The following is a 71,325-nucleotide window of genomic DNA, read 5'->3' as shown; positions in this document are numbered from 1 at the left end:
CAGTTCCTGGCAACAGGAACGAGTGGAATGGCACACTGCTCCCAGGACTGAGGTCATAGGATGAAACACATGCATGAATCTCCTTCAGTCAACAGTCTCCTTGCGACAAAACTGCTTAGTCTTGATCCTCTTTCTTGAGATATGGATTGTCTCCTGACATTATGACCATTGTTAATCCCTTGTTCCCTTGATAACGGGAGCTGTATGTTTGGTTTTCTGATCTTTATCATTGTCGAAAGAAATTCTTTGTACAACAGCCTATATATACTCACAGAAAGATCATTAAAGCACCCTTGCTCCACCAGAGGCTTGGGTCCCCGTGTCTTTCTCTCTCTCTCTCCCTTCCTCTGGCTAATTCTCTGGAGTGTGGAAACCCGCCGAGCTCACTCTCCTGCCCTGGCTTTCAAGACCTCCTTGAGAGGACGTCCTGTGCCTTTATGAGCAGTGCAAGCCCTGTTCTAGGGTTTTATTGGTTCTCTGCGTAAACCAGGGAATATTAGCTTCTTTCTCTCTTTCACTGTCTTATCGTCGACTCTGGATCACCAGGTTCTGGTCCATTAAAGGACCACAACAGTAGGCTTTTCAGTAATATTTTCCCCAACCTGTTTTTCCAGTCTGTCAATCATATTCCCATTGCCTCGTTAGGCTTCCTTCATGACTTGAGTATAATCCTCCTCCTTCCAAGAGGTGAAAAGTTAATTTCCTTAATGACTAAGTGTTTCACCATCCTAACCCAGGGTTTCTCAACTTTGGTGCTCTTGCATTTTTGTCTGCTTACTTCTGTGCCTTGGAGGATGTTTAGCAGTGTTCCTGGTCCCTCTGCCCACTTAATGCTAACAGCAAGATTGCACCCTCTTCTCCAGTTTCTTAACTCTCACCTTATTATGACAACCAAAAAAAAAAAATGTCTCCAGACAATCCTAAATGTTTTTAGGATTGAGGGGCACAATCACCCTGGGGCTAGTCCATCTCTGCCCCTCTATTTCAGTTGGACCAAGCAAATGTTCAATTGGACCAAGCAACATGGCCTCCCCACATAGCTGTCAGTAAAAACTCTGCCTGCAGTGCAGGAGACCTGGGTTTGATTCCTGGGTCAGGAAGATCCCTGGAGAAGGAAATGGCAACCCACTCCAGTATTCTTGCCTGCAGAATCCTGTGGACAGAGGAGCCTGGCAGTCCATGGTCCATGGGATCGCAAGAGTCGGACATGACTTAGTGACAAAACCACCACCAAGCAATCTAAAATATTCACCTTTAGACTGAAAATCCCATGCTTCTATAACACTTACTCACTAGTCTTGGTTTTCCAATGAAGAATGGGGGTTGGATGTTTCATTTGATTGTGTTGAACAGAAGGCAAGTTTTAATTATGGCACTCTATCAAGATCTCCAGTAAGACAGAACCAATAGGATGTGTGTGTATGGAAGAAATTGATTTGTGGAGGTGTAAGTCCAAAATCCACAGGCCAGGCTGAAAGGCTGGAGATTGGGCAGATTTGCAGTCTAAGTCCAAAAGCAATCAACTGCTGAATTCCTTCTTGCTCAGAGAAGGTGAGTCTTTTGTTTCATAAGACCCACTCACATTATGAAAGGTAATGCTTTACTCAAAGTCCAATGATTTAGGGCTTCCCTGATGGCCCAGTGGTTAAGGATCTGCCTTGAAATGCAGGGGACATGGGTTCAATCCCTGGTCTGGGAAGATCCTGAATGCTGCAGGGCAACTAAATTTGTACACTGCAACTACTGAGCTCGTGCCCTGGAGGCTGCGAACCACAACTTCTGAAGCCCGCCCACCTAGAGCCAGGGCTCTGCAATTAGAGAAGCAACCGCAATGAGAAGCCTGCACACCGCAACGAGAGCGTAGCCCTCACTGCTGCAACTAGAGAAAGCCTTTACATAGCAACAAAGACCCAGCACAAGCAAAATCAAATAAACAAACAAACGAATTCTTTAAAAAAATAAGAAAGTGCAATGATTTAGATGTTAGTTTCACCCAAAAAAACACCCTCACAGAAACATCCAGAATAATGTTTGACCAAATATCTGGGCCATGCAGGCCAGTGAAATTGACACTTAAAATTTAATCATAACAGACAGCAGTGGATGAGCTAATTAATGGCAAAGAGAGGCAGGATACACTTTAGTGCACCTGGAATTTAGAACCAGACGTCCCTGATTACTGCTTGAAAGGTAGATGTGAGAGATGCTGTGCTAGGGCCATCAGTGTGTCTCAGCCCTGGCCGTCACAATCACCTGCCAGGCCTTGAGAGGATGCTTATGTGAGAAATACCCCCTGAAAAGTCCAGTTCAGTTGTTCTAAGGTGGAACTCAGCCATCAGTGAGTTATCAGAAATCCTCAGCTATTCCTAGTGTGAAGCCAAGGTTGGGATCCATGAACATCTGATCCATCCCCCCACCCCCACCCCCAGGGTGGTTCAGCAGAGATGAGCACAGACTTTGCAGCAAGGTGCTCTGGGTTGGGGCTTCCCAGGTGTCTCAGTGGTAAAGAAACTGCCTGCCAAGGTAGGAGATTGAGAGTCTGATCCCTTGGTAGGGAAGACCCCCTGGAGAAAGAAATGGCAACTCACTCTGGTTTCTTGCCTGGGAAATCCCATGGACAGAGGAGCCTGGCGGGCTACAGTCCATGGGGTCGTGGAAGAGTCTGACGTGACTTTCCGACTAAATAAGAAACACTGGGTTTGAGTCCCACTTCCCTTCAAGGCAGTTGGGAGATGCTGGATGGATGCTTTACCTGAGGCTGTTGGTTAAGTAAGAAGTAGAAGGCACATCACACCTCCCTCGAGACATAACAAGTGTCATGTATCAGTATACATCTGTCCACCACCCAGTTTGATACTAACAACCCAGGTGTCCCTTCCCTGTCACTTTCACTTAAGTTCCTGTTAAAATATAATAAAAATAATCATGATTTGTCTAACATGTGTCAAGCTTTGAGAAAGACGCTGTGCTCTGAGGAGGCATCATCTAGCCTCACAATAGTTCTATGGACAGGACTCTGGTGGTACCAGGTTACATATGAGGAAAAGTGAGGCACGCAGAGGTTAGGCAGCTTCCCCGGGGCAGAAACAAGCTGTCTGAGATTTATCTGACTCAGAAGTTTAACGCTTTTACAGAATTTGCTTCAGGAGATGTAAATCAGGGTTGTGACCTGATTTCCAGAGAAGGAGGAAACAAAAAATGCCGTAGTTTCCACATGTCACCCTCTGTACCCACAAAGTCTAAGAAAATAGAGATAAAAATTCTTAGAATTGAAATGGAAGTTTGGCAAAGACTTGGAGCATATCCTAAACCCTGATATGTTCCTGGTGAATATCATCATTGAGCGGAAATTGTATATAAAAATTGAGAGCCCGTTCACAACAGGAAAATGTGAAACACCTAGGAATCAATTTGGCAAGAAAGAGGAGGTACACAAATGAATGATACAGCACTTTATTAAGGTGTATTTTTATTTATTTTTTTATTGGCTGTGAGGCTTGTGGGATCTTGGCTCCCTGATCTGGTATCAAAACCCCATGCTGCCTGTAGCGGAAGCTCAAGGTCTTAACCACTGGACTGCCAGGGAAGTCCCCCATTAAGGGGTTTTGAAGATTCATTCGACCTTTGGCAAGGTGCTCTGTGCAGATGGTAGATGTTGTAAAGATGCCAATTCTTTGCAAATAGGTTAAGATTATGCAGGGGTTTTTTTTCCAAATGAAAATTAGGCTTTGAAGTGATTTCTAAACAATTCAAAAATTTCAGAGTGCAGTACATAAAGTGCTGAATTCATGACAAATTCTAATACCTCAGAAATAAAGAGTCAGTCCTCCAGAAATAAAGAGTCCAGTCAAATCACTCGCTTGAGTGAGTTCCAGATTTCATTTCAGACACAGCCACCTAAGCAGTGAGAAGCCTTTTTCCTGACTGTACCTGGGCACACTCAGATCCAAACTAATTTATTTAAAAAGTTGCTTCAGAGTTAAAAATATTTTTTAATGTAAAATACAGGCTTAATTGTGAAATGACTATCTTTTATAAATTTATATAAATATATACACATATACATGGGTTTCCCCAATGGGTCAGCAAATAAAGAATCTGCTTACAATGCAGGAGACACAGGAGTTGCAGATTGGATCCCTGGCTTGGGAAAATCTCCTGGAGGAAGGAATGGCAACCCATGCAGTATTCTTGCCTGAAAAATCCCATGGATGGAGGAACCTGGCAGGCTACAGTCCAAAAGGGTTGCAAAGAGTCAGGCATGACTGAGCTACTAACATATCCTGCACACACACACATCTATGTGAGAGTGAAAGTGTTAGTCACTCAGTCATGTCAACTCTTTGCGACCCCACGGGCTCCTCTGTCCATGGAATTCTCCAGGCAAGAATACTAGAGTGGGTTGCCATTCCCTTCTACAGGGGATCCTCTCGACCCAAGGACGGAACCTGGGTCTCCTGCATTGCAGGCAGATTCTTTACCATCTGAGCCACCAGGGAAACCCCAATTGTATTTACCTACCTATACAATTTTAAAAATAACTAAATGAACACCTGTGTGATAACCTGGGCAGACAGACTCTTAAGGAAGCCCCTAGATAGCTTTCCTGTGCTTATGTAACTCATTCACTGGGTATGAGTAGAATCTGTGACCTGCTTCTAAACACATGCGATATGCAAAATATAAAACAGTTTCTTAATATATGTATCAAGAGCTCACACTGACACTTCCAAGACTAAGAAATTCATATCTGAAAAAAAAAGTAATAAATAGATTAAAAATGACCAGCCTCACTGATGCCAGTTGAGTTACTAAATTGTGGCTATACTGACTGAGTTGGTTTTGGAGTTAGGATGACTTATGATACTCAAAGTTGGCAAGAACAGAATGAGACAGGTTCTTGCTCACCATGGAGAGGAATACAAATTAATAGAATGCTTTTGGAGAGCAATTTGTGAAAATAATTCTTGTGTTTTAAAAGTGTGCATAGTCTTTGTTTGGGTCATTCATTTTTAATAATCTATCCAAAAGCAACAATCCAATGACTGATGTGAAAGCATGTTCATCAAGACATTTGCTCCGGCAAGAAAGGGCAATCTGAAACCAATCCCAAATGCGGAGGGCAGGGGGAGATGCCAGAAAAAAGCAGATCACTCAGATTGGTAGGTGGCAGGTTGAATGAGTAAGAAAGCTTACTTATCAGACTTATCTTGGGTGATGTCAAGACCAAGAGATTTCTGCACTTGCCACCTGGAGAAGGAAATGGCAACCCACTCTAGTACTCTTGCCTGGGAAATCCCATGGACAGAGGAGCCTGGTGGACTATAGTCCATGGGGTCGAAAAGATTCAGATAGGCCTGAGCGACTGAGCATGCACTTGTCAGCCAGAATCTTAAAAGTTTACAAAGAGCCCTTACCTGGTGTCAGGCATGTATATAGTTTGGATAGTCTCAACGCCACATTTCTATTTCAAGGTTCTACCCTTGGAGTGGCTTTTGGGAGCCCAGAAGACAAGCAGAACACACATTCTAAGAACGAGGGGAGGGGATGATGGGGGACACAGTTTCCAAGTGCCCAGGTCCAGCTCGAGGGTCGGCTGGTCGTCACGTCTTCTTGGTGACCTTATCAGGATGTATTAGGGGAATGATTATACAAATTACACTCTATCCATCCACTTGTTGAATAAGATGAAGATGTGAAGATGATATTTGGGTTTCCCTGGTGACCCAGTGGTAAAGAATTCACCTGCCACTGGAAAAGACACAAGTTCGATCCCTGATTCAGGAAGATCCCACAAGCTGCAGAACAACTAAGCCCGAGCGCCGCAACTTCTGAGACTGTGCTCCAGAGCCAGGGAGATGCAACCTCTGAGCCCGTGCGCTGCAGCGACTGAAGCCTGCATGCCCTAGAGCCTCTGCTCCGCAGCAGAAGTCACTGCAGTGAGAAGCCCCAGCCCCACAACTAGAGAGTAGCCCCTGCTCCCCACAACTAGACAAAAGCTCGTGCAGCAATCAAGACTGGATGCAGCAAAAATAAATAAATAACTTTTAAAAATTAATTTTAAAAAAGATGATGCTTGCTTATAGCTTTTAATGACAAAGATAAATTCTTAAGGCTATAAGTTAAAACAAACTAAAACAAGACAGGAATCCTTAGTAGACTATTGCTCTCACCAAAGCCAGAGCAACTTTTCAGTGGAGTTGGACAGATCAGGGTCAAATTCCAGCTACATCGCCTATTTGCTGTGTACTTTTAGGAAGTTGCTGGATCCTTTGAGCCTCAGTTGTGCTAGGTTTAAAGGTCCAATGACATCATTTAAGTAAAATATCCTTACATGTTCTGGACACTTGGTGAATATCACCTGTCTCCTCTTCTTGTTAATAATGCTGATCACGGCATTATGACCCATGGAGAGAAGAGGACAGACTCTAAAGTCATATACAGACTGATTATGAGTTTAAAATACGTATTTGTCCACTCAGTAGTACCAAGATGGAAACAGCTGGCTTTAACTTTTAATTTAAAAAAAAAAAAGCAGAGATGAGCTGCCCATCTGTATTTCCCTGGACAGAGTGTGGCTTCTGTCCTGGGTAGAGACTGTGGCATCTTGTTCATAGGATCCTAGTGCTGGATCTAACAGATGAGAAATCTCATGCCAACCTTACTCCCTAGTGATGGCAAAAAACTTGTAATGTTCCAGCCCAGATGGGAAATGGGGTATCGTTGTCCTTTGGGGGACAAACATTTCCCTCACCTTCCACAGCCTACATCACTGGTAGTCAGCTTTCAAAGGGCATCCACACCACCACGAAAGCCCAATGCAGATTCCCAGGTGCCCATATTTGATTTGAGATTTTGCCCATATGAGATTTGCCCATATGAGATTCTGATTTGAAAGTTTGTAAATCTTAAGCATATGGCTCAATGCATATGTATATACCTACATACATATGGTGGCTTCCCTGGTAGCTTGGCAGTAAAGAATCCACCTGTAATGCAGGAGATGCAGGAAACATGGGTTTGATCCCTGGGTCAGGAAGATCCCCTGATGGAGGGCATGGCAACCCACTCCAATATTCTTGCCTGGAGAATCCCATGGACAGAGAAGCCTGGTGGACTACAATCCATGGGGTCACAGAGAGTCAGACACAACTGCAGTGACTGAGCATACACCCATATATATATGGTAAATGCCATATAGGCACGTATCTCCCTATCGATATCTATATCTAGCTGGCTAGCTGTCTATCTGTATATACCTGTAAAATCACTACTTAGATTAATATATGGAACAGTTTCAACACCCCAAATGCCCTTACCACTTTCATGGCAGGTAACCATTATTCTAACTTCCCTCAACACAGATTAGCCTGTGCTTAAATGTTCTCTAAAAGGAACCACATAGGATTCCCTCTTTCGTGTCTAGGTTATCCTGCTCAGCATCATGTTTACAAGATGAATCCCACCCTGTTGTCTGCATCGGTAGTTCATTGACTTTTATCACTGAAGATGGATAAACCACAATTTATTCCTCCATTTTCCTATTGATGGGCATCTGGGTTGCTCCCAGTTTGGGGTGCCTTTAAACAATGCTGCTCAAATGGTCTTATCCAGGCTTTAGTTGGACAAACACGTTCCATTCTCGCATATATTTAGGAGTGGGGTTGACGGGCCATGGGGTGGGTATGTGTTTAAATCTGGTAGACACTGTCACACAGTGAAATCCACATTTTTATAAGGAATTTTCTGGTGCAGCTGGTCATGGGTCATACTTTGAGAAACACTATTTTACTGAGAGTCCCATTTTGTGAGCAAGCACATCCCCTTAACTCACCCTTCCTTGGGGTAAAAGAGGGGACAAACTTGCTCACATCAAAACACCAGCAAGGTGATTTGGGGAAGAGGAGAGAAGGACAAATTAAACTAATGCCATCCTTTAGCACCACATTGGGATAAATCTTTCAATTCACTCTTTTGCCCAAGAGAAAGAAGCTGAGAACAGGGACACTTTGATGGGGTTGGGAAGGTGAGAAGCCAGGTCACCGTGCCCGTCTGCCACTGTGCCTGACTGTGAAGTCAGTCAAGCCCCCTCCCACACCAACCATGAGCTAGAATCACGTCTGCTTCTTTGCAGGTAAAAAAGGATCTGCTTGGGACCTTGCGCTGTCCCTGTGGCGAGCAGCTGTCTCTTCGGCTCATCTCGCACAGGATAATCACAAGCGGTTTTCTCTGCTCTGGCGGCCAGCCCGTGCTCTTAACCAAGGAATGGCTTGCAGGAGAGGAGATGAAAGAGATGACATTCCTCCTGCTGGGTCCAGTGACCCGGGTCAAGAACAAACGCCAACCTCCTTTTCAGACAACATAGACACAGCCAGCTCTGCTGAGGTCAGGAGGCCAGGAGCTGGGGCTTCCTGCTGGCGGAAGCTGGAGAGAGGGACGGCCAGGAGTGTTGGCCGCGTGCGGCTTCCTCGGTCCCTTGGCCGGAAGCCAGTTTTCCTGTCCTGTTTCATAGCCTCCTGCAGGCCGACCCCGCCTCCGCCGTGATCCCAAGCTGCCTCTGCTCTTCTTAACCTAACACTACACCAGGGGCTCAGAGGCCAGAGACAGTAGGGCTCCAGAGAGGTAGAAGGACTGGAAAGTGGTGGGAATGAAACCAGGCTCTGTACACCCAGGATCCCATAAAGCCAGAGGGGTGAGCTAGAATTCCCGCCCACTTCACCCACCCTAGGCTGGATCTTATGTCCCTTACTGAGACATTCACAGCACTCTGGATATCTGAAGGAAAGCTACACGGCTCAAACTAACCTGGAGTTAAAACTCCCCTCAGGGTGTTTCCCACCATTCCATACAGAATGAGGAAATTTCTTCCCCGAAGAAAGGAATGAACATCAAGATTAATTACATTCAGCTCCCAGTCGGTCTGAATCTCCAGCTGGTCTCAGGAATTTCTTGCCCCAGTTGTTGAAAGCTAACTAATCAAAATAATCCTGAGGAAAAACAGACCCCTTCAAAACAACGTATCTCTGCATATGTATGTATTCTATATATACCTACTCTTTTTTTGACTTAGCGCAGCAGCTCACTGGTCTGACGGCTGCCCCTTCTCGCCTCATTAAAGGTGATCTGTTCCTCTAGAGTATGGGTCTCGTTCTTTCTCCTAACCTTGCCATCTCTAGTTCCTTTAACTTACACTCTTGGTGCTGAAACCCGGAAAGTTGAGGTTCCTTCTCATTCTCCACAGCCAGCTCTTTGGAGCCTGGAAACCTGCCAAGCTTACTTTCCCACCCGGGCTTTCAAGGCCTCCCCTAGAGGATGCCCTGTGCCTTCGTGAGTGGTACAAGCCCTGTCTAAGAGCTTTATTGGTTTTCCATGCGTCCCAAGAAATATTGGCCTCTCTCTCTCTCTCTTTCACTCTCTTTTTCGTGAGACTGACCAACTCCAGGACAGAGGCCTTTTGCCATTCAACCTCCCTCCATCCACCATGAATTCTTGCCTGACCCAGTAGCCCAGGTGAGCTCAGATGGTACTCTAGGATGCCATAGACTATTGTCATTTCTGGGTTCCTGGGGAACCCTCCAGCCAAAGGCCCTCTGGGGAGGTACTTGGAGGACACCCCTCCCTCCTTCAGAGTCTCTCTCTGCCTTTGCCCAGTTGAAAGATTAGGTGATGACCTTTTCTCTCTACCAGACAGTTGTTAGCCATTTGCTATGGGATCAAGCCAATCTGTCCTGCAGATCTCTCCCTTGGTTTGCGTAAAACGAAACCTCAAACCTCTACTCTTGATTGATCTCAAGGTTCATAAACTCGAGTCACTTTATACTCAAATTTGGCCTCAGTACAAATTGGACACCCAAAACTTCTGGCCTGAGTTCGGGACTTTCGATTTCAATGTTTTATCAGATCTCACTAACTTCCTCAAACGGAATGGCAAATGGTCGGAAGTCCCCTATATTCAAGCCTTCTGGGACCTTAGAAGCTGTACTTCTCTCTGCGGACTGTTTTACCTATCAAATTCTCCTCTGCTCTCTCTCCCCCTCCACTACAAACGAATCCAAATCTAAAGCCCCTAAAAGGCCCCCTAAGCCTTCAGCTCCCGATTTCAGCCCAGCAGACAAGCCTCCTCCCTACTGCCCTGGTGATGAGACATCAGAGGACAAAATCCCTCCCTCTAGCCCCTCCTCCTCCAAATCGGGAAGCGATGACCCTAAGACCCCAAAACGCCAAAAGAGATTTCCACCCCCTCTCCATTGACCAGGACCCAAAGCAAACACATGTTTCCTCACAGAGAGGTAGTGGGGCCAGAGGGCCCTACACGGGTTCACGTGCCTTTCTTGATTTCTGATATGAGCCAAATTGAAGAAGAATTGGGATCCTTTTCAGAAAATCCTACTAGATATAGGAAGGAATTCCTCCGCCTTACACAAGTGTATCATTTAACCCGGAATGATCTTTATTACATCCTAAATGCCACTTTAACTACTGATGAAAAAGATATGGATATGCAGGCAGCCCGAGCTCAGGCTGATCAGCTCCATAACCAAGATAGGGCTAATCTGGTGGCTGATGGTGCAGTCCCTTTAACTGAGCCACAGTGGACATATCAAGCTGGCGATGCTGGCATCTGGTACCTACATCTGGTACCTATTTACTAGAAGGAATGCTAAAAAGCTCTCATATTTATGTTAACTATGATAAGATTAGAGAAGTGACTCAAGAAAAGGATGAAAATCCTGTCTTTTTTCTTTCACGACTTACTGAGGCAGTCCAGAAATACACTAACCTAGATATTTCCACCCCCACCAGACTCCTATACTTACACGTCCAGTTCATAAGTCAGTCAGCCCCTGATACTCGCTGAAAACTATACCAGTTTGAAAAGGGCCCCAAAACCGCTCAGCAAGATCTCCTAGAAATAGCCTTTAAAGTTTTCAATAATAGGGAGGAAGAGAGAAAAAGGAAAAAGAAAAGGAAAGAAAGGCCAAATATGCTTTATTCGCTGAAGCTATCCAGGGAAAAAATTCAACCCCTCTGGCCTGCCAAACTTGAGCCACCCATATGGGGCCTAACCCTCCAGGCCCCTGCTTCAGATGTAACCAAATGGGACACTGGGCCAAATCCTGCCCAAACCCCCAGCCACCCACCAAACCCTGCCCCACCTGCAAACAATGGGAATGCTGGAAAATGGATTGTCTTTGGACACTACCCACCAAATCTCGGGGTCCACCCCAGGCCCAGCGACAATGGGTCAAGGGCCAGACTCTGGGGGGCCCTGGCACCCCAGACCATGGCTCCTTGGATGAGAGAGGAATTGACCCAACTGTACCTGAATTATTCCAGTGACGGAGCCTAAGCTCCAGACCCCAAGTCCATCCCATCCAAATGGACTCAGAGCTTCGGGTAATTGGCATAGTGGCCGGACACAAAGTCTCGTTCCTAATAGACACTGGAGCGGCCTTTTCACTTTTAACCTTCTTTAAAGGCCCTCTACAATTCAGAAGTGGCCATGTAAGGGGTCTCAGGCGTCCCTTTTTATCCCAAGATAACCCCCACCTCCTTTGTTCTTTTGGCAAAACAACACTAACACAATTCTTTTCTAGTAGTTCCTCAATGCCCAATGGCATTGATGGGATGTGATCTTCTGCTTAAGCTACAAACTTCTATAAACCTCCCATTCTTAGATCCCATATCAATTCTTTGCATCCAAATGGCACCCAAGCCCTTGGCCAGCCCTTACTCCCCAAACCTGCCCCCGATCTTCTCCCAATAGATCCTCGGGTCTGGGACACTGAAGCCCCATCAGTAGCTTGACACCATTCCCCCATACAGATTTTTCTTAAGAATCCCTCTCAGATCATAGCCCAAACTCAATATACCCTGACCACAGAATCCCGACAAGGACTTAAACCAATAGTCTCCCGACTGCTCAAAGCCGGCCTTTTGCAGCCTATCTGTTCTCCTCATAATACTCCTATACTGGCAGTCAAAAAGGAACCCCACTCTTGGCGTCTAGTCCAAGATCTTCGCAAGATCAGTGAAGCCACAATACCTGTACACCACGTGGTCACTAATCCCTCCCGACTTCTCTCACATATTCCCCCTAAGACACTCTATTTCACAGTATTGGACCTCAAAGATGCTTTTGAAGGAGGAAACAGACAGAACAAGCTCTGTCTTGAAAGCAGGACTCCATCTTGGGCCGGAGGGTGGACTTTGAGCTATATGCCCAGTATCTATGGAAACAAAAAACTACCTGGAAAATCAGACCCCACCGCCCCCTACCCCTCCACCCTCCACCACCCTCCCCCCACTCCCGCCCCATGGAAGAGCCCCAGGGTACATCGCCTAAAAGAACACCCTAATTATCTGTGTAACCCAATAGAATTATAAATTCTGTTATGCTTATTGGGGTATGACCACAGACCTATTGAGAATTGTTCACTGTTAACTACCTAGGCTTAAGGCATACAAATCACAGGTTTAAGGCATACGAATCACAGGTTAACTTTGGTTGTATCTTTCTTTTCCTTTGTTCAGACTAGTTTCAGAGAATCTGGGGACGTGGGTTTGAGGATGTACACTTAGGGTATATAAGGTTTTCACAAAAACTGGCCGGGGTCCTTGGCTAAGAGGAGACTCTGCCTTGGGCCCGGCAGTGTAATAAACTGCACCCCACTATCTGCATCGTCCTTCTGAGTGAGTCTGTTTCCTGGAACGCGTGGCTGCAGCACTTTCTTTACTATACAGCACTTTTCACAGCCGCTATTTGCCTTTACCTGGATGGACCCAGACACATATCAATCTCAACAATTAACTTGGACCGTTTTGCCACAAGGGTTTAGAGTTAGCCCTCATTTTTTTGGTCAAGCCCTTCAAAGAGACTGACAAACTTTAGACCTAGGCTCTACTACCTTACTTCAATATGTAGACAATTTATTGCTGTGTAGTTCCTCTCGCCATAACTGCCTAGTCCACACTGCGACAGTATTAAATGCCCTAGGCAACTGGGACTACAGAGTCTCACTCTCCAAGGCACAAATTGCTTCCACCACTGTCAATTACAAGGGGTTGCTTCTCACTCCCACATCCAAAATTATTCCAGCTCAGAGACTCCGAGCCTTGACACAGACCCCCCAGGCCCCAAACCAAGAAGGAACCTCATTCTCTATTAGGTCTATTAAATTTCTTCTGAATATGGATCCCAAATTTTGCCCTCCATGCAAACCCCCTCCACGAAGCTACTTGAGGAAACTTAGATGAACCCTTACTGACCCCCCCCCAACACCCCCTACAAACCCTTATCAAACACTTACAACAGGCCCCTTCTCTTTACTTGCCTGATTACACCAAGCCTTTTGTCTTTTTTGTACATTCTCGACAAGGACATGCCTTAGGAATTCTGTGCCAGAAACGGGGGGACACATGGAGCCCTCTAGCTTACTTATCCAAACAACTCGATCTCATCACGCTTGGATGGCCACCTTGTCTCCAGGCGTTAGCTGCCACTACCCTCTTAATGCCTGAGGCCCCAAAACTAACCCGAAACGCTCCCTTAAACGTATGTTCACCGCGTTCCTTTAAGGATTTGCTCTCTCATGGGGCTCTCCTTTCTCTGCCCCCTTCTCGACTATAGATCTCCCATGCACATCACCTCGACCCATCCCTTTCTTTTACACCCGGTAAACCTCTTAATCCTGCCAGTTTACTCCCTACAGCAGATCCAGAAGCAGAGTGCCTATCTCATGACTGTGTTCAGACCTTGGATTGTGTTCACTTAATCCCTTCGAACATATAACCGATCAGCCCATGACTGATCCCACAGTCCCATCCTGGTTCATAGATGGCAGTACCCAGAAACACGCCCCATTTGGGGCTGGATACACTATAGTTCAGGGACAGCCCAACAAAGTTATCCCCCCTCACCTCATCATATCAGCCACAATCCCAGCTCACACACCCTCACATCACACTGAACTGATAGCTCTTACACAAGCCTTGACCCTAGTCAAAGACCAAAAGGTAAACATTTACACTGACTCTAAGTATGTCTATAACATATTACATACATATTATAATATTATAGTATGTATATAATATTATAATCTGGAAGGAGAGGGGATTCCTGACTCAGAAGGGCACACAGATTCTCAATGCTTCTTGTATTTTTGAACTCCTCCATGCGGCTCAGCTCCCAAAACAAGCTGCTGTAATACATTGCCGGGGACACCGGTGACATGGCCCTATCTCCTTTTATAACAATATAGCAGATCACGAAGCAAAGTGGCAGGCCACCTCTGTTAGTCCTGTCTTTACTATAGCCCAAATTGATGAGCCTAACATCCGCACATTGCTTTCATATTTACATTTCCTTTTCCACCCCTCTGCAAGAGTACTTATGGCTTTCCTTCAGAATTTTATTGAGTTAACTAAAGACGATGTGACTTATTTAAATAATCTAACCCAAACTTGTACCATTTGTCATCAGACAAACCCTAATTCTCACATTCGCCGCCCCCTCCTTTCCCCACCCACCAAATTTGCAGGCATCTTCCCGCACAAGACTGGCAGGTAGATTTCACCCACATGCCACCGGTAAAGAGGATTAAATTTCTCCTAGTCTTTGTAGATACATTTTCTAGATAGATTGAAGCTTTCCCAGCTACTAACAAACGAGCCCCTACTGTGGCTCGCCTTATTCTCACTGAAATCCTCCCAGGTTTGGCATGACTTCCTTCCAAAATATTGCTTGAACCCTTCAAATTCCTTGGAAATTTCACATTCCTCATCACCCCCGGTCCTCCAGTAAGGCTGAGAGAGCCAACCAGGTCCTAAAAGAAACTCTGACCAAATTAACAATCAAACTTCATCAAGATTGGACTAAACTCCTCCCTTTAGCCTTCTTAAAGGTCTGGGCCTTACCAAAAAAATCTCAAATATCAGTCCATTTGAGGCCATGTACAGGAGGCCCATAATACCTTTAGGACTCCCCCCCTCCCAGGACGGTCCCAAACTGCCATCCCACCCTCCTTTTCCCTTATTTGCCCAGATACGAGATGCCCTTTGGCAATATATGGATAACCTACTCCCTCGACCACATCCCAATCTCCCGTACCCATCCCTCCAGATAGGAGACAAAGTCTATATGACAGTTCAGTCCCACTCAGATCTAACCCCAAAATGGCAAGAACCCTACACGGTAATTCTGCTGACCCCTATGGCTGCAAAATTAAAAGAAATCACCCCTTGGGTGCACATTACTCAACTAAAAAAGGTTATGCAGCCCAATGATGAGAATGTTTACCAGATTAATACTTATCAAGTTTCTCACACAGGCCTTCCAACTCTAAAGTTCTCACGGCTTCCATCAGCCCCAGCTGACGACTGATGAGCCTGTGGGTTTCATGGCCACAATTATTTCTGGAACAACTCCTGGCAGATATCTGGATCTCGAGTCCTCAAGGATCGACATTAGAACACACTGAAGATTACATCTTCACCCTATGGCTGCAGGGACCCTTTTATAACTTTTACCCTTTCGAAATCCAATTCTTCTCCATAGTAGTCTATCTTATACTCACTTCCCCAAATGTTGCTTAACATCTTCTTATCTTCGCTCTTTCCTCTGACCCAAGAACTCTTTCAAAATCCTAACCTCAATTATCTATTCTGGACCCTTAATTCCACCCATACCTACAATTGGCTAAAGACTGCTGGGTATGTCTATCCATAACTCCTTGAGGAGATTCAGCCCTCCCTACATCCATCCTTGACTGGACCACTGGTAACATATCCCTACACCACTCATACCATGGGGTGCCTTTATTCATCTCATATCTTAAATATCTTCACATTAGTGATCAAATCCGGAATTCGGACGAACTCTTAGAATCTTTGCTCACTGACCTTCCCTCCTACAATGGAAAACCTCCAGTAGGAGGCCCTATCACCCAGAAAGTAACACTATTACAACCAGGTCCTGTTTGCATATCTGCTGCTGCTGCTAAGTTGCTTCAGTCATGTCCGACTCTGTGCGACCCCATAGACGGCAGCCCACCAGGCTCACCCGTGCCTGGGAGTCTCCAGGCAAGAACACTGCTGTGGGTTGCCATTTCTTTCTCCAATACATGAAAGTGAAAAGTGAAAGTGAAGTCGCTCAGTCGTGTCCCACTCTCAGCGACCCCATGGACTGCAGCCTATGAGGCTGCTCCGTCCATGGGATTTTCCAGGCAAGAGTCCTGGAGTGGGGCGCCATTGCCTTCTCCATTTTGCATATCTAGAAATTCCTGAAACAGTTCACATGGCCAACCCGTGGACATAATCCCTAAACCCATGTGTAACTATACCTCCACTTACTCTTTGCCACTGGAAAGGCTATATATAATAGTTCTGGTCCTACAGGACACTCTTTAACTTTTACAGGATGATTTCCCTCAGCATACTCCTCCACTTCTCCTATTATTGGGGCCACATTAGCAGGGTCCCTGACCGTTCTTGAACGAACAATCAAACTCTGCCCCAACTCCCACCTGCCGACTCCTCTTTGCCATCGACTTAAGCTGTTGTATTGTGACACCTGGCCTGTTTTTCTTGTATGGGGCATCTACATACCTCTGTTTACCTACTAATTGGACTTGAACATGCACCCTGCTATATACTCCAGTCCAAACATTTTTATAGCCCCCAGTGATCAACCCCTACCTATTCCTCTCATTCACAAGCAAATGAAACAAGTCATTCATTTCATCCCCCTCTTAATGGGACTAGGCATAGTGGCTGGAATTGGAACAGGAACTAACCACCTCCATCCAAAACTACCAGGCACTATCTAAAGACCTACCAGACAGTCTCCAGGAAATAGCCCAAGCTCTAATAACTATCCAATATCAACCTGATTCCTTCACAGCCTTAGTGTTACAAAATAGAAGGGGATTAGATTTATTAACTGCAGAAAAGGGAGGTTTGTGCCTTTTCCTGGACGAATCCTGCTGCTTCTATGCCAACCAGTCGGGTGTTGTCCAGGAAGCTGCAAAAAACCTTACAGATCAAGCCTCTCGAATCCGCTAGAGATTAGGCAACTCCTGGCAGTCATGGTTGACGGATTGGAACTGGATGCCTTGGTTTTGCCCCTTCTTTCATTATCCTCCTATTCACATTTGGACATTGTTTGTTTAATCTTTTCCAGGGATTCCTCCAGGACTGAATCTGAGCCATTTCTTGAGATCAAGTCAAGACTGTTCTACTCGAGACCCTGGCAGCTAGAATAGAAAATCAACCCTATGGGCCTTAGACTTCCTTCCTCCCAGATCACAAACCCCCGACCCTCATTTATCAGCACAAAGAAGCCCTGAACATTGACAAGGCCCATCTCTCTCTTTTTATATATTCTTTAGGGTCTGGAATGAAGGAAAGCTACGCAGCTCAAAATGGCCTGGAGTTAAAACTCCCCTCCGGGTCTCTCCCACCATTTTATACAGAACGACGAACTTTCTCCCCCTAAGAAAGGAATGAACATTAAGACTGATTACGTTCAGTTCCCAGTCGGTCCCAGTCTCTGGCTGGTCTCAGGAATTCCTTGCCCCAGTTGTTGAAAGCTAACTAATCAAAATAATCTGGAGGAAAAACAGACCCCCTCCCCCTGTGAAGATATACATCTCCACATATATATGTTTTCTATATATGCCTACTCTCTTTTTGACTTAGCGCAGCAGCTCACTGGTCTCATGGCTGCCCCTTCTCGCCTCATTAAAGGTGATCTGTTCCTGTAGAGTATTGGTCTCGTTCTTTCTCCAAACCTTGACTTCTCTAGTTCCCTGACCTTACAGTATCCTCTAGCACAGTTTTCCTGCCCTGGACTCACTTGCCTAAACTCTCCCCCACACACTCTGTAAATGCAGAGAAACAAGACAAACGACCTCTGTCTTGTCTCAAGGCTGTTGACTGGTACATAATAGATGATCAATGAATAGTTAGTTACATAAATAATTGAGTAGCCACTGAATGAATGAATGAATGAAAAAGACAAATACCCGATTCATGTACTTTTTAAGGGAATTCAGCTATTTGGATCATGGAGTTGTAACTCTCCTGTGTAATAACAAAACCTTAGCTCTTTCAAAATAAAAAGAGACTCTTTGGGGATTGGTTCACAGTGGCGGAGTAGAAGGACGTGTGATCATGTCCTCCTGAGAGAGCACCAAAATCACAACTAGCTGTTGAACAACCATCAACAGAAGGACTCTGGAACCCACTGAGAAACGATACTCCACATCCAAAGGAAAAGCCACAACGAGATGGTAAGAGGGGCACAGTTACAATAAAAGCAAATTCCATACCCACCAGATGGGCAATCCACAAACTGGGGAACAATAATACCAAAGAAGTTCTCCCACTGTTGTAAAGGTTCTGAGCACCCCCATCAGGCATCCCAGCCTGGGGATCTGGCAAAGGAACTAGGAATTCCCAGGGAATCTGACTTTGAGGGCTAGCAGGATTTGATTATAGGAATTCCACAGGGCTGGGGGAAACAGAGACTCCACTCTTGGAGAGCGCACATAAAATCTTGTGTGCACCAGGACCCAGGGGATAGAAGCAGAAACCCCACAGAAGACTGAACCTGACCTATCTGCTAGTATTGGAGGGTCTCCTGATGAGGGGAGGGGCAGCAGCGGCTCACCTCAGGGACTAGGGCATTGGCAGCAGCAGCCCGAGGAAATACCCACCGGCTGTTATGAGACCTCCTGGAGGTCACCACTCACCCTACCGCAGAGCCTGTATACTCTAGCACTGGGTTATCTCAGGTCAAACAACTAACAGGGAGGGAGCACAGCCCCATCCATCAACAGATTAGTGGATTAAAGTTTGACTGAGCACAGGCCTGCCCACCAGAGCAAGGTCCACTATTTTCCACTCCAGTCCCTCTCATCAGCTTGCACAAACCTCTTAGATACCCTAGTAGCTCAGATGGTAAAGACTCCACCTGCAATGCAGGAGACCTGGGTTAGATCCCTGGGTTGGGAAGATCCTCTGCAGAAGGGAGTAGCAACCCACTCCAGGATTCTTTTTTTTTTTTTTCCGTTTATTTTTACTAGTTGGAGGCTAATTACTTTACATCATTGCAGTAGTTTTTGTCATACATTGAAATAAATTAGCCATGGATTTACATGTATTCCCCATCCCAGTCCTCCCTCCCACCTCCCTCTCTACCCAATCCCTCTGGGTCTTCCCAGGGCACCAGGCCCGAGCACTTGTCTCATGCACCCAACCTGGGCTGGTGATCTGTTTCACCCTAGATAATATACATGTTTCGATGCTGTTCTCTTGAAACATCCCACCCTCGCCTTCTCCCAGAGTCCACAAGTCTGTTCTATACATCTGAGTCTCTTTTTCTGTTTTGCATATAGGGTTATCGTTACCATCTTTCTAAAGTCCATATATATGTGTTAGTATACTGTAATGGTCTTTATCTTTCTGGCTTACTTCGCTCTGTATAATGGGCTCCAGTTTCATCCATCTCATTAGAACTGATTCAAATGAATTCTTTTTAATGGCTGAGTAATATTCCATGGTGTATATGTACCACAGCTTCCTCATCCATTTGTCTGCTGATGGACATCTAGGTTGCTTCCATGTCCTGGCTATTATAAACAGTGCTGCGATGAACATTGGGGTGCACGTGTCTCTTTCAGATCTGGTTTCCTCGGTGTGTATGCCCAGAAGTGGGATTGCTGGGTCATATGACAGTTCTATTTCCAGCTTTTTAAGAAATCTCCACACTGTTTTCCATAGTGGCTGTACTAATTTGCATTCCCACCAACAGTGTAAGAGGGTTCCCTTTTCTCCACACCCTCTCCAGCATTTCTTGCTTGTAGACTTTTGGATAGCAGCCATCCTGACTGGCGTATAATGGTACCTCATTGTGGTTTTGATTTGCATTTCTCTGATAATGCTACTCCAGGATTCTTGCCTGGAGAATTCCATGGACAGAGGAGCCTGGTGGGCTACAGTCCATGGGGTTGCAAAGAGTGGTACATGACTGAACAGCTAACACTGCTCCACTCCAACAGAGGGCAGACCGAAGGAGCAAGAACTACAATCCTGCAGCCTCCAGAACAAAAACCACAACCCCAGAAAGTTAAACAAAACGAAAAGAGGACTTTCTTCTCGAACAAAGGAACAAGAAAAAACCTCAGGAAAACAACTAAATGACTGAAGTACAAATAGGCAATCTTCCAGAAAAAGAACTCAGAATACTTGAAACAGGAGGGAAGTGGGCAGGGCACAACTTTTAAAAGAAGGACATAGCCTGAGAACACAACATAAACTAATTAGAACCAAATAGGTTCAAGATGGTGGCTGAGTTGACTTTCGCTAGACCTTTAAACACTCATTGTTGTTTCATCAGCAAGCTAAATGACACACCCACAGGTGCCAAGACAGTTCCAAGGCTGACCATCAAAGACCGAAAAGTGAGTGATGGCTCAACCCCTGGAAATCTTTGCCTTTTCCCCAAAATAGTTGGAATAATCTTCCTACTCATTAGGCTATGAAATTACCTAGTCCATAAAAGCTAACCACACCACATTTCAAGGCCACTCTTGATGAACCACACTCCTTCTGTGGAACATTTCTCTTTAAATAAATCCACTTCTTACCTACCACTTTTTTCTCTCATCAAATTCTTTCTGTTACAAAACAGTGAGAACCTGAGCTTCATTAGTTCCTAAAACTAGGTGTGTGATCTCAGTGGAAGGTCATGCATTTTGGCTGGCTTTGAGTCCTAGTCACATAGGTTAGCATCCCAAACTGGGTTTTGGCTGGGTTCAAGTCCCAGCACAGAGGTTCACATCCCGATCTAAAGTGAATGCTTACATAATGATAGTGAAGATGATCCAGGACCTTGGAAAACGAGTGGAGAAAATGCAAGAAATATTTAACAAATACCTGAAAGAACTAAAGAACAAGCAAACAATGATGAATAATACACTAGAAGGAATCAATCACATAATCGAGGTGGAAGAACAGATAAGTGACCTGGAAGACAGAATGGTGGAAATCACTGTCATAGAACGTAATATAGAAAGAACGGTGAAAAGAAATAAAGACAGCCTAAAGAGACCTCTGGGACAACATTAAATGCATCAACATTCATATTAAAGGGGCTCCAGAAGGAGAAGAGAGAGAGAAAGGACCAGAGAAAATATTTGAAGAGATAATAGCTGAAAAATTCCCTAATACGGGAAAGGAAATAGTCAACCAAGTTTAGGAAGCACAGAGAGTCCCAGGAAGGATAAATATAAGGAGGAACACAATGAGACACACAGTAATCAAACTGACAAAAAATTAAAGACAACGGTAAAAGATTAAAAGCAACAAGGGGAAAATGACAAATAATATACAAAGGCACTCACATAAGGCTATCAGTTGATTTCTCAACAGAAACTTTGCAAGCCAGGAGGGAGTGGCATGATATATTTAAAGTAATGTAGAACTATAGCCAAGAATACTTTTCCTAGCAAGGCTCTCATTCAGATTTGACAGAAAAATCAAAAGCTTTACAGACAAGCAAATGTTAAGAGAATTCAGCACCACCAAACCAGCTCTACAACAAAAGCTTAAGGAGCTTCTCTAGGCAGGAAACACAGGAAAAGGAAAAGAACTACAAAAACAAATACAAAACTATTAAGAAAATGATAATAGAATCATATATATTGATAATTACCTTAAATGTAAATGGATTCAGTGCACCAACCAAAAGACATAGACTGGCTTGTTGTTGTTGTTTAGTCACTAAGTAGACTGTGTCCAATTCTTTTGCGACCCCATGGACCAGAGCCTCAGACTCCTCCATCCATGTGTTTCCCAGGCAAGAATACTGGAGTGGGTTGCCACTTCCTTCTCCAGGGGATCTTCCCTGTCTCCTGCATTGGCAGGTGGATTCTTTACCACTGAGATACCAGGGAAACAGACTGGCTATGATTATTACAAAAACAAGACCCCTATATATGCTGTCTAAAAAAGATACCTCAGATCAGGGACTCATATAGACTGAAAGTTAGGGGATGGGAGAATGTATTCCATGCAAATGAAAATTAAAAGAAAAATGGAGTAGCAATACTCATATCAGATAAAACAGACTTTTAAATGAAGACTGTTGTAAAAGACAAAGATGGACACTACATAATGATCAAGAGATCAATCCAAGAAGAAGATGTAACAGTTGGAAATCTATATACACCCAAGATAGGAATACCTCAACATGTAAGTCAAATACTAACAACCATAAAGGGAGAAATTAACTATAACACAATTATAGTGGGGGACGTTGACACTTTCATCAATGGATAGATCATCCAGACAGAAAATAAGAAAGGACAGGCCTTAACTGACACAACAGACCAGATTGACTTAATTATAGAGCATTCCATCCAAAAGCAACAAATTACACATTCTTCTCAAGTGCACATGGAACATTCTCCAGGACTGACCACATCCTGGGCCACAAGGTGAACCTTGGCAAATTTAAGAAATTTTAAATCATATCATGCATCTTTTCTGATCACAATGCTAAGATATTAGAAATACACTACAAGAAAAAAAAACAACAAAAATCACAACATGTAGTAGCTAAACAATATGCTACTAAACAACCAGTGGACCACTGAAGAAATCCAAGAGGAGATTAAAAAAAAAAAAACAACCTAGAAACAAATGAAAAAGAAAGCACAATGGTCCAAAATCTATGGGATGCAGCAAAAGCAGTTATGTATTTTTTATTTATTTGGCTGGACTGAGTCTTAGTTGTGCCACCTGGGATTTTCAATCTTCTTTGTGGCGTGTGAGATCTTTATTTTTCTAGTTGTGGCATGTGGGATTTAGTTCTTTGACCAGGGATTGAACTTGGGCTCCCTGCATTGGGAGTGTGGAGTCTTAGGCATTGAATCACCAGGGAAGTCCCTCAGTCTGCTTTTAACTGGAACAGAGAGCCTCTTGTCTGAACTGGCCATATATGGAGATATTTTCAGTTGTCACAACTAGGGCAGGGGTGCTCCTGGTGGTGCTACACACTACTGTGGGGGGTAGAGGCTGAGACACTTCCAGGCCAACTGTGATGCACGGAACAGTTCATGGCAGTAAAAACTTTGCCTGTCCCCTGAGAGCTGGTGATGACATTGCTTGCTACATATTTGTTCCAGTGAAAAGCAGACTGAGGGACTTGCCTGGTGATCTAGGGTGCCACGACTGAGATGTGGTGCAGCCAAATAAATAAATATGTGATTTTTAAAAGGGAGATTGAAAAACTGAAATGGACAGGGATCACTTAGAGAAGATTTTACAACTTATGTCCAAAAAGCCAAAGAATTGATAAAGCTGTTCATCAGAAAGTGAAGAAATGGGTGGTACTTTTCTACACTGTGTCAACTAAAGTCAGAAATGTGTTTGTGGCTGAGATGAGCATAAAGGTGGTTTTCTCCCAGGCCAAAGAGTGGTTATGGCCATTAAATTTGGCCAAGACTGAGCACTGGCATCATTTTGATGAAGTACTTTGCATCTTTCTAACATTATCAATGGTGTTTCCATACCCAATGAACTAGATACTATAACAGAAAGGATAAAAGGGAGAGGGGGAAGGAGGAATTAAAGAAGGCATAATTGTCAAAAAGCTGAGTTATCTGGGGGCACATTTCTTGACCTTATTTCATGAACCACAAATGACATTGGGCTGAGCATCTCAACTCATATCCACTTGCTTCAAGCCTAATTTGTCCACCTGTGGTGTCCTCTGCTCCTCCAAGTTCCATATGAACTGCAAGGAGGCTGGAAACATTGGGCCCAACCCGTATTTGGTGAAGCACAAACTGGCTCTGCCAATTTTGTTCAAGGTGGCCAAAGGGTTCCACTAAGATACATGTTTCCCAGTGCCTCTTACATGAGCAGTGGCCCAATTCCAGTTAATGAGATCCAATTGGAAACCAGTAGTAATTTCAGGAAAAAGTCTTTATATAAGGATCACTTCTTCCTCCTCCATCTTCCTTCTTTAGTCCTTCCTGGAATGCAGATATGATGTTGCAGGGAGAGCCACCAAGAAGAAGATGAGGCAGTGGCATGAGAATGAATGATACCATTTGAAGGTGGTGGAGCCAATGGGCAGGAGCCGGGACAGTGATGATTTCATGGAGGCGTACACAGTACTGACTCCCAGTTAGCCCCCCGTTGCTCTGACCTGTCTGAAAGCAGTTGCCGAGGGGGACAGTCAGAGATCTGGTAAGGGGAGCAACCAGGCTCTCTGGCTCCTGTTGAGGTTGGCCTGTGAGAGGCGCCAAGTCCTATTCTTGACCACCACTCTCCCTGGGTGGTGAAGGCAGGAGGAGAAGGGGATGATAGGGGATGAGATGGCTGGATGGCATCACCGATTTGATGGACATGAGTTTGAGTAAGCCCTGGGAGCTGGTGATGGACAGGGAAGCCTGGCATGCTGCAGTCCACGGGGTTGCAGAGTCAGACATGACTGAGCGACTAAACTTGACTGAACTGATCTCCTTGGGTACTGGTACTAGTGACTCCTTATGTGCCCTCAGGCCCAGAGTCCTGCTGAGTGAGTTCCCGGGTGCTTCACCATCACTATCTCCTCCTGGTCTCCTTAACCTCACTCACATCTTTCCAAGTAGCCCTTCATTTAAGCATTTTCAATTAACTCTTCGAGCTGCCATCAATCTCAGGCATAGAAACGTGGACAGGCAGCTCACTGCTTTGAAGACGGCACATCCTACTGTGGAACCACAATTTGCCTGTGTCTTCTACTCTTTGGTCTTTTGGTTTTGGCTGTACTGAGTCTTTGCTGCAGCTCAAGGGTGCTCATTGTGGAGTATGAGGCTCAGAAGTTGCTACTTGTGAGCTTGGTTGCCTCTCAGCATGTGGGATCTTAGTTTCTCAACCAGGGATTGAACCTCCATCCCCTACATTGGAAGGCGGATTCTTAATCACTAGACCACCAGGGAAGTTCCTACTCTTTGGTCTTGAATCTGCACTCTGATGTAACAAAGAACTTCCGGGTATAATCTGATTTCAAGTCTATATTCTCCTCTCTGAAGGAGTTCAAACATTGGCTCCAAATTACCTAGCTGATAATTCTCAGTTGCAACATTTATTATGTGGGGATAAGACTCCGTACGCACATAGGACTATTGTGAGAATTATGCGAAACAACAATATATGTAAGATTGCCATGTTTAGCAAAAAATAAAAAAAGAATAAATAATACAGGATGTCCAGGTACATTTAAATTTCAGATTGACAATGAATACTATTTTGTGTATGTTTGCACAATATTTGGGATATTTGTTGTTCAGTTGCTGTCGTGTATGAGATCCCATGGACTGCAGCATGCCAGGCTTCCCTATCCTTTACTATCTCCCAGAGTTTGCTCAAATTTATATTCAGGTGGCACTAGTGGTTAAGAACCTGTCTGCCACTTGGGTTCAATCCCTGGGTCAGGAAGATCCCTTGGAGAAGGGAATAGCTTCTAGTATTTCTGCCTGGAGAATCCCGTGGACAGAGGAGCCTGGTTGGCTACAGTCTATAGGGTCCCAAAGAGTTGGACACAACTGAAATAACTTAGCACACATGTCCATTGAGTCAGTGATGTCATCCAACTGTCCCATCCTCTGTCAACCCCTTTTCCTCCTGCCCTCAGTCTTTCCCAGCATCAGGGTCTTTTCCAATGAGTCGGTTCTCATCAGTTGGATAAAGTATTGGAGTTTCTACTTTTGGATGTACTTGTATTAAAAAATGATGAGTTGCTTATCTGAGGTTCAAATGTAACTGGGGCTTCTGTTTTATCTGGTAAAGAGCACATTGCCTGACCTTTATGTGGTCCCCAGTGAAGAGTAGTAGCTGATATTCTTTTTAATCCTTTTTTCTCCCAGCACCTAATGCAGTACTAGACACAATGCTCAGGAAAACAACTGTTTGAATAAAGAAATGAATGAACACATGGAGAAACTGAGAACCACGGAGGGGATCTGACTGAAGTGAAAGTTGTCCAGCTGCTAAGTGACAGAAAAGAGCCTGAAACTTGGGCATCCTTACTTCTGGTCCAACTTTCCTCCCTCCACATCAGATAGTGGGACAGAGTGGAGGAAACTGCTCAACAGGACGTGATCCAGGGATGGCACTGAGTGGATTCCCCAGTTCCCTGGAGACAGTCTTTATTTTTCACCTCACACAGTAATTATATTCGCACTTTAAAATGAAGGAATAACTAATATCAACTTTACTAAACTGCTTCTTCAGTGCTGCGTAGCATGTGCTGAAAATATGGATGCCATTTGCCATATTTTAACATTTTATGGTGTTTCTCGCCCACCGCTCCCCCAACCCCCTTCAATGCAGTACCGGTATTTTCTCCTTGACTGTTATTTTTGTCATTCTTAGGAACACTCAGGCTTGTGTGTACCATATGAGATTGCATCTTTCCTTCCAGCACTCTTTTAAAACTGTTGTTTAAAATTCAAAACTTGGATCTGCTTTTAGACCTTGGGTCTGCATCTGGTGACAAGGCAAAAAATTCTGCTTTTTCAGGCTGTTAGCCAGTTTTACCCAGTTTACTTAACAGTCACTTCCCCACTGATGTGAAGGTACCTGGCCCCAGTCCAAACTCACACGGAACAAAGCAGTTCTGTATTTGTGTCCTCTGGTGACCCTCACTTCAGTTATTATAGACTAACATTTCTCTTCCACTTTTAGCTCCTTTTTGTACATGAACTGTAGAAGCAATGAGAACAGAAGGGGAAATTTTTTATTGGGCCTACAAATTTATAGACGTCTTTACGATGCTGTCTTTCTAGCCAAGAATAAGATAGTCTTTCCATTATTAAACGCTTGGGAATTTAGTTTTTTTCAACATCGGAATGCATACTATTTTTTACTTCTCAAGGCAGTACCAGAAAGCTCACAAACTGTCACAGAACTTGAGCGCCAGGCAGGACTGCGCTCAACCTGTCCGATGCTTTCAGTTCACAGACAAATTCAGGTGCAGAGAAGTGAGGTGGTCCAGGACACACAGTATCGGGGAGTTGGGGCAGGAGGGGATCTTGAGGTTCCATGCCTTCCTGAGTCATCTCCCGAGGCTGCAGGCCATGGGGTCCCATGTAGCTTTCCAGCACCCCCTCCACGTGTCCCCACCACACAAAGTCAGCAACCCACAGTGAAGAGAAAAGATATTTAATTATTTCTCTGTCTAATCTCTTAAAGCGCTCAAAGTATTTTCACAAGTGCAAGGGGAGGGCCCGCTCTCAGCCAGCATTTTACCAGTGATTCTGACAAACGCAAAGAGACTCCAAATCACCGTGCTTTATATACTTATTTTAATTTCCTCACTGGAAAAGAAAAGGAAGGTGTAAATGAGGACGAGTTAGTTTACAGTGACTCCATCTTTGCCTTTTAAATTAATCTGTTCTCTCGAGGGCAGAGGAGGATCGAAGACAGGAAAAAACATCAAAGCACAAGAGTGAACTGGTGAGCAGGGAGCCTCCCGTCCCGCCAACAAGGGATCCGAAGGCCTGGAGGCAGCGCAGTAAACACTGACAGGCATGGATTAAGATACACTGGAAAAAAAAAAAGAAAACAAACCCACGATCCATTCTCAAATCAAGCACAAAAACCGACAGTGGAACGCGGAGTCCCGTGTGCGCCCGGCGGCCTGGAAGCAGCGCCACCTGCTCTACAGCATCGGCCCTGCCGGCCCCCCTTCCCGCAGGCACAGAAACCGGCAAGGACCCGCAGGCGCGGAGCGCGAGGGGCGGCGGACCCCCGGGAGCCTCGGGAGGGTCTGTGTGCTTCGGAGGCTTTGCCTCTGGAATGTTCTGGGCGGCAAGCGGTGGGTCTGAGTCAGGCGCCACACGTGGTTGAACGTGCCCGCTTGATTTCCCATGTGCAAACGGTCAGGGTCTAAAGCTTTCAGAACTTGGGACAGACAGGATGGCCCAGCGAGCTGGCAGGTGAGCGGCGGGGCCCCTCCCTCCCGGGGGGCGGGGGCCGAGGTGAGGCCCCTCCCCTGGGAGGCGGGGCAGGGGCGGGGCAGAGAGAGGAGTGACAGAGGCGGAGCTGCGTTCACCCCGCGTCCCTGATTCGGTCTTGGGTCTGTGTGAGGAGGGCTCCTCAGTAGGCGATTGTCCACTCTTTGACAGAAGCGTCGTGTGAGGTCGTGACCAGCGTGTGCTCGTCCAGCCAGGCCAGGCTGCTCACGTGGTGGAGCCGGTGCGCATCTGGGGAGAAGGAGGTGGCTTTTGAGCTCTGTGGCCACGGAGACACCCTGTGCCGAGATCACCCGCAGGGGTCGCAGGAGAAACCCAACACAATCCTCCTGCTCAACCAGACGCCCCTGCCCTCTTCTCAGCGGGGAAGAGTCTGGGTGATGGGAGGGGCAGAGGCCGGGCTCCTCAGCATCCCTACCCACCCCTGGGGGACCCCTGACACTTGGTGATTTGCAGCCAGCCACCCCCAGCGGCAGCTTCCTGGTGCCAGCAGAGTCCAGACCACCGCGAACCGCCCACTGCGGGGGGGGGGGGGAGCTGCCCCTCCCCCCAGGGGTGCAAGTCTGTCTGTCTGTGCCTAAGGCAACAATATACAGACACACAGACACTACAGTGTTAATTCTGGTAAGATATAGGCTACAATGAATAGAAAGGCAGAGAATACAAGGCTAGGGAACCCCTGCACACAATAGCCTGACCTCAGGCCAGTGCACACTCAGTGACCTATGACCCGCTCCCCCCCCCCCTCCCCAAACCCAAGGACTGGATTTCCCACCCTCTACTCTGAGAGCTCCTTGCTGCACCTTGAACTTGAGTCTTCCTACGAAACCAGCGCTGCTTCCTGCGGAGACCAGGATGGCCCATCTAAGTCTGCTCTGCTCCCCACTCCCATCCTGAACCAACAAGTGCGCCTGCCCACCCCCACCAGTGTGGGGGACAGCCCACCGGTGTCCCTCCCCCACCACTACCTGAGAAAGAGCTCTTGGTGGGGGGGACTGACATAGAACTTTTTTGAATAGTAGAAGATTCCATTTATATCCAATATAAAAGGCTCCCTGTGGGGAAAGGGACCAGAGCCTACATGAGGTGGTAGGAGGTGGGGGGATGGGGACAGGAGAACTGAGATCCACCCTGGATGGACGCTGGGCACACAGGTGTCCTCTGCATGTTCGCCTAGACCAGCAGAGATGTTTGCTGGATGGCCAGGCCTCCCGAGGGGGCCACCTCCCCAAAAGCACAGAAGGGACCCTCAGGCCCTGGGGACGCTTCTCCGGAGCTGGTCAGGGAGCCAGAGGTGGGTGGGAGCATCACCTTGGATCTTGACCCTGGTCTCAGGGTCACCCAGGGTCCACACGTACACCATCATGTCCATGCCGCCTGAGGCAAAGTGCTCGTTGTCCGGAGACCAGGCCAGGCAGACGATCTTTGCATGGTGTCCATAGAAAACGTTGTTCTCCTGGATGTGAATTGAAAATAGGTGGCAGGTCAGGGTCTGGGCCAGAGTGAGCGGGCATCATCTCACCTAACCATCAAGAGGGTCAGGCTGCTCACCACGTCACCAACCCCTCGTAACACCCCCAGGGTGCCCTGGGGGCTCAAAGGCCCAGAAAGGGGCAGCCCAAGATCAAGCAGCAGCCACAATGCCCCTTCCAAGACCCTGGGGCCCTGGGGCTGTCCTCCTAGCATGTATCCATGGGCCACATGTGCCCACTCGCCTGCAGATCTCTCTGCCCTAGGGAGGGGACAGTCAGAAAAGCAGGAATGGAAAGCTCGAGAAGGTCCTGCTTGGCATGGACCAGGCCCTGTGCGTGTATGGACGGAGGAAGTGGCTGCCCCCCAGACATGCGCCACTGCCCTGGAGCGTGGTCTGCAGGCAGACATCTGTCCACAGCGTGTCCCAGCCTCGAGCCGCTGTCTTACCAAACGGGTCAACGTGGACAGAAAGTTAACGCTCTCTAACTAAAGGAACGCTTTTACTTCGAGTGTTCCACCTTGTTCTTAATTCCTAGATTAGCCGTGACTTTCAAGTGACCTCTTCCATTTTTTGTTGAGTCTACTCTGCTGATTACTCAGCATGCTGTGAACTTGGTATATGCAAACAAAATCACTTAAGAGGCGATAAACGCAGGATTTGATAAATGTGCTACTCAGGTGGAAGGAACCTCCTGGGAGGTGAAATGTTCTTTATGTTGACGGAGGTGTGGGCCTCAGGCGTACACAAAGTGTGAATGTGTGCTTATGTTCTCATTCATCCTTCGTTACATGTAAATTTTACAGCCAAAAATAAAACTAAGAAACCACTAAACTCTAGTTAATATGTGGGCTGATATACTTAATAGCAAAATGTACACTTAAATGCACTAAAAAATTAGATTACTAGATGGGTAACGTGACACAGTAAAATGGTAATGGTAGAATCTAGGTGGCAAATTCTTTGGACTCAGTTATAAATTTCAAGCCTATCCTAAGGGTTGGAGAGAGGTTGGCTTGGTGGGGGCGCCTGGAGGGACTCCCCGCACCCCCATCTGCCCTGCGGTTCAATCACACAGCTTCCTCACACCCAGAGGGTGACCGGAGCCCTCCGGAGTGCAGTCTCTTGTGAAACAGGTCTCAGGGTGTCTCACGCCTCCAAGGCCAGTGCCATCGGCTGTCCTACTCAGGGCCGGATGAGTTTCTGGGGTCCTCTTTCACCCATCTACTGCCCAGGGACCCCCACCCTGAGTGCAAGGCCACGCTGGGACAACCCACACTCACACTTGGCAAGACTTTAAGTGGCAATGAGATCCAAGAAAAAAAACCTAGCTTAAGCCCTTTGACAGAGAAGATCCCAGGAGTCACTGAGCTATACGGCCAAGGTGAACCTACCAGCCCGATTTCACAGCAGCCTCGCTCCCACTCAGGCCCCTAACTTTTGGGTAACTTTGCTATGAGCCCACAAACTGCTGGACGGCAGGGGAAGTCTCCTTGGCCCTGTGCATCCACCCCGTCAGTGATGACCAGGGAGAGAGGCTGTGGACCCCTCCTGCCATCTGTGCTGCCTGGTGTGGGCGGGGGGGGGGCCCAACCACTCACCGAGTAGCCGTCGGCAACGCTGAAGACCGTGACCACTTTGCTGGCGTCGCACACAGCGAGGAAGGCACCGTCATGGGAAAACGCCAGGTCGGTCACGGGGCCCTTGGCCTCCAGGAGCTTGCCCTCGTCCTTCAGTGTGGTGCCTAGGATGGAGTAGAGGCGGACATTCCCGTCCTGCGGGAGGACAGGGGGGCGGTGGGTCACTCCCCTGACATGGGTGCACGTGCCCACAGACAACACGTGCGCCCTCCCCACCCCACCCATACCCCCAACACTCTCCCAATGCCCTTCCTCCTGGAGGGAGGAGCCTGGGTATCCATGAGAAGCAGTGCTTTTCCTCCCCCCCGCCGACCACTGCCCGGCTTGGCCACATGCCAGCTCAGGTGCCAGGAGAGCTGCCCCTTCATCCCCAGGCGCCAGAGGACACATGCTACAACCCAGCAGCAGCTCTGGTGGCTGGCTTAGCATAGTGGGCAGAATTACATGAAGAGGTTAAAGATCTTACAATCACATTAAACTGTGGATCCCAGCCTCACCCGCCCATTGCGATATGGGTGTTTAGGCACTCATGAAACTGCCTTTTTTACAAAACTTCTAGTAGGTTCTGGTCAGGTGTCTGCAGGCCGAGCTCTGAGAAGCACCTATACAGGCATCAGGTCTCCAGCGAAGGCCCCTCGTCCAACCTGACCGTGCGCCTAGCCTCACCATCTGCCCTGTGCCCCGTACCCCATGCCCCTCACCAGCCCGGCAGATCCCCTTGGGCACCAGGCCCCTCTCCTAGCAAACGCCCCATCCTTGTGGGGTCCAGGCACTTCCCTTCAGGGGCCAGGAGGTGAGGGGAAGGAGCGGATGATGACAGGAAGTCAGACTCGGGGAAACTGAAGCCCTCTGGCGGGCGCTGCACTGCATGAGTGTGAAGGCTCCCCTGTCCCCTCCCTGCGCCCACAAGGCTCCCCCAACTGCCTCCAGGACCGACGGCCAGGCTGAGGGCTTCCCTGCCCTGTGCCCCCAGCACAGCCCACTCACTGCTGGGACCCTGGTCTCCTGGGGGGGGCGGGGGGCAGCCCAGGGAGACTCTCACTTGGGCGGCAGGAGATAGCCTGGAACACAGCCCTGACCGCCCTCCCCCAAATCACTCAAAGACCCCAGGGCAGAGCATGTGGGGACAGGGCCTTACCGCGCCCCCGACGGCCACGGTCTCACCGCCCGGGTGCACGGCCACTACTTCGGGCTCATAGCCGGGGTTGTCGATGCTGAAGCACTTCCTCTGGTCCTTCAGCAGAACGATCTGGGAAACACACAGACAGCGGTTAGAGCAGAGGCCCGGGACAGATGGCTCAGGCCCCGTCTGGGGGGCAGGACATGCCCCGTGCCCCCCGGTGTTACTCCCTCATCAGCATCAACGGTGCTGTCCCCACCACCCGCACAGATGTCTGTGTAAGCCATCTGCTGCTTCTGAACTCGACTTCCTCCAACTACACACCGTCAGGCATGATGCCCGAGCTCTGCCGAGCAGAGTGGTCCCGGGTTCAAGAAGACACAGAGCGTGGCAGCCGTGAGCCTCTAATCTGACACCAGAAATGAACAGGACCGCCAGACTTTGAAAGGTCTGTCCAAAGAAACATCCTTTGCAACCTCGACCATGGTGTGTAAAACAGCTAGCAACGTCACGGTGAGTCCCCAGAGCCCGGGGACAGTGCTGGAAGCCCCCCACCCCCGACAGAAAGGAAACCAAGCCCTGACTCCAGCGGGCAGGCAGCAGCGCTGGGAGTCTGTCCCCGTGGAGGCTGTCTGCCTGTCCCCAGGCCCAGCAGGGAGGGGAGGACAGGACAGATGGCTCACAGCTAAGCAGCCTGGAGGCACCCACGACACACCCCACTCCCTCGTCCCGCCCCAGCCAGCTCCTGCCTCAGTTCCCTCCTGTTTGCCAGGGCAGGACAGTCAGCAGGCGGGGCTGAGCGCCCAGGGGTCCAGGCCCTACAGAAGGGCTCTGCCAACACAGACGGGACTTGATCCTGGCCCAGCCACCTGCTGCCCGGGATGGGGGTTGGTTGGCAGGGGTGGAGGGGCAGGGGATGGACACACATGGCTCATGAACCGTCCTGAGCCTTGGGTTCCCAGGGTTAAAAACCCAGCGGTGCCTAGACAGCCTGAGGATGGAATTCAGGGATCAGAGCAAACGAAGTGCCTCATAAAAAGCAAACAAAACCAGCCGCTGGAGCCCACCTCGTGTGAGCCACGCACCTTACAGGTCCCTGGAGTGGCAGGGTCACCTCCCATCAATATAGGAGCAAACGAGGTGCAAGGTCTGTGGCTCTCTGAGCAGGTACCCACACATGGGCTGCGAGACCTCAAAGCCTTGCCTTGGCCACCATGCTGCGTCTCCCACCCTCTGCACACGGCCCAGGGCCCCCCAATACAGTAACCCTCCTCTGTCCCCACCCCCACCCACCCCTTGCTACCCGTCCTGGTTCTAATTCACTGGACTGTCCCAACAGTGTGGCCTCCATCTGTGACAGCTCTGGCTTGACTCCATCTGAAGCCACCAGTGGTCCCGGGGGCAGGCAGCCCACCTCTGTCACCCTCAGGGTGTGTTGTGGACTCTGTTGTGGGGTGGAGTAGGTGAAGAAGCCCAGTCAATGGGTGGCAGCACCCTCCCTAAAATCTGCTACTGAAAACGCACCTGGACAAACATTTACTCGAGTCGTCAGCCCGACTCAGGAAGCGCCCTTACTGCCCTGCACCCAACAGAGAGATGGAGAGCCTCTGTCCAGACTGGTTCCAGTCTCAGAGGCGAGCCCTGAGTGTGACCGCTCCCTGACCGAGAATCGTGGGCCCCTCCAGCACAGTCTGCAGACCCTGTGACCGGCCGTGGGGAGTTCTGGTCAGGATGCCCGAGAGCAGCAGGGGAACAACAGAATGCAACATGGCAGTCATCACACCTGATTCCGTGGGCCATGGACTCCTGGGAACCTGGGGACCCAGGACTAGACCCTGTACCCACAAGTCCCTTCTAAGCAGAGCCTCGGGCAGCTCTTCCCCGAACCCATGAGCTCTTTGTGGTGTGACCTCCTAGAAAGGCCACGTCCAGTCTTTCCCACACTTGCTATGGCGCTCCCAGCCCTCGATTCCTCATGCACCCCCACTGGCCATCCCGCTGTCTGCTGTAATTGCTTGGCAGGAGGGCTGTGTTATCTAGGACACACAGGAATCCACACTCCCCGAAGCAATTAAGCTCCCAGGACAGAGGAGGGGTGGTGGATCCGAAAGACAGCTCTCTGGAGCGGGTTTGTCACTCGTGCCAACAGGGGCTCCGCTGCACCTGCCTCCTCCAACCTGCGCGCTGGGACGCTCAGCCCTGCCGACAGACGGCGTCTGCTGCAGAGTGGCGTCCTGGATAAAGTGGGTCAGGCCTGGGTCTCAGTCAAGGGCGGTGTGTTCCGGAAATTTCAAGAAATGGCATGAAGAGACAGACCTACACCACCCTGGATGAGAACCCAGGCTGCCAGGGCTGGAAGAGCAGACCCCGCGGAGGCCCAGGTGCCACCCTCCACCATCAGAGGGCCTCGGGGCGGGAGGCACAGTCACTCTCAGCCTCCTCGCTCGCGGAGGTGGTACCAAGAGCCTGCTGTGTACGTCCTTGCAACCCTCCCTGTGAGCTGCAAGGGACTAGAAAACTAAAGTTCAGAGGGCGAGGGAAACGCCCCAAGCCACACAGCGCCAAGCGCGGCAGGGCTGGGGTCTGCAATGCGTGGACACAGCCACAGGGGCTGTGCCTCTCGGGGGCCGCAGGGCTGAGGGACCACCCCCTGCGGGGCATCCGACCCTTCAGTGTGGGCTCTGACCAGGCTGCCTGGGTTCAAATCCCAGCTTTGCCCTTTGCCGGACGCAGCCCTGGGGCGGCTTAGCCTCTGTGCCTCGGTTTCCCCACCTGTGAGGTGGGGATGACGCCGGCCTAGCTGATGGCGCTGCTGAGGACTCAGTGAACACGTGGGAGGCCCTCAGCACGTGCAGGAGAGCTCTCGGTAAAGACAGGGTGGACGGCTGTGGATGGACGTGAGGAGCAAGTATTGCGCAGTGTCAGCCCGGACCTTCTGGTGAGACCCGGGTGGGAGCCGTACCTGGCCAATGCACACGACCACGGTGTAGCCCCCGGGGCCGACCGCCAAGCACTTCGGCTGGACGTCCAGTTTCACAACTCCCTGTCCACTGTGGAGAGAAGGACGCGTTAGTTTCCAGGGGTGGCACAGACACACACTCAGGGCAGGACCACAGCCCCTCGGTGACGGGTGGGAATTCCGCCCGATCACAGCTGAAGGAGCCTTTGCCGAACAGACACGGGAGGGAAGGAGGAAAGACTCCCCAACTCTAGGAGAGAAACAGAGTCGAGACGGGGGGCTGGGACGAGGGGTGGGGGTGGCGAGAGGAGGTGAAAGGAGCACTTCCCACATCTGCACCGAGGGCTGCCCCCCACTGCTGCCCTGTCCTCGGTCAGGCCCCACGTGCACCGGCCAGACACCCCGGCTGGCACTCCCTGGATTCAGACAGAACTCAGTTCTGGTCCTAACCTCCCAAAGAATCTGGCTCAGATGGTGAAAGATCCACCTGCAACGCAGGAGACCCAGGTTCAATCCCTGGGTTGGGAAGATTCCCCTGGAGGAAGGGCATGGCAACCCACTCCAGTATTCTTGCCTGCAGAATCCCCATGGACGGAAGAGCCTGGCAGGCTACAGTCTATAGGGTCTCAAAGAGTTGGATACAACTGAGCGACTAGCACTTTCACTTTCCCATTCTTCCATGGCCATAACCAGTCTCCTCTACAATGTAAATTAAAAAAGAAAAAAAATATATATATATATATCTATAATATATATAAAACTGGTACTTTTAATGGGATAGGTGAAAATTGTCTTCTTTTGGTAAATGGAGAAGGACATGGCAACCCACTCCAGTATTCCTGCCTGGAGAATCCCACGGACAGAGGAGCCTGGTGGGCTACAGTCCATGGGGTTGCAAAGAGTTGGACACGACTGAGGGACTTAGCACTTTTGGTTAAAACTACAAAGACACATCCCAGAAAAATCTGCACACACAAACCACTTCTTAACGAATGGTAAACGGAGGAAAATGCCACAGAACTGAGCCGAGCGTGGTGCCTCCCAGGCAGGGTGAAGGGGCCCCTGCGGCAGGGCGGGCGGCCCGTGGCTCTGCCCTGGGTGCGCTGGTCAGCCTGGCCTCGGGGCGGCGGCAGCAGCATGGGCCCCCCGAGGGCGACCCCGCCGCCGCCGGGCTGGCGGCCCCCCGCAGCGCTCACCTGTAGTCCCGCAGGGCGAGGCTGGTGTACCGCACCGTGTCGTCCATGCTGCAGCTCACCAGCTGCCCGCGCTCGTCCACGGTCATCCGGGACACCTGGTTCGTGTGGCCCTTCCCGGCAAAGGAGTCGTTCTCCCCCGTCTCGGAATCCCAGTAATGTGGGGCAGGGGGTTAAGGAAGAGCCTGGCTACAGGATGTGGTGTGTGCCCACCCTGGGGAGGCCACGGCCCGTGCCCCATCCCAGGCAGCACGTTAGGGATGGGACGGTGGGCACCGGGCCGAGTGAACCTCTTCGTGCACGTTCAGCTCCAAATTTCAGGGAGTGGACACTGGGATCAACCAGCAAGAGGGCACCCAGTGGGAGAGTCCACCCGTCTCGAGAACGAGAACCGGGCAGGTGGCAGGATGGCGCTGCCCTGCCACAATGCAGCGGTGCCTCTGTCCGAGGGGGCCCAGGAGGAAGCACTGTGGGGACCCCGCATACCTGGGCCAATGCCCCGACCCCCTCGCTCTCTCTTGCCTGCTGTCCAGCCCAGCACCTTCAGTGGGAGGTGGGCTGTGCCGTGAGGACTGGCTGATGGGCGCCCAGGTGCCACCCGGCAACCAGTCCCAGGCTAACCCAGCTGGGTGCCAGGGTGTGGACCGTCTGCTCGGGGTGCCCGGGTTGGGGACGAGAAGGGAGGAGGGCATGGTGCCCAGAGTCGGGGGACACGGGGCAGGACCCCAATCATACCCTCTTCTGTTTTGATGGGGTGGAGGGGGACCTCTGCCCTCCTCCCTTGGGGACCATTCCCAGGAGGGAACCCTGCAGACAAGGCAGGCTCACAGAGGTGGGGGAAAAGCGCAGGGCCTGGGAAGCCCCTCCAGGGGCAAGGCAGCCACGGGCCAGGGGCTGGGCGGCCCAAGGGCAGGCCTCTCAGGTGGCCACGATGCCTCGCCGAGCCAGGCCCTGCAGACCACCCCTCCAACACTGGCCATCCTAGAGGGAGGGGCTGGAAGGGCTGCTGGGAACGTCTCGGGGGGACCCCAAAACCCCACACCGGGGGACGGGGCGTGGGCTCTGCCCAGCTCTGCTGTCGCCAAGTGGAAGCCACTCAAAGGTGTCTGAGCTTTGCTCTTCCCGTTTTTAAGACAAGGGGACTACCCCCTAAAAGGCTCTAAGTCCTTCTAGATCGTAACGCACGTGGATTCTGCTGCTCATGAGGGGTGAGGCCGGGACCAGGTCACAAACACGGAAGTTCAGCAACCAACCCCTCAAGGCCGCACAGCGAGTGAGCCATCGGGTCAAGGCCGTGACCCGGAGCTGGAGGGCCCGAGTGAGGACCGGGCCACCTCTCGACGGCCAGGACTGGGCAGAGGAGCCCCGTGGCCGCCACCTGGCCAGCCTGGCCCATGGCCCCGTGGGAACAGGAAGCTCCCATCTCTCCTGCCAGGGTCCGCGGAGCCAGCGCTGTGAGTCAAAGGATATTAATGTGTCCGTCGTGGCTCCCGGAGTAGATGTAAGACTTGCCGCCGTTTTTATGCACCGTCAGGCACTGGATGGATTTGCTGTGACCCTGCGGAGGAGACAGATGGGCGGGGTGAGCTGAGGACACGCCGGCGTCCAGCCGGTAACTGTCAAATGCTCACTGCCGCCGGCTAAGCCCCAGGGAGAGGCCACTGTCCTTGTGGGCCTGAAACACCACCCCCGGCTGACCCGTCCCCTTGACATCTGGGTCCCTCCCCACCCAGGCACTTAACCCTGACCTGTGTGGAGGACAGGGGTCTAGCGGGAGCCCCAGCAGAGCGCCCAGGTCTGTGCAGACTGACCCAGGCAGCCGCCCTCACCTACCCAGCCACGGAGGACAAGCCCCCACCTGGGGCTGGGTCTCCAGGAAGGTGAAGGAGCAGTACTGGGGGTCCAACCCTCGCAGAAGCAGAACCCTAAGGCCAGTGGATGGCCCAGAGTCTCCATCCAGAGACACAGCTTATGGCTCCAGCTGCCGCCCCAGGCTCGGAAGGATTCTTCTCTCCTGAGACCCCTCCCCCAACCAGGGCTGTAACCCTCACAACCAGGGCAGTCCCAGGGCAGTGATCCCTCCCCGATCGGCAACTCATCTACAACCAGACGCCTGCTTCGAAAGGGGGCATTTAACCTCCCTTTCTAACTGCTTCTGGGATGGAAAGAACCTAAGAGGTGCGGTTTAATCACAGCTCTTTCCCTTCCTCAGATGTAGCTGGGGCCCTCTGAGCATCACTGCTGCCACAACATGATGTGTGTACTAAAAAGCAGAGACATTACTTTGCTAACAAAGGTCCATCTAGTCAAAGCTTTGGTTTTTCCAGTAGTCATGTATGGATATGAGAGTTGGGACTATAAAGAAAGCTAAGTGCTGAAGAATTGATGCTTTTGAACTGTGGTGTTGGGGAAGACTCCTGAGAGTCCCTTGCACTGCAAGGAGATCCAACCAGTCAATCTTAAAGGAAATAAGTCCTGACTATTCATTGGAAGGACTAATGCTAAAACTGAAACTCCAATATTTGGCGACCTGATGCGAAGAACTGACTCATCTGAAAAGACCCTGATGCTGGGAAAGATTGAAGGTGGGAGGAGAAGGGGACAACAGAGGATGAGATGCCTGGATGGCATCACTGACTCGATGGACACGAGTTTGAGTAGACTCCGGGAGTTGGTGATGGACAGGGAAGCCTGGCATGCTGCAGTCCATGAGGTCACAAAGAGTTAGACACAACTGACTGACTGAACTGAACTAACTGCTCCTGGGATGGAAAGAACCTAAGAGATGGGGTTTAATCACAGCCCCTTTCCTCCTCAGATGCAGCGGAGCCCTCTGAGCACCGCTAACTGTTGCCACGATGTGACATGTATCATCAGAGATAAGGTACACATAGTTCTCATGGACCCTGAATCCTTCCCACAGGGCAGCGACCCACCAGGCCTTCTACTTAAACGCGTGGCCCTCACACCACCCTTGACCTCACCGGGAGTCTCACCCCATGCAGCCTGGGGACCCAGAGAGAACCTGTGAGCAGCAGGATGCCTGGGGACTTGGCCCGCCCCCTCTGGGGCAGCAAGCAGCCTTGCCAGGAGCCTGTGAGCACTGGGGCTCTCCCGCGGCCCACAGATGAACGCTGTGAGCACTGGGTGCCGCCCAGCTGCCGTGTTCTAACAAGAGGGCCCGCTCAGGTGATTCGAGTCTGATGTAGCTTCCAGCTCAAGCCACAGGATCACCTGGGCGCATCTTCAAGTATCAGCCCCTAAGAGCTTCTTACAGTCTCTGACTACATCCCGACGGGGCTGGCCAGGCATCAAGCCCTTCATGGAAACTTCTAGATGACCTGAACGTGCTGAGAAGAGCTGATTTAACTCCAGCCTGTCCCTGGCCTCACCCGCAGCCCGACGTTAGCACCAAATACCCCCCGGGATTCATGAGCTAACCACACGAGGCCTAAGGAGGCAGACGGCCTGGCCTGGCACCCGCCTTGTGTGCATGGTCATCAGGAGCCCGAGCCCACGAAAACCGCCACCTCACGGACTGTGGGGTGCACACACGCTGCAGGGCCAGGCAGCCGGCAACCCACTGACTGCGGGAGGGACTGGGCCCCCGGGGAATAATCCCAGCCTGGCCTACACCCAGGCCTCGGGGTCCAGGCGCCTCCCGGAGGCTGTCAGCATGGCCCTAAAGCAGCTGAGTGAGCAGGGCGTGAGGAGGTGCTGGTGTTAAGCCCCAGGATGGGGAGCCGCTTGAAGCCGCGCTATGGAGACCCCTCCCTTGAGAACACGGCTCACCCAAGGCCGCCAGGGCAGGCGAGGCCAACCCTGAGCACCCACCCAGCAGCAGAGCAGGGCCCCAGGACACAGGAGGTCCCAGTCTGGCTGCAATTTCCTGAGACGCCACTATCCCCAGGGCTGAGGGAGGGAGAAGGCACGGCCCCACCTGGATGGGACACTCGGGGCAGATGCTGGTGGCCAGCTGGCCTGGGTGAGTGGTCCCGATGAGATGAGGACGGGAGGCAGGGAAGGGGGGGTCCTCCCCACTGCCCCGCAGTATCGCTCCCTGCTGCCCACACCTTGGGCCTCTGCCCTTGAGAACTCCATGGGCTTCTCCAAGTCCACATCCGTTTCCAAGTCCCCACTCCCCACCACTCCCTGGTGCCCACCCTGCCCTAACCACATGGAACAGTGCCTCCCCACTCATTCTCACGTTCACACCCTGCACATCATCCTGGTCAAGCTCCAAGGCCAGCTGGGCCCCCCACAACTGCGGCCACACCCCGCCACATGCCTCGTCTCGGGACTTAGCATCTTCCTGGTCCTGCCTGATGCAGGGGACACAGCCGGTGGTCTCCTAACCGAGGAAGGCTGAGCCCCTCGGGACAAACGAGTCACGAGAGCAGGGGCGAGGGCCACGGCCCTGAATGCCCAGCTTTCACAGTAGCTCAGGGGGAACTTGGCGCCTGGCCTCTCTTCTCTGCTAAACTCACATAACCAAAGCAACCCACGTCCTGCCGTTCCACTGGGCCTCCACCTCGCCTCAGCTGCCCCTTCTCCGGTCGGATGCCTGCCTCCCCTCCAGCCAGCCCTTGCAGGCTGAGCTGCTCTGTGGCCCGGCCTTACCTTGATGACCCGCAGGGGTTTGCTGGGGTTGTTTTTGTCCAGGTAGTTGATGTAGCCGGACAGGGAGATGCTGAGGAGGTGGTCCTTCTGCCACAAGCAGCCTAGTTGCTGGTCCAGGACGTTGGAGCCCATGGTAAACGTGTTGACGACCGAGTTCACGTTGACATCCCAGATTTTCGAGGTTTTGTCTCCGGAAGCAGAGAGCAAGTGGGTGCTATCCGGACTCCAGCTGATCTACTCAAACGAATGGTGGTCACGGGTGAGAGCATTCCACAGGGGGGAAGAGATTCAGACACAGGGGCTGTGTCCACAACCCCGGTGTCTGAGCAGGGACGACAGTCCAGGAGGTGGTGGGACACACAGGGCAAGGACGGGACGAGCATCCCGGCCACAGGCTTCTGCAGGCCACGACACCCTGTCCCGCGTTGACCTTTGCCAGCACCCTCACTTCTGACCCCTCATCTCAAGCCTCCAACTTCAACATGCATAGAGATAATGATAAAATCAGACAAGCATGACAACCACAGAGCAAGCCGTGAACACGGACCCATACTCACAGCGTAAATGCCGCCGTCGTGAGCCTTGCCTCCTCCCAGCGCACACACTTTCTCTCCTGTCTTCCCGTCATAGATGAAGATCTTTCAGGAAATACAAACATGTGGATCACGTATATGTGTGTGCACACCCAGCTGTCAGCACATTGACTGAGCTCCTCCCACTCATCCCCACTTCACCATGAAGAGGGTTGGCAACTGTGACTTTACAGGAATTCATCAAAACTGGATGAATCTCGAGCTCCTTTAAAAGGAGACTGACAGAGAGGTGGGGTTATCACATTTTGAGGACACAGCATCAGATGGAGTCACATCCTGGGAGGGTGGGTGGGAGGGAGGGAGCTGCCCACTGAGACCAGCTTCACTGAGTCTGTCTGTTCCCAACAACCAGAGGCCCAAGAGATGATCGAAGCACCGCCCCACCTCCCCGGTCCCAGACTTCACCTGGCCGTCGGCACTGGCTGTGGCAAATCTGTTCCCGTCGGGAGAGAATCGCACGCAGTTGACAAAGCGGCCGTGGTCCTGCAGGAAACGGGACGGTTATCCAGGGACAGGCAGCTCGGGAAAGCTCTCCATGAGCTCTGAGGCCCACAACCACCATGCATGCAAATGCCAATCCACGGGAGCCCTCCAAGCTCGGCAGGAGCCCTGAGGGGACACGCCGGGAGGTCTGGCTCAGCCCCCTGCCTCAGCCGGGCCCGTCTCTGCCTGCCAGGCCTCCCTCCTTTGTGAGTACATGCTCCCTGATGTCTGCAGACAGAAATGCCACCCTCCCTCCGACTCTGAAGTCCACTCAAGCTCAGAACCCCTATGCTGAGTGAGGCTAAACTGTGAGGCCTTGTTTCTGAGTTCCCGGAGCCTGGCCTGGGGCCCAGCACACAGCAGGCGCTCATCTGAGCATTTGCTGAACGAACTGAGGTTTCAAAGAAATTAAACAGTGGTGATGACCTTCCTGGCAATAAGAGTCTGAGGAGATGTGACCTCCAGAGGCAATTCCATTACCTGAAAGAGTAAATGAAGTCGTTCTTTCCTGGGTCAAGAAGGGACTGCATCAGAGAGTGATCCTCTGAAAACCCCACAAGCCACCAATCCACAGCCTGAGCCCTGCCCCCTGCAAGCACGCACGAAGCGACAGGTGTTGTCAGTTCTCCTAAAGGTGCACGGGGTCACCTGCACCCTTGGCCACAGATGCCCCACCTGCAGGAAAAGCCATTTGACTCAATGCAAATCACCGGCCCCTGCCGAGGGAAACCACCGACAGTTTTAAAGCCTGAGCTGCTGGGCTGGAAGGAGTTGCATGTTCTTGTGTATAAAGTTTATCGATGGTTTGAAATCCCAGGACCTGTGAACGTGACCTCACTGGAAACAGGGTCTTTATGCGTGTAGTCATGGTGAAATAACACGCCGGAGGGCGGGCAGGCCCTGACCCAACATTACAGGGGTCCTCGTGGGGAGAGGGAAACCTGGACTCAGCGCAGACACTGGGGCACCACGTTGCAAGGTTGTTGCTGCACCACAGAAGATGCAGGATTCTTGGCCTCTGGAGGAGAAGAACTGAATCCAGGGCCAGAGACGAGGCTTGATCGCCCAAGAGCTTTTGTGTAATAGAGTTTTATCAAAATATAAAAGAGAGAGAGAAAGCTTCTGACATAGACATCAAAAGGGGCAGAAAGAGTGCCCCCTCGTTAGTGTCAGCAACGGAGTTATATACTTTTAACCAGTTACTGCTGCTGCTGCGGCTAAGTCACTTCAGTCGTGTCCGACTCCATGCGACCCCATAGATGGCAGCCCACCAGGCTCCGCCGTCCCTGGGATTCTCCAGGCAAGAACACTGGAGTGGGTTGCCATTTCCTTCTCCAACTAGAAGGAATCAAAATAATCTCTGGAGACTATAAAGACCTTACTAGACCCACTCCCATAATTTACATTTTAAGATAACAGGATTAGCCAGAAGGTTTTTTCCAGAAATGGTCCTCAAGCAGGATACAGTATTGTTACATAATCCTAAGAAATGTAGAGGGAAAAAAATCTGTCCTTTCCTCCTTGAGAATTCCAGACCCCTCTCTCCTTGGGGACCCCCGGACTTATCGACCTGCCTAGGAACTGGCTCTCTCAACGTGAAGATGGGGGCAGAGACTAGGTTACGCCCGCCCCCCCCCGCACCCTGTCCCAGGGTAGCCTGTGTTGCCTTTTTCCTTTATCACGTCCACTTATCCTGCTTCTCAGGCCAACTTTTCCAGCTCTCAGGCTCGTGTTCTGAGTTAGGTGTAGGACAGCTATCTCCCTGCAGGCTTGCGATCCATCAAGATGAATGAACTTTCCCAACTGGGCCCTCTGACTGCCCTTCCCCACGACCGTGGCTCACAGTCACCCTACCACCTTGAGATGCCCTGGGGAGCCTCGGGTACCCTTATTTCCCTAGGGCACAACCAGGCCCCAAGCGGCCCAGGGTTCTGGGAACCCAGGTCTCCAGTTTCCCGTGTAAGCTCTGGCTCTCGGCCCTGGACAGGAGGCAGGCAGGCAGGCCAGTCGGGCAGGGAGCCCGGGAGTCGATCCTTAACTCCTCAGGCCCACAGCCAGCGGCCTGCCATCCCCAGAGCTGCGAGGGAGCCTGGGCCTCGACTGGCCTGTGTCCCTTGTGTGGTTCAGGATGAGTGGTGGGAGGGCGTCTCTCAGTCCTCCCAGGACCACCCCGTGGGGATGGGAGGACAGACAGGCAGACGCGGCTCCTCCTGCATGAGGTCAGAGGAAAAGCGACCCAACCACTGCTCTGCACGCCTGCCCACACATCTGGTCCTCTTGTCCACACCTCTACTGGCTGACCCCACCCTGCTGTTCTGGGTTCCTGGGTGGTGAGGTGGGTGAGGGAGGGGGCTGGGCCGGCCCCCCTGGGTCCCTGTGACTGATTCGGCATACCAAGAGCGCCCCGCGGTGGAGCAGACCACGGGGCCAACAGGGGGCGGGCTATGCTGGGGGGAGTGAGGAACACGCTATGAACCAGGGGGACCCTGGGTCACCCTGCAATGCCGGCTTGTCCAACTCTGGGTACCGTGGTTCCTTGAAAAACAGGACTAGCCTCCCTACACACCCAGCTCAGAGGTCAGCACAGACACCGGGGCTTCCCCTGCCCGCCTGCCGCCCTCAACGCCCCCAACCCTACAGGGACGTCACACGTGTGGACCTGTCTGTTATCTGTCGTCCCACCCCTGAACCAAGCAAGCTACCGGGCAAGGGTCAGACGTCCCCCCACCCCCACCCCCGGGGACCAGGCGCTGTGGCTGTAGAAAGTCTCCCCGTCAGCTTTTCCTGCCACTGGAGCCAAGAGCCCAGATGAGCGGGAGACTGATGTCTGCTCCTGAAAATAGCCAATTTAAAGGGAGGAACAGTGAGCAGCGCATTAACCAAAAAAAAAAAAAAAAAAAAAAAAATGGGGCTAAAAATAGCTGGTTCCACTGGGAGGGGAGGCCAGAGGACAAAGGACCAGGCTGGGGGAAACATCACGGAGGGTTCAGAAGACAGAGCTGGGCTCTGAAGCCCCGGACCCCCTACAGTCCTGGAGGGGCGGCACCATCCTGCAGGCCCCTGGGGAGGGGGCTGTCCTGCCTGGCCCACTTCCACCCAGCCCCAGGCACAGCCAAGCCAGAGCTCTGCTTGGGGCAGTGTCAATGGACACTCCCAAGAACCTCCCCACTCTAATCACCTCCCACCCACCCTGTTATTACCTGTGCCCCATCATTACCTCCCCCATGTCATTACACCCATCATTATCCCCCCCCCATCATTACTGCTCCCCCATCACCCTTCCCCCCATGACTGAGAAACCCGAGATGGGAGCCACCAGCAGTAATTAGGTAATGCACCGCGTCCAGTCACTGACGGGGTCACAGAGCCACCGGGCTCCACCGCTGACCAGCCTGTCAGCTCGGGTGTCCCCAGAGCCCGCCCTGGCTTCACCAGCCTTGGCGGAGTCCTGCAGCGGGACTCCTACCTGCATGCTGAAACCCTGGGTCACTTGCCCCTGATCCTGCATCACAGACTTGCAGAGGGACCAAACAGCTTGGATGCCCCGGCCCACCGCCCCCACACTCCCTGAGGGCAGCAGGTGCCTCTGTGGTCAGCACCCCAAGAGTGGGTGTCCATCCTGACCTGGAAGGCTGCCTTGCCCCCTTCAGCCCACATCCCCTCCGAAACCCAGCTCCCTCTCCCTCTGCGAGGTCGGGTCCCTCTCCCAAGTGCCTGGAGGGGCAGCACCACATTCCTCCCCCGCCTCTCCTGTTGCCCTGCACAGACCTGCCCAGAGTGACCACTGGACCTGATGGAGAATGAAAAGGCTCCTTCGAACCCTCCTTAGGCCACTGACCATCCAAAGAGCTTGGCTGGGTCACCCCCTGCCCCACGGACCTTCCGGCATGGCCCCCATGGACACGCACACAGCTTTCTGAAAAGCTGGCACGAGGCTGTGCTGGCTAAGGACCGCTCAGGTCAGCTGTGTGCCCAGGCCAGGGCCAGTGCAGGGAGGACATCTGAGACGCACTTGAACGCAAAGCTGTTTCCTGCCCTGCCATAAGGACACGGGAAACCACAACAGCCCGGAAACCTCACACATTCAAGCTCAAAGTTTATGTGTCTAGGAAGGTGATACTCGCAATTACAGTGAAGACCAAGGTTCTAGAAGCAAGTGCAGCTCCTCCCATGGCGTGATGTGTGAGACACCCAGGCGCCAGACTGACTGTGCAGCCCACTTGGGTGAAGGGGAGGCCAGGCGTCCACCAGGGTGCACTCTGCTCTCAGAGGCCTGGGGAGACGCGGTGGGGCAGTTTTCCAGTCCCAGACCACACGGCCACAGTCTGATGAGTGGGCCTGGGGCAAAGAAGGCCCCAACGCTTCCTGCTCTGAGCCATCATTTCATCAGGCACACATACTATGGAACAGACGGTGGACACAGTCACAGAGGTGTCTGCTCCAGGAGTGCCCACCTGCCCACCTGCCCGAGGAGGAGATAGAGGCTGGAGAAGCGTGGAAACTCACCAAGGCCACAGGTGGCCAGATGCAGACAGGCGGGTGAGCGAGCAATGCTTAGCGGGCCTGTGACCACACACCCAGACGCACCCAGCCCAGGGATGCCCTCCGCAGGGAGAAGGCCCCGTGGGAGAGGCAGGGATGGGCAAGGTCCGCCCGCTCTCTTTTCAGGCCACCCTGAGGGCCTTGAACCTAAAGCCCCGGGCACAGGGTACTGCTGCCCACGGCCTCTGTCTCACAGCTGGTCCCTGGACCCTGGCATCGCTTCCCCGGGCGGGCTGGGGTCAATTCCAGGGGGAACTGGAATCTCAGCACCTCCAACCGGTGCTCCTGCAGCCTCTCAGCCTGTTTCAGGTTCAGACAAACAAGGACGGCGGGCCGGGCCGGAACCTGGACCATCTGGCTACAGGTGCGCACGACTCAGCTTTGCCTCCACTCTCGCTCTGCCAACAGGAGAAGGTGTTTTAAACAAACGCTGAACAAGAAGGAAAAACAACAGGACCCCTGCACTCAGGCCGGCAGGTGGGCGGGTGGCCAGCCCACATGTTCTGTAACACTGCTTTCCTTCCACGCGGGTCAACTCCTGGGAGTTGATCCGGAACACCAGCTACTCCTTTCTGAGGCAGCACCTTGAAAATGCCCACCCCTTACCCCACGGCCCTAAACGTGGTCAGGAGGAAGATGGTAGGAGCGAGAACGCGGACCAATGGCGGCCCTCACGTTACAGATTTACTTTGGGGCCATGACGGCCGAGGCCAGGCACACACGGAGCAGTCACGGGCTGATCTTGCCATCAGCCCCTTAGGAGGCATTGAGGAGGGCGTGGGGATGCCGAGCGTCCGCCTGTCCTCTCTGTTCGAGGCCAACCGAGCCTGTTCGAATCTTTCCAACAGAAGCCCAACAGCTTCTTATGGACATTCACAGCACCTCTCCTTTCATCCCCACAGCTCTGGGGGCCGTGGAGGAGGGCTGTCCTCACCGTTTCCAGGAGGGGCTCAGAGGCAGGGCCAGCCCGACAGCCGCAAAACTGGCCAGCTGCAAGGCTGGGCTGCCACCCAGGGACCCCGTTTCTAGTCCGCAGCCCCTTCTGATCTCTGCTAGGTCCTTACACAGAAGACCTGGGGACAAGCTGCATGCCCACCCTGGAGACAGATGTTGGCCGGGCCGTGGGGCGAGGGTGGTGCTCCCAGATGGAAAAGGAGTGTGGAAAGGGGAAGAACCTTCGGCCAGGTCCCCAGGTGAGCCATCATTTCCTCAGGCACACGTACGATGGAGAGAAGACTGGCAGAGGCGAGGAGCACAGGCTCGGGTCAAGTCTGGAAAGAATCCTGGCTCCACTTACCCCCCACTGCGCTGCTGGGTCTAACCCACATCTGCAAAGAGCAACTAAATCTTTGGGTGGGTTGAGGGGGGCGGCAGGGGGTGGATGGAAAGGAGCCCTGCCCTCCCACAGCTCAGCCAAGTAAAAACAAACAGCGTGTGTGCGGGGCGTGGGGAGCTGGGCAGGCTAGCTCCAAGGGAATGAGCTGGGAAAGTCTCTGGTTGCCACGGAAACCTCCCCTCCTTCCTCCGCTGGGCACCGCGCAGGGAGCCCAGCTACTTGACTCAGCATGACTCACCCGTGCTCCAGAGCACCTTATCCCGCTCAGGAAACATGACCTTGAACACCACCCCACCCTGACTAGCAGCCTCGGGGGCCAGCCTCTGGGAGGTGCTGGGGGGTCGGGGGACTCCAGGTTGTCCGCCTTGAAGGGCAGAGGAGCCACGCCCACTGTGCCTCCCAGGCAGCCAGCCAGAGAGCCTGCTCAGGGGCCCTGGGATAAAACTGACCCCGCTTCACCGCCAACGGGGAACCTGTAGAAGCCCCTCTGCAGCCGGGCCAAGACCCGTGTCCAGAAATGCTGCCCACAGCCCGGGTCCCGTCCCCGGGACACCCCAGGGGCCCGCCAAGAACCCTCACCACCGTCCAGCCACACCCTGCCCACTGTTCATGACTCACTGAATCATCATCATAATTCATAAGACTCCTCAGCAAGCCACTAACATTCTGGACATGTCCCCGGACCTTGGCCAAGCCCAGCTCAGCCACCTCCATGGGACACAGCCGACTGTAAAGGGCCGAGTGTCCTCCACTCTGCAGCTCAGCAAGGTCACGTCCACCTCCAGCACCAGGGCTGAGGGCCTTGCAGTGTTTTCACAAGAGACGCTGGGAGGGCAGGTTCGGAACCATGACCACCCCGAGACTCACCAGTGGGCCATCCCCAGGTAGTGCCCTTCCTTCTATATTCCAGCCTCAGACCCCAGGCGGGAAATGAGCCTCTGGGCCACTCTGGACCCAGGGAGGGAGCTGTGCACAGCTCAACTCCATGGCTAAAATCTCTCACGCCTGTGTCCCACGCCCATCTTGCAGATGGATCAAGTGAGGCTGAGAGGGTCGGGCCCACGTGCAAAGCTGCGGCGACCAAAGCCCTGCAGTCACTCACACCAGAAGGCTGTGTGGTTCCACTCGGCATTTAGCGCACGCCCCACAGGAGAGCACCCAACTCTACTCACCACGTGTCACCTTAATGGTGTGACCCTGCCCTCATCCTTCTCCCAGGAGGCGCCGGAGGGAACAGACCCAGACATCCCTGGAGCTCAGCTCCTCTGCCATGCTGGTGGCTCAGTGGGCCTCACACTGGCACAACCAGAGGGCAGGCTGCCTTGGGCCTGGACTCCCCTAACAGGGTACTTCCGGGCCGGACACTCGCCTGGTCAGAGATGTGCCCCCCGCCCAGTACACACACAGTCCCAGGATGAACCCACTCTCTGCCCACCCCCAAGTGCTGGAACCATCACCCAGCCAACCTGGCATGAACGCTGTGCACACATGACCTTCTGCCACCAGCATCTAACAGGTCTAGGTTCCGCTGGCTTCACGCACAAGCCACAAAGCTCCCCCTAAAACCACCCTCCAGAGAAGCCCACTTACGCCGATCGTGAACTTGAACTTGAACGGTGGCCCCTCAAAGAATGCGGCGCAGTTGTCGTCACTGCCGGTCACCAGGCGGTATGGCCGGCTCTGCTTGATGTCCACGCTGTTGATGACTTTGTTGTGGCCTGTGATCTCACCCACGGAAGAGCCGCTGTCCCACAGAAAGACAGCTCCGAACCTTCACCCAACGAGAGGAGTCACGGGAGAAGCAAGGTCAGGCCTGGCAGGTCCCCGGGACGGGTAGCTGTGTCGCTAGCAACCAGGGGCAGGGATGCTGGCGGGGGCAGCCCCGCTCACGACCGTGCTTCACACATGCTCCCGGAAAGAACCAACACACCGGCACCCCGGGTCCGTCTGAAATGCGGGAGAGCTAGCAGCGAAGGGACCGGGTGACTGTGTCTTACAGCCCCAGACCCAAGGAGCCTCCCGTGTGAAGATGCCTCAGAAGCACCAGCCAGGCCAACGGCTCAGGGTTCACTGGTTTCACGGCCGTTTTAATGAGGGGGTGGGGGGAATGATGGGGGCGTGGTTGGAGACACACCAGCTACCAGCCCCTGCTAGAAACAAGATGCCACCCTGCAGTCAGCGAGTAGTCAGCAGTCAATGAAAATGTGCTGTCTGCACTGTGAGCTGTGACTCAGTGAAGAAGGAATTAAGACCAACAGGGATGACGTAAGAGACGATGGAAGGATGAACACCTATCAGGACACCCATTAAGAGAAAGCCTGAGTGAGGGAAATAGAGACAAGTTCAAAGTGCTGGACTGCGGCAGGGGGGCTAAGGATGGAACCCTGCCTGCGCCTGGAGCCAGACACCTGGAGCAAGGTCCTGACCCTGCTGGTCACCGGCCCTGTGAGGGCAGGCGGCCGCCCAGGGCCACCTGCCCAGCGTCCCTCCTCCCTAGTAAGGCCGTGTGGGGTGTGCCCTCCTGGCGATCACATCCAGCCTCCTCTCATGGCAGGTGTGGCGGTGGGGAAGCTTTGGGAGGAACTCCAGTAAACACTCTAAGGAGCTCCACGGTTTGACCTCCGTCTCCCTGCATCTAGAACGTGTGCAAGACAGCACGGGTTCCAGGAGGCAAAGGGCCGGGGATTTCGGATCAAAGGAGGTGCCTGGGCCCAAAGACAAACCCGGGGGTGGTGTGGAGGGCGCTCCCCATGGTGACACATGGTTTTCGGACATGCACTGCTAAAGCCAGCGCTGTATCGAAGGCCCAGCACCCACAGGACTCAACACACACCCCCGTCTGAGCTGCACGGATGTCACCAGAGCCCTCCCACCGGGGCGCCCAGGAGAGAAAGCCAAGCAAGGGACACGGACGGTGGGAGTGGGGAGCGGGGCGGAGGCCAGACTCACTTCTCCCTTCCTTCCCCGACCACGGCGATCCTCTTACTGTCTTCCGTCCAAGCAATGTCCTTGATCTTCCCAGCGAAGGGCTGGTACTCATACTTCAGCAGGTGCTCCTTCTGCGTGGTGTCCCAGATCCTCAGCTTCCCAGACACGTCTGCGGGAGCAACGGGGCAGTGAGGGCCACGCTCACCTCGGGGCCAGGGCCACGTGGGCTCCAGGCATGCCATGCGGCGCTGCCCTCGGCCCACAGGCTGGTGGACTGGCTGGGGCGGGGCTGGCCGGAGGCGTGGGCATCCAGCAGGTAAGCAGCACTCAGACGCCATCACTCAGAGCCCGCTGCCTCTGAGGATCAGCATGGGATCCCTGTGTTTCCCTGGGGATCATGGGCCCTGCATCGGCCATCAGGAAGCCCAGGGATGCATGGTGGCAACCCCTGAACCCCAGAAGCAGTCTGATTTACGACTGTATTCTGCGGGGAGCCAGCCTGACTGCTCAGGCTCCTTCTTGGCTCTGAGAGAGATCAAGAGGTCCCTCTCTGTCCCGCCACCCCTGATTTATTAAAGCACAGGTTGGCCTTTCTCACCTCCCTCAAGGAAATTGCTGTAGCAATCTTTCACCTGTTTTCCTGGTGCTGATAAACTCGTCATGATTGAAGCCTGTTTTCTATCTAGTTAATCATGTTGGGCGCTAGGGTGATGCTTTACTGATCTTAAGTGGAGGAATTTAAAACACCTGTGCCTGTAGCTCTGCACATATGCAAACCTTTGATCTATTAGCAACTCCTGTTAGCATATATATAGGTGTGGTATTCTTCAATAAAGTTGGCAGAGTCAGACGCAAGCTGACTCTGTCCCTCTCAACCCCATTTTTCTAAGTCTGTCTAAGTCTTTCTAAGTCTGTCTAAGTCTCATTTTTCTCAGGTACTCTGGTAATTGCGTTCTCGACCAGTTCGTTTGCCGGCAGGCTCCGGCAGTATTCCTTTCCTTGAAGGGGGTCTAACTGGCATGCGGACTTGGGGCAACTTCCTGTAACATTTAGGAGCTAAAGATCTTCATTTGCAAAACGGGACAATCCTAGTGATGCTGGCTTTCCTGTGTGGGCACTGCAGTGACCGGTGGAAACGAGGGGTGCCCCTGTGCCCTGCAGGCTCCGCTTGTAGAGCCAGGCACCCCGCCAGCACCAGTGGCTGACAGTCTCCCAGGAGACACACAGGTCGGAGCTGGGAGGGATGACACTCCAGGCAGAACCTGATGCCAGGCCAGCTTCTCACTGCAGCACTTGCGGCCGATCACTGATAAAGCATCACCTCCTCCCTGCCCACCACCACCCTGACACCAGGTTCCCAGCACCAACCCCGACACGCCCCTTCCCAAAAGAGCAGGAAAGGCGGAGTGTTTTACAGGAACTCTCGAGGCTGGGAGCTCAGCCCCGCGTGGGTCAGAGGTGGGGGGCGGGGGTGGGGTGGTGAGGGAAGTCCTGTTCCCCTAGAGTTCTGTTTGCCCTGCTTCCAGCATCCCTGGCTGCTTCACTGAACATGAGGTCTGGGGGAACAGCTAGGGTCTTCTGTTAGGGTCCACTGGAGCGCGGGTTTTGGCTGCAGATGCGACCCCTGCCCCTTGCGGCTCTGGGGGTCTAAAACACCCCCTACGACTGCACCAGAGGGGGGATAACCAACCACCAGTGGGCTGTTGCGCCGACAAAGTGAGTCAACATGTGTGAAGTCTCAGACCAGCCCCCAGTCCACTGCAGTAGCCACTGGGGACCCCGCCTCTGTGGGCACACACCAGGGGCTCCCGTCCGGCCGTGGGGCAGCTGGAAGGGGACACGGGCCGCCCTGTGAATGGCACTGATGAGGGGCCCTGGTCTCTGGACTAGGTCCAGCCAGACGGCCTGGTACACTGTCCGAGGCGAGCTTAGAAGCTGGCCTGAGTGAGTTTAGCCCCTCGGCTGAACCAACGGGCCGGCAGGGAAAGGCAAGAAAGGGGCAGAGGCCGGAGAAGGGAAAAGCGTACTGCGTGTGCAGGAAGGACACGTGCACTAATGCCCGTGCTCACGTGTGTGTGTGCTCACGTTCACACGTGCACCAGGCCGTGCAGTCCCCGTGCTCAGGCCAGCCCAGGGCGCTACACAGTTATGGAAAACACAGCAGCATCAGCAGCACGGGTCCGAACACAGCCCCACTCCCGACCCCCAAGACAGCAGAGCCGCTCTCCCCCTCCCCAGGCTCGGGGGTGGCGGGGGGGCGCCTGCCCTGCCCTCAGCTCACTCCCCCTTAACAGGCCTGGCATCACAGTTCTTCTCCACTACCCGCCCCCCAATCCCAACCTGGATCATCAGCCTCCTCTGATGGGCCCTGCTGGTGCATTTAATTCTTTTCAGGAGCACTTGGGCTGGAAACAGACGGAGGGGTTAGAGAGCAGGCGTGGCCCCATCGGCTGAGGGCAGCCCTAACCAGGTACCCCTGGGGACCGGGCTCCTGCATTAGGCCATGGGGGTGCAGCACAGACCAGGCACCTGCTTGCAAACACACACACACGTCCACGTGCTGCACTCACAGGGCCACAGTGCACGGCGGCAGACAGGGCCAGGGGAAGGGCTCCCTCCCTCCACCAGGCTTCCTTCCACCATCCGGAGAGGCTCTCTCCCCAGACAGTAAGCTGCATCCAGGAACAAAACAGGATCTGTTCGTGGTGAGCCTGTCCCCACTTTGGTGAGGGGCTCACACCAGTGTCACTGGGGTGTCGGGGTGGAGACTCCTATCCAGGAAACCACCACCCTCCCCCAGCAGCCTGAGAAGATCCCCTAGAAAGGTAAATCAGGCCCCGGAATGGCTCCACCCTGAGGCCCACCAGCCAGGAGCGAGGTTCCCCAAAGGCATACACTGCTGTCTGGTTTAGTTAGGGCTGGGGGCCTGGCCTCTGGCCTGGGCTCCTCACGCAGGGCTTCCGTAAGGTTTGATCCTTTATCTGAATGTGGACCAGCCAAACCTAGGGGGATTTAAAGACTCACAGATCTGAGGCTGGAGCCCTATCTGGGAGAGACCACAGGCTTCCTGAGGTCCCGGGACCCCCAACCCCACCCTGGACGTAGCAGGTGCCGAGTAACCCTCTTTAGCCAGAGAGCACAGCACCTTTCCAGCTCCATACTCTACACACAACACTATCTTTAGCCCAGAGCACTAATCTCTGCAGTAAATGTTTCCTGGTCTTTGCTCCATTCAAAGGACCAGCCTGCTGGAAACATAAAACACACCGCCCACGCCGGCTCGCGGCCCCACCCCGCTCACTTCCCCACCAAGCCCGGGAGAGAGCTTGCACAAGAGGGAAAACGTGAGACGGAGCCTTTACTTCTGTGGGCCGTCCTTTCCAGCGGCCTCTGCACCAGCAGGCGAGGACCGCGCTTCCCGCTGGTGCAGAGACCTGCCCGGGGCCGGAGAGCAGGCCTGGGCTCGCGAGCGACTCGGCAGCTGAGCCGTGGCTCCCAGCGCCAGGCCGCCGAGCTGCGCCAACCACACTCCTCTCCCGAGAAGACACATGTTAAAAGGCACCAGGGCCAAATCCCGGGCTTTAAATGAAGAGGCATTCTGCTGGCAAGCAAACCAGGGCCGGTGGGGGCGGGGGCGAGGAATCACAGGGCTAGAGTAAATCATAGGATATAAATTAGAGCAAGTTTTACAGATGGAATCAAGAGTAGGTCTAAACATAAAAATCATTAGGGGCCCATTTCATGCCAGCTCCTGGCTGAGCCCCACACACAACCCTGGGCGGCTGGCGTCAGCCGTCAGCGGGCAAGCCTCTCACCCCGGAGTGTCCGGGGGTTTCAGGGACAGACCCTGGTCCCCTGTGGTGCCTGCCAGGGCAAGGCCACCCCAGGCATCGCACAGGCATTGCTGCACGGGGTCCTCCCCACACCAACCTGGTAGGAACTAAAGCTCCCGTTTACAGACAAGACAGTTAAATTAAGGCCCAGGAAGGGGAGTTATTTTAAGGAAGGCTTGCACAGGTAGGAGGACTTCCCTGGCGGCTCAGCAGTAAAGGAGACTCGGGTTCGATCCCTGGGTTGGGAAGATCCCCTGCAGAGGAAAATGACAACCCACTCCAGTATTCTTGCCTGGGAAATCCCAGGGACAGAGAAGCCTGGCGGGTTACAGTCCATGGGGTTGCAGAGACAAGACACAACAGAGTGACTAAATAACACCACCACCAACACAGCTATGAAGGGGCAACCCCTGCAGGGACAATTCTACGCTGCCTCCCAGGCACGGACGACGCGGTGTAGACGAATGGCCACTGGTATGTACGATCCCTGCCCTTCTCCACTGGCCACTAGTCCATTCAGCAATTTGCTCATTTCTGTCCCTCTCCGGTGGGGGGAAGCTGACAAGGCCCACATCAGCTCATCCATTCAGCCCTTCCTGGGGCCTGGACGCAGCTGGACGCAGGCAAGGCTGCCCGTCAACACTTGCTGAGTGTACGAACGGATGAAAGAATGGAAGACACAGGGGGAGCCAGTCTAACTTGTGTGCCCCCCGCTTTCTCAGCTGTAGACAAGACGGCATCGGGGTGAACAGAGCCTCCTACAACATGGGCATCTCATGTCCCACCTCTTGCCCAGCCTCCCGCCAAGCCACACAAAGTCCGGCTGCAGGGAGCCGAGACCCCAACCGCCAAACAGAATGAGTGCCTGCCAGAGGCCAGAGTTGTGCCCGATACAGGGAAAAGGGCGGCAGAGAAAGGCGACACGAGGCAAAGCTACAAGTCAGAAACACACACACACACTCAATGGGCTTTGATACATCACAGCACAGCTGCCCTAACAGCACGTGAGCATCCCCGCCGACCTCCGAGCTGGAACCAGCTGTGACACTGCCAGCTACAGTTCTGGAAAGGGGCTTCTCGGGGGCTTATACTTCCCATGTCAGCCCCACCTACCATCCCCACCCTCCTGGACCTTCTTCCCTCCTGCCTCCTTCACCCACCCGCCCAAACTTCCCAAGCCAGGAGCCCAGGACTCAGGGGAGAGGGGGGAGGTCGGGCCACACCACATGCACCCAGAAGCCACGTGCGGATGGACAGGTACCTCCGGAGGCGATGTAGAAGCCGCTGGGCGCGTACTTGGCCACTACCACCTGGTGGGCGTGCTCCGTGTAGATGTCCGCGATGGCCGGGTTCTGCGGGGACAAAACCAGAATGAACACAGGCAACCCAGGAGCAGGCAAACTCACCTCCCACTCTCTGGATTAACAGAGTTGGGTGGGAAGATGACATGTGGACACACACACACACACACACACACACACACACACTCGGACATCAAAACCTCCGTAAGGGAAATCCCAGAAATACACATACCTGCCTGGGAGACAAGAATTCTAGGTAATTTAACTCTTTTAAAAAAGAGGCGAGGTGATTTGCTTTCTTTCGGTACTTGTCAAACAAATATGTATTTTTGAAATACACATGGGACATGAAAGTTTCCTTAGAGGGAAAAAGAAAAATCTACGACTCCTTAATTTTCTCCCACTTGTAGGGGGCTGCTGCCTTCTCTGAGTCCAGCTCCCCAGAGTGGGTCTTCCCCGTTCAGAACCAGCTCTCTCCAGGCTCCCAGCGGCCTCTGAGCCAAACCGGAGCCTCTGGCCTGGAGGAGCAGGAACAGACAGGCGGGCAGACAGCTGGGGGCCCCCTCCTCGTCCAAATCCCTCCATTTGGGAAACTCCCTTTCGTGGCTCAAATCCAAGGCTGGCTGGACTCTGCAGCGAGAACTGGGCCAGCATCGGAGACCAGGAGCAGCTCTGGACTCAGTAACCAGGCTTAAATGTACAATTTATCAAAGTCGATCACGGCACTCCCCGATTCCCCGACACACACGGCCCGGAGGCCTCAGCAAACTTGTGGCCCAGTGCTGAGATGCTCTGTCATCAGAGCCCAGCGTCCTCCCAGGAGGGCAGAGAGAGCCAGGCATCTAATCCCCGACACCCGCCAACACACGCTCCAGAGCCAAGTGCCTTGTGAAAGGACCAGCTACGGGCTGTGGATGCGTCAGGTCCCAGGGAGGCTGCTGCGGGTGCATCTGACCTGCCCCCCAACCAGCCCCATCTCTTCCGGCCACCTCGCAGTCTCCCCCTCCCCCGTCTCCTTAACGCCCCTCAACAAGGCCAGAGGCCTGGACTCTTCTCAGCTTCCTAGCCACAGGATCGCCCACCCCCTCACCCAACAGAGTCCGGAGAAGCGCACCCCTAAGTTCCAGCTCTGACAATCACCCTCCTACCATTCCTGCAAGCCCCCCCAGTCTCCGTAAATGCTGTGCCCTGGCCAGCAACACCTCTTCCTGCCTGCTAACACCCACTTATCAGGCCTGAAGAGCCATCTGCGTGAAGCCTGCCGTGACAGCCCCTCTCTCTCCTGCACTTGCAAAGCATTTAACACGGCACACACCACGGTCCCTGGCCCCTTTATCCCTCTCCTCCAACGACTCTCTGACCTGCTCCATGTGCAGTTAGCTCCTTTACCCACCACAGCAGTTAGCAAACAACAGATGCTCAATTACTTTTTTTTTTTGGCGGGGGGGAACTTTACACAGTCCTTTTACCCCTAGGACTTACCACCATATGATAGAGTTAAGTACTTAACATTGATGGTTCATACATTAATCTGATGCAGAATAAACATTTGCAAAAAGTGAAATCAGAGAGACATCAAGCATTCGAAGATATTCTGAATGGCAAATAAGCCCATGCAAAGGCGCTCAATGTCATTAGCCTTTTAGGAAGTGCAAATCAGAACTATAGTGAGAAACCACCCTATACCCAGGAGAGTCAGGAGAATTAAGACTGACGTCACCAAATGTTGGCAAGGATGGGTGGGGTACAGTCTGGAATGTTTATATACTGCTGGGGGGAATGTAAAATAACACAGCGGGAAGAGTTGGGCTGGTTATTTATAAAGCTAAACATAACATTTATGCAAAAACCCCACTCCTAGGTATTTACCCAAGAGAAATAAGTGTGTGCCCACAAAAAAGACACATGTGAAAGTTCATGACAGCCCCTAAGTGGAAAACAACCAACCCAAAGGTCCATCCCCAGGTGCCTGGAGAAGCAAAGTGCGCTGTCCACCCAGGGGACATGACTCGGCACACACACTGCTGCGGACCCTCAACCACAGGAGCCTTGAAAGCCTCACACTGAATGACAAAGCCGGACGCAAAGAAGAGCATGCTGCAGGGGTCCATTCTGATCAAAGTCCAGGAAAGGCCAGCCCACGGGGCACAGAAAGCGGGTTGTCTGCTGGGTCTGCCAGAGCCTGGGGGGGAGGGTGGAGAGGCCCATGGATTGACTGGAATGCTGGTGGCGGGGGTGACGGGATGGTATTTAATTTGTCAAAACTCTAGTTATGTGTTTGAAATGGATGGGTTTTATTGTCCCTAAATTACCCTGCCATAAAAGGATGATGTGTAGGATCCAGTAAACGTCGTTCCCAGCCCAACCTGCTCCTGCGCAGGTTAGCCCTCTGGACTGGAACGTTCTAACGAGGACAACTTCCCTCATAGAGAAGCTGGCGAAAGCGGTCTGTGGCCGGGCGCCACTGAGGCCCTTGTTCCGAGGTTGACTGAGGGCTCTCAGCCCCGCCCGTGGGCAGAACAGTTGGGAGACCACCCCACGGGGGGAACTCATGCCCAAGGCGATGCCCAGCCCAGCCCTGCCCTTAAAGGGGAGCAGGGGTGGGGCACATGGAGAAGTGGAAAGTGAGTTAAGCAGCGGCCCTGGGAGGTAGTCCTGCCCCTTACAGACCTTTCCCCTAAAGCAACTGGGCAAGTGAAACCTCGGGTCAGTCCGAGCGGGCTCTCCCGGCGCCCCCGTCCACATTCCCAACACAACTGGGGGCGAGCTCCCAGGGCTGAACACAACAAACAGAACATCCCGAGTCAGCAGCAAAACCCCGCCCTCGGCTCCCCAGCCAAAGGGGACGCCTCCCTGTCCCCAGAGCCTCTGCGACTGCCCAGGCTCATGGCAGACCTGGCCCTGCAGGGCTGGGGCACCCCTCCCCTGGGACTTCCTTCCTGCCCTCCCCCCGCCCCCTCATCAGGGGACAGGGGCTTCAGGCAGAAACCAGAAGGAAGCCTTGGCATTTGAGGCCCGTGGGTGCCTAGCGGATGTGGGCAGAGCCTGCGAAAACCTCCTGTCGTCTCGCTGGGTCCCCATGCACATCCCAGCCCTGCCCCCCCCCACCCTCCACCCTGGGCGTGTCCCTCTGCAACCCCCCACCTCTGACCCCAGGCCTGTCCTGGCCCTGCCCTGCCCTGCGATCCCACGCCTGTCCCAAGTCCATCCACCTCATCTCCCCACCCTGGCCAGATTCCAGTTTTTCCTGCTCCTCCTGGGACCAGGACAATACCGTGACAACATGTGAAATGAACCCTCTGCCTTCCATCAACCCACACCAGGCTCTATGTCCCGACTCTGATCACACATTCAGAGGACCCTGGACCGTTCCCACCTCCCTCCTGTGCGTGGAGGCCCCTCCCCAGCCCAGCAAACGAAGCATTCTCCCCCCACACCTTTCCACACGTGGAAGGAAAAATCCCTAAAGCACTCCCCTGTCCCCCAAGCTTTCACATTCCTGTGTCCTCTGAGGCCAGAGGTCACCACGGCACTTTACAGGTAAGGTTAAGGGGTGGCCCCAGCTCCAGGGCATGGCAGCTTTGCCACGACACGCCTGGCCCCGAGGAACCCCGTGGACGTGTCGCCACATCAGTGAAGCTGTGGGACACAGCCCTGACCCTCTGGAGCGGCTGATGGTCTCCGGCGGCCTCCTCCAAACTCGACCAGGCAAAGTGACCTTTGGGAGGATTAAGTTTCCAGAGTGCTGGCTTTCTAGACACACCCAGTTCCTAAAAGCAGGCCCTGGAAGCCGACCTGTGCGGTGAATGTGACCTGCCAGGCCCTCTGCTTGCAGAGGGCCCAACTCAATGATCACTAAGCGGCTCCACAAACCTCTCCGCTTCCAGACCTGCAGAACTGAACCCAGAGGCTCAGCCCAGGGTGTGGCCAGCCCACTCTGCTCGACCTTGGAGGCTCCCTCTCTCACCCAGAGGAAGCAGCCCTAAGCCACAGTCCAAAGGCCATTTCCCATTCTGCCCCTGCCCTCCCCCAGCAGGTCACTCGCTCTGATATTCTTCCCTTTATTCGCCGCAGGCTGGAATACCTTCCCTACTTTCCAGATAACCTTCTCTGAATTATCTTCTAAGGCTCGGGCAAAGGCTCCCCGCCTCCTCCAGGAAGCCTTCCCTGATGCTCCAAGGTAGAAATGATCTCTCCCAGCCTAGGAAGCCCACACTCCTCTCCCTACCCTCCGGCCCTTATTATTTGCTACCTTGGGCACATGTCATTCTTACACCTGCAAAGCTTCTAAGTGGACCCCCACAGAGGGCAGAGCCCAGGTCTGATTCACCACTGCAACTTCTGACCACCCCCCCCCCCCCACCCTGAAAAGACTGGGGCATGCCAGTCCCCAGAAGCCATTTATGAGAACACAGCCATCATATGCTGATGACCACGCTCAGACAGCCGGGTGACCCTTCAGTTGATTCTCTTTGAAACCTCACAGTACCCCTACGGGTAACCTTAGGACCCCATTTTACAGGCAGAGGTGGGGCAGAGAGACTCGGAGGGATGCGCCCAAGTAAGTGGGGGTGCTGGGACCTGAACTCAGCTCAGCGCCCTTGCTCCTCCTGGTTCTACTCCATGACCTACGTGTGGAGTCACTGTCAGCCTGACTCCTAACTCAGGGAACGGAGGTTTGCACCGAAGGTGACAGCTACCCAGCTACCCGCCTGGAAGTGTAGAGCCTGGAGGCGGGCGAGAGTGGCCACGCCCGGAACCTTCCTTCTGGCTCCCTGCCCAGCCCCCACCCTGAAGCAAACCAAACCCTAGAACAGGGGCCCGAGGGGGTCCCCCCGTGTGAGAGTGGGCACACCACTCCCCACTGGACCCAGCATGACACCAGCTCCCTTCCTGTCCCCCCTTTACCTCTGCCTGCCCAGGGCCTTCAGAGGAGTCAGGAGGGGAGACTTTGGGGGTTAGGGTCAGCCCCCCCAGTGTAACCAGGGACAGGGCCGCCGCTCTGATGCAGCCTTTTCTTGGCCTCCCCGCCAAGGGTAAGAAATGGTAGCTCAGATGGTGAAGAACCTGCCTGCCAATGCAGGAGACGCGGGTTTGATCCCAGGGTCAGGAAGATCCCCTGGAGAAGGGAATGGCTACCCACTGCAGTATTCTTGCCTGGGAAATTCCACGGAGAAAGGAGCCTGGTAGGCTACAGTCCATGGGGTTGCAAAGAGTCAGAGACGACTGAGCAAGTAAATGACAACAATAAAGGATAAGAAAGATACCCAAAGGCTCGAGTGAGTCCATAACAACGCTGAGAGGACACAAGCTCAACTTCTTCCAACCTCCATGCACTTGTATTCACTGTCCAGACTCCCTCCATCTCTGCTGTCTCAACCCCTCCTTCGTGGAAAACTCTTACTCACCCTCCAAAACTCAACTCAAAAGTGCCCTTGCTCCAGAAACCTTCTGAGGCTCTGTGACACAGCTGGCCCTTCGCTCATGTTCCCAAAGCACCGAGGACACACTTCTTTCAAAGAGCTAACCTGGTGAGTTGGAATGTTACCTACCAGGGTTCTTTGCTCGCCCCTGCTGACATTTTGGGCTGGGCAACTCTTTGTTGCAAGACAGTCCTGCGCATTGTGGGATGTTTGGCAACACCCCTGGCCTCTGCCCACTAGACACCAGTAGCACAAAAATGTCTTCAGATATTGCCAAACACCCAACAGGGTGTGGGTGGGGGCAAAACTGCCTCTCACTGAGAACCACTGATTTAACCTTGGGCACCATGGCTACGGGCCGGGCTTGGCAAGACAGGGAATGTGTGTGGGAAATGTCTGATCTGAGGACTGGATGAAGCAGCTGATGATGCCTTCATCTTCGAGCAGCTTCCTAACTGGCCTCCCTCCGGCCTCACATGGATTTCCCAGGTGGCGAAGTGGTAAAGAATCTGCCTGCTAATGCAGGGGATGAGGGAGCCATGGGTTCAATCCTTGGGTGGGGAAGATCCCACCGGGAAAGCAGAATGGCAACCTGCTCCAGTATTCTTGCCTGGAAAATTCCATGCACAGGGGAGCCTGGGGAGCTACAGTCGGTGGGGTGACTAAGAGTCAGACACGACAGAGCTGCCGCGCATGCATGCACCTGCCTCACACCTCAGCTACAGAACCGTCTCTCCACGGACTTGACCACACTGCTCATCTACTGAACCTTTTCGTGGTTCTGGTGGCCTCAGGCCAGGGCTGGGCTGTGGTGGGACAGCCTGACCCCCAGCACCAGCGTCCAGCACCCTCTCCTGCCTGCCTGTAGCTCCCCCCGCCCCAGGGCTCCGGCCACAAGGGTCCACAACCTGTGCGGGACTCTCTTCCCAGCCCCGCTCCACCTGACTGGTCCCTTCCTGGGCCCCCAGCTGCTCAAGATCCCCTGGGATGACACCTCCTGGCACCTTACTTCCTCTCAGCATCAGTCCTGAGTGTCGGTTTCCCCTGGAGACGGTGAGCTCCATGAGGACAGGCCTTTGCTGGGGAGTGTCCAGAGCCAGGCCTGGGCTCCGCTACAAAGCAGGTGCTTACATATACTTGTAACAGGATCAAGTCGGGCTCAAGCTCAGGAAGTGGAAGGGGCAAGGAGGGTGGGAGAGAAGTGGAAGTGACCCCCCGAGTCAGCTAACCCTGGGTGGGGGAGGGATTCCCAAGATGACTGGCAATGGGTGGACACTGACACCACAGACCAAGCACCTGAAGGTCATTAGCCCAGAAGCCAGTGGGGTACGTCCCCACCCCTCGGGGGTCCCCCAACAGCTCTGGAGCCTTCTCTGAGCCGAGCATCCTTGCTCGTTAAAAGGTCAGACCACAGGACCCCAGTGCTCTCCTGGCCCGACCCCATGCCTGTGCTGCCCGCTGGCCTTCTGTCCAGGTGGCGATCAAACACGCCACCTCCTTTTGTCGCTGGGCAGCCCGTCTCAGTCCCACCCGAGGCAGTGGGCTTCACGCGGGCAGGGGCACTGTCCCCGCGCTGCCCATAGCGCACGCAATCTTCCTGGGCTGGGGCAGGGACTCAAGGCGCGTGTCATAGGACAGGAGGGACGCGGTCCGTCCTCCTCTGGCCATCTGTCCCTTCACGCACACACCCCACCCCACCTGAAGGGGACGCCCAAGGTGGTCCTTCTGCACGCTGACTGGCAGCGGGTCACCCTGTGGGGAGCTCAGTGCTGGAGTTCAACATCCCCTAAGCTGGCCTCCAGGGCTTCTCAGGTGGCCCAGTGGTGAAGAAGCCACCTGTTGATGCAGGAGGCAAGGAGACCTGGGTTTGATCCCTGGGTAGGGAAGATCCCCTGGAGGAGGGCATGGCAACCCACTCCAGTATTCTTGCCTGGGAAATCCCATGGACAGAGGAGCCTGGCGGGCTACAGTCCATGGGGTCACAAAGGACTTGGACACGACTGAGCACACAGCACGCACGCAAGCTGGCCCCTGCCCTGCTCAAGATGAGTCCACAGATCCTGTGGTTGGAAGCACAGCAACAAAGTGCTATATACCACACCCCCTGGAATTTAACTTAACATACATCATTTTTTCCCATATCCGTGCGTGTGTGTATCTATATAGTGGGAAGATCCCCTGGAGAAGGAAATGGCAACCCGCTCCAGTATTCTTGCCTGGAGAATCCCCATGGACAGAGGAGCCTGGTGGGCTGCAGTCCATGGGGTCGCAGAGTCAGACGTGACTGAGCGACTACCACACACGCATATAGTTCGTTCTAGATCTGGAATGTAGGGATTGCTTTAAAAGCAAGCACCAAGTCTGCCCGTGTAGCAGATCTGCTGGCTGCTACTGGCAGCGGGCACTCACTTGCCAGAGCCAGTTTACAGGGAAGTGATCCCAGGCGGTTTAGAACGTGAAGAAGCTCCTTCACGGCCACTGGGTGGGGGTGGGGGGGACCTTCAGACTACACTTGTGGGCAGGGGGCGATGGGGCCTCCAGGCACAAGTGTATCAGGTTCCCTCCTTCTGGAATGTTCGTTTCTGGATGGCCACCTCACAGCCTGCTTTGAACCCGGCAGAGAATTTCTTTTGCCAGGTGTGGCAATCAAACATGTTGAGAGAAAACAGGTGAGAAACGCTCTTTGCCACCAGCTTGAGAAGTGCCGTGATGCTGGGTTCACCAAGCAACTTTGAAAAGGCATCAAAGTGAATGACAGCTGTGGATCCAAGTGGAAGGTGAGCAAGGGGCCTGATGCCTGCTGGGTGGGAACAAAGGCGGGATCCGCCACTCAGTCGTGTCCAACTCTCTGTAGCCCGTGGGGCTCCTCTGTCCATGGGGTTCTCCTGGCACGAGTACTGGAGTGGGTTGCCATTTCCTTCTCCAGGGGATCTTTCTGACCCAGGGATCGAACCTGTTTCTCCTGCATGGCAGGCAGATTCTTCACCATCTGAGCCACCAGGGGAGCCTTTCTTACTTCCATACAGTAAAACCTTCTGTGTCTGCCTATCATCTCCGCCACACAGCCCGCCTTTCAATCAAGAGGAGACTTACTGAGCACCAACTACGTGCCGGGCCCTGTGTTAGGCTGGGACACGGCAGGTGAGAGTGGCTGCTCACCATCTGGCTCCTGGAAGGCCAGGATGGGAGGGCCACTTGGGAGGTGAGGCTGCCACAGCAAATGGGCAGCGAGTCATGCTGCTATTTGAGGAAAGAACGCGCAGACAAGGCACACAGCAAGGCCCAAGTCCAGAGACCCACACGCAGCAAGCTTCAGGGAGGGCGCGGAAGCCGGGGGCCTGGAGCCCCAGGGGCAGAAGGTGGTGGTGAGGAGAGGTCGGGGGTGCAAGGCTGGACGACAGGGCACCACTGGTCCCAGATGGGAGAGCAAAGAACAGCTAGACCCCGTATTTTAATAACTGGTCCAGCAGCAGTGCTGAGGGCAGGCTGGAGGAGGGCCAGGGATGAAGGCCAATTAGGCCTTTTGTTTCTGCAGTCCAGGCGAGATAACGTGATGAGGGTGGAAGCAGTGAAAAATCCGTCAGATTCAGAAGTCTTTGAATGCAGAGGCAATAGGACTCACTGCAGAACTAAATATGGTGTGGAAAGGGGAAGTCCAAGGCTGGGGCCAGAACAACTTGGCGGAGAGGCGGTCGCCATTCTGGGGATGGACGCGTGGGAAACTCAACTGTGGGGAGGGCGTGTTCAGTATGAGCCACCCATCAGACATTCTGTTGGACATTCCCCGATCTGGTCCCCTCCTCCCTTTCATGTCTCTTCTAGACTCTGAGCCTGTATTCCAACCAGACCGCATTCCTCTCTTATTTCCTCAATATTCATGAGAGTTGTGTCTATTTTTTCCCCAGAAATACTCCGCCCTAACAAAAACTGTTCCCACCTTGACTTGAGCACCAGTGGTCCACTCCCATCAAACAAAAGCCTAAACGCCTGATGGGACTTCCAGAACAGGGTGGAAGAACACATCTGCACCCCGGTGCTGTCCTGGCCCTGCAGACACTTACAAACAGATGGGAAAGGTAAGCAGACGCGCCCTCCAAAGAGAATGGTAAACTCAAGGGGGTAAGGATGAAAAGCTCAGAAGAGGGACTTCCCTGGTGGTCAAGTGGTTGGGAATCCACCTTGAAACGCAGGGAATGCAGGTTCGATCCCTGGTTGGGGAGCTGGGATTCCCACCAGCCACGGGGCAACTAAGCCCTCATGTTGCAATGACTGAGCCAGGCTTCTCTCAACTAGAGAGAAGCTCGTGTGCTGCAACTAAGACCTGTCGCAGCCAAAAATAAATATTATAAAAAAAAAAAAGCTCAGAACAAGCAAGCAGAAAATAGAATAGGTTCCTTAAGTTAGGGAATGCCTCCTGCAAACTGTAAACAGCATCTCCATTGGAAGGGGCTCCATTTACTGGCTGCCTTTGTTTCCTTGAGCTGGACCCCTGTTCTGAGCAGTGGGTCCCCTGGGCGGGTGGAGCAGGGAGGTGAGGAAGATGTGGTTTAAAGGAGAAGCTGCAGGTTAAGAACCTTTCATGGCACCAGACACACAGTAGGTCTTAATGGGCGGGCTCCCATCTGGAAGGGAGTATAGCCCGCCGTGACGTGTGTGTTCCTTGTTAGGGGCAAACACAAGCATTCATTCCGCTGCCCTGTATCCCCGAGAATGCCTTCACTCATTTTATTTGACAAACTACAGTATCTATCTACCTAGGGCCATCTCAACTTTTTTTTCCTCAATATCTCAGAAGCTCTCTGGAGACCTCCAGATCTTTATGATCTAAGTCCTTGGCCATGTTTTCCCCAGTTCTGAGTGAGTCGGCATCAGCTTTCGAGGAATGTGTGTCTAGCAGAGGAGCTGTTAGCACCTTCAAAGCACATTCACACCCACCCACCCCTTCAAGTGAGGGGCCAAGCCATCCTGGGCAGGGCAGAAACTGCCAAATGCTTTGTCTCCCAGCAGACTGCTTTGGGGAGCAGGGGGGAGCGGGGTGGGGAGGCAGAGCCAGCAGCATCTCAGACCTCACAGACAAGGAAATCAAGACCACAGAGCCCTGCACTGCTTCAGCCAACTCTGAGGTTCAGAGAGCAACGCTGTCTTCAGAGGGAAGGTTCCAGTGCCCCAAGGGCACGTACCCTGAATTTAAGCTGACACCCCTTGGGGGGGGCATTGCCAATCAAAGTCATCCACCTACAGACTGTGTACAAGCCCCACCCAGGAAGCTCAGGAGAACCCTCCCCCGACACACAGACACTAGGGATCCGTCATGTTGGTACCTCCAGCTTCCACCCCCGCCCCCCACTCAGTCCAGGCAGGCAGAAAGGATTTCACTGTGTAATCTCAGCAGTGGGAACACTGACAAGCACACTGGGTCATTTCGATAATTACAGAGAAGTAACGGAATATTTTCGAGGACTTCCCAAGGAATGGGTTCTAGAAGCCTTCTCAGCCTGGGTACAGGAGGCCTCTGCAGATGATTCATGGGGATAAACTGGTTCCTTATTTTGCAGTGGGGCTCAGACGGCGCGAGGGGGAAGACCAGGCTGGAAGGGTAGAGACCTGGGTGTGAGCCCCATCTCTGCCACACTGGGGGACCCTGGGTGTGCCATGAGTACTGGGTGTCCGCCGGGCATGCAGGGTCTCCCTCAGGGGGGCCCAGGCCAGCAGGACAAGTCGGGGAGCCTCAAGTCATCTCCACTTTACAGATAAGTAAACCGGGGCTCAGAGAGGCCAAGTCACCAAGCACCCCAAGGGTCAACGTCCGAGCCCCCAAACCCAGAGCCCTTCACTTGAAGGAAACTAAATCTGAGCCTCGGCTTCTCCGACGGAGAGAGAATTGGGCCTGGATACATCTGCAGCTGTCTCCCTTGGCTTCCGAGGTGTGGTCCCCGAGGCTGAAGGGGGCGTGGCGTCCTCGCCCCAGGCCGCTGGGCCGGAGGGGAGGGGGGGTGCAAGGGGAAGGCTTCACCCCAGAGCTGGGCGGGTGGTCAGGGAAAGAACCGGCATCCGGGCGGCGGCCGGTGGAGGCGGGGAGGCGAGGTACTCACGTCTATGTTCCTTAGGATGACGCATTTGCCATTGGTGTAAAGAAAATTGTTGCCCTTGGGGTCGCCGCCGACGATTTTGGAGACACCCCTCTCCACCTGGGGGAGGCTGGCGAACACCTTCTCTGCAGAGACACAAACGCAGCCAGGCACCTAAGGGCCAGCCCCGCGCCGGGATGAGGGCGGAGGGGAGGGAAAAGGGGAGAGAAAAAAGAAGGGGGGGGGGGGGAGGTGGCCCTGGACCGGTCTCGGCCGGTCACCTGTTGCCTCCAACCCGGAGGGGCGGCCGCCACTTTGAAGGAGCGCAGGGGACCGGCGCGACTTCCTGGTCGGCGCGCTCCCTTAACCAGGCCCTGCAGGGAGATGCGGGGACTTCCACGGGGCCCCGACCGCATCGCCAACTTTGGGGCGCCCTCCTCGCCTTCCCCCGCCCGGCGAGGGATCGCTGCCCGGCGCCCCCGGAGGGCGGCGGGGCGCTCACCAGCCGGCTCCCGCACCCCTCCCCCGTGCCCCGCGGACCTTGCCGGACCGCCCACGCCCGGCCGATGGCCGAGGGGGCCAGGCAAGCAGGCAGGCAGGCAGGCAGGGCGGGCCCCACCCCCGGGGGCGGGGGGCGCGCACCGGGCCGCGGCACTTACTGATCTCGTACGGCATCCTTGCCCACTTGTTACCGCGCCGCGCTCGCCAGAGAGCCTCTAGGGGCCGCGCGCGCCGCGAATCAGACCTGGCCGAGGCCGAGCCCGGGGACAGGGACCGAAAGGCGGCGCCGGGCGTGCAGGGCGCGGAGTGGGGCGGGGGGGGCGGTCCGAGGCCGGGTCTCCGAGGCCGGCTCGCGCCCTGCCCTGCGCGCTGCCGCTGCGGACGCGCCGAACCCGGAAGCGCGGCCCCGCGCGCGCGGCTCGCCCCCCAGCTTTGACCATATATAGTCAAGCGCTCGGCTCGGCGGCTGCGGCTCCGGCGAGCCTGCGCGGACCTGGCCGTCGCTGCGCCCCTCCCCCTCCCCGTGCGGGCCCCGCCCAACGCGCGCCCGCCTCCGGAAGTGACGTAGATCGCGACCGCGTGAAAAGGCGGCGCGGTCAGCTCGGAGGCCTCAGAACGCTTCTGTGAGCTGTCGGGTGTAGATTTCACGGCTTGGGTAGTTGGGGGAAGGGTGGGCTAAGGAAGTTGGGTTTTTGGGGGGTTTTTTGGTGAAGTTTTGCCGACGCTGAAATCACTGGAGCGTCAGAATAAGGCTTGTGTTTGCGTAGCGGGCGTTTACCTAGCTGCCAGCCTTCCGGCCCAGTGGGCGTCCTGCTTGGGTTTTGCAAACACAGAGGAGTACTTTTTCTTGCTTTCTTCTTTAAAGCATGACTAACTGGCAGTCGGCATTCCTCGCAAAAAGCAGCTGCAGGAGGAGTTTTACGGATGTGCTTTGCGGGGCCCGAGCTCTCGTAAAAACTTAGAAAACTAGGGTCTCAAGAGCAGAGGGGAGGGATGTAGGTTCTAAAAAAAAACTAGTACTTGTTTCCTAATGACAGCAGAAGAGAAGGGGGAACTTCCACTTGTAATGCTGAAGCAGCGGCTCCTTGGTTGCTAGGGGAAAAGCAAGTTGAGATGTTATTTGGAAACTCATCTTTCACTGTCGGGTACTGTCTCTCGGGATTTGCAGGGACGGGGGGAGGAGGGTAACGTAAAGTCAGAAACCTCAGGGTGATCCTTGATTTTTCTCGAACCTACTGGGAAAATTTTTTTATGCTTAACTCTTATTCATTTGAAGCTTTAAAAGAGTTTTCATATAAAAATAGAAAAAACATTACAACAAAGATCTTGGCGGCAGACATAGGAAGCGATGTACTGATCATAAGGAATTGCGGTGGAAGCTTCCAGAGTGAGGGTGGTCAGTGTGTCTCTCTGCCAGGCCAAGCCTGTGCGACCTCCCGGGGGCCATGCTACCCTGGCCTCTGGCGCTCTTGGGAAATCTTCCGGAGTTGTAGGGGACATGGTACCTGGGTTGGCTCTATTTTTGAATTGCATCCAGGTTCATTCCTTGTGTCTTTACTGAATAGCCCTAAAGAGCTCTGAAGGCGCACCTGCGTGAACACAGGTGTGTCCTATCTGGTCTCTAGGCATTTGCTGCTCTTGCCCTGCCCCACCTTCACCTGTCTGCTCTTCAGGCTGCAGCCTATTTTAAAATTGAAAATGATGTCTGTTCCTCACTCTCAAATCTGTAGGTGCTCGGTCTCCAAGTTGAAGCAAAAGTCATGAAAATGGCTTACTGAGCTCTATATGCTAGATCTCAGGTTTCCATGAGACTATCTTCCTCTCTGCTTTCTGCTCTGTTCCCTATTTTCTGCAGCACCCCAGCTTCCTGCGTGTTCCACGAATGCCCCAGCCTTGCTCTTGCCTCCAGGGCTTCTATAACCTCTGTTCACTACCTGGAATTACTCAAAAGTACTTAAATGTGAGTGTCCTTTATTCAGGGAAACCCCCCCCCTACCCTGACCACCTGACTGGCTCTAAACCTTCCAACCCCTACAAATACCTTTTTGATACTCTGGTCCCTGTTATCTGGAGTGTGTCCCTGACAGGGTAGATACTCAAATAGCTGACCCCAGACCCCATGTGCAGTCCTCAATTAAGAAACAGTGGCTGTGAAAAGTAGTTTTGTGAACTGAACCACCCTAGAGATGTTGCCAGAACAAAGGGAAAACAAGTAATCTACAGGTGGGGGCTGTAATCATTTGAGAATTGGGACTGGGATTAAGATCAGCTGTGGTAACTTTTGGCCCCTCAGGCATCTTTGTAACTGAAGGACTGACTCTAAAACTAAGGCATTAACCTCAAGCCCTTGAAAGCAGATAACCCTTGTGCATGGGGGTAAAACCTTGTTGGACTCATAAATGAGACGATGCAGTAAACTTGGAGCTAAATTCCAAACCCCTAGCAGGAGGGCTAGGCTCTATAGCTTAGGAGGAAGTTAAGTTGGTCTGGGGACTTGAGTTTGGATGGGTGTTACGGATGCTGGCCTCTGCTATAAAAATCATGTCACAGAAAACATGACTTGGCAGGGAGTTGCAGGGGTTGGAAGGAAGAGAAGGGACACGGGGTGCTCTTGGCCTGGGGTGATCCCAGCTTGGTTCATCTCCACTGTAAGGGCGCAGCAGTCCTTGAGTTGGTGTCAGCTGTGACTAGCTGTTACTAATCCCTTTAATACAAGTGTTAATGCACTCTCGGTCTCCGGTGGGGACCTTGAAACGACTGTACCCCAGTCTGTGATGGCTGTGTCGCCCAGCCACTCCTGAGCCCCTCATTTCTGAAACTGCCTTCCTGGCACCTCGGGAGTGTTCTGGAGACACCTACTAGGACTAAGACCTAATGCCAACTGAGACCAGACCACCTCACCTCCCACTGCACGAGACAGCTCCTCCGGGCTATCCCTTCCTGCAGCAATCAGCGGCCCCATCTCTGGCTGTAGTGGCTAGAAAACGCATTTACCCACCCACAACCGCCACATTCAGTCCTTCACCAATCCTTTACCTGGACTCTTTGGATGCCCGAATCTCTGGTTAATATCCTGCCATCTCCCCACTCTGGTCTTTTTTCTCTCCATAGAGAGCAACAGCCTCTCTAGGCCCTAGGGCGCCCAGACCCAGCCTGGCTCTCAAACTGCTCTCACCCCGGTTCTTCCAGCTCTGGCCACTGGCTCAGAGCCTGCCTTGGGGTTTCTGTACCTGTTTCCAGGATTTTCCTGATACCTCAATTTTAAGGCCAGAGTTCATGAAACTGA

The 71,325-nt window shown here is 53.1% G+C and overlaps 1 protein-coding gene across 1 annotated transcript; it reads right to left on the bottom strand.

Annotated features, from left to right (window-relative positions):
- Window positions 1–27,200: 27,200 nt before the first annotated feature.
- Window positions 27,201–68,490, bottom strand: WDR1 (WD repeat domain 1). Its single transcript, XM_070458117.1, has 15 exons — window positions 68,198–68,490; window positions 67,563–67,684; window positions 56,008–56,098; window positions 50,935–51,082; window positions 49,576–49,756; window positions 42,030–42,107; window positions 41,589–41,669; window positions 41,032–41,265; window positions 37,877–37,969; window positions 36,415–36,566; window positions 35,222–35,309; window positions 32,278–32,388; window positions 31,101–31,274; window positions 29,340–29,484; window positions 27,201–28,259 (listed from the first exon to the last, which is right to left on the bottom strand). Exons 1-15 carry the CDS (start codon window positions 68,211–68,213, stop codon window positions 28,153–28,155), a joined length of 1,821 nt encoding a protein of 606 aa, XP_070314218.1. The 5' UTR covers window positions 68,214–68,490; the 3' UTR covers window positions 27,201–28,152.
- Between the last annotated feature and the right edge of the window lie 2,835 nt (window positions 68,491–71,325).

This window comes from Odocoileus virginianus, chromosome 29 (assembly GCF_023699985.2).
Source record: "Odocoileus virginianus isolate 20LAN1187 ecotype Illinois chromosome 29, Ovbor_1.2, whole genome shotgun sequence".
NCBI lineage: Eukaryota > Metazoa > Chordata > Mammalia > Artiodactyla > Cervidae > Odocoileus > Odocoileus virginianus.
Note: the sequence above shows the minus strand (reverse complement) of the source record. Positions and strands in the feature narration are given on the sequence as shown.

Bases quoted from the DNA above. Each gene is read 5' to 3' on its own strand.
- WDR1 (XM_070458117.1), bottom strand. The intron at 41,670-42,029 runs GTGAAGTCTGGG...ATTTCCTGAAAG, and splicing joins CAGCCAGTGCCGACGGCCAG to ATCTTCATCTATGACGGGAA. The intron at 37,970-41,031 runs GTAAGGCCGGGC...TCTCCTCCGCAG, and splicing joins AACCCCTGCGGGTCATCAAG to GGTCACAGCAAATCCATCCA.